At 32.5% G+C, this 72,089-nt stretch overlaps 7 protein-coding genes across 10 annotated transcripts; 3 read left to right on the top strand and 4 right to left on the bottom strand.

Annotated features, from left to right (window-relative positions):
* Positions 1 to 18,075: 18,075 nt before the first annotated feature.
* BDCG_16564 (uncharacterized protein) lies at positions 18,076 to 18,855 on the bottom strand (the record flags this gene model as incomplete). The annotated part of the gene is made up of 1 exon (XM_045425780.1): positions 18,076 to 18,855. The coding sequence occupies one exon, from the start codon at positions 18,853 to 18,855 to the stop codon at positions 18,076 to 18,078; it is 780 nt and encodes a 259-aa protein (XP_045280015.1).
* A 1,069-nt stretch (positions 18,856 to 19,924) lies between these two features.
* On the bottom strand, positions 19,925 to 20,523 carry BDCG_16563 (uncharacterized protein; the record flags this gene model as incomplete). Its single annotated transcript, XM_045425779.1, has 2 exons — positions 19,925 to 20,397; positions 20,520 to 20,523. The coding sequence occupies 2 exons, from the start codon at positions 20,521 to 20,523 to the stop codon at positions 19,925 to 19,927; spliced, it is 477 nt and encodes a 158-aa protein (XP_045280014.1).
* A 9,413-nt stretch (positions 20,524 to 29,936) lies between these two features.
* Positions 29,937 to 31,292, top strand: BDCG_02370 (sphingolipid delta-4 desaturase; the record flags this gene model as incomplete). The annotated part of the gene is made up of 3 exons (XM_045417914.1): positions 29,937 to 30,131; positions 30,202 to 30,480; positions 30,543 to 31,292. 3 exons carry the CDS (start codon positions 29,937 to 29,939, stop codon positions 31,290 to 31,292), a joined length of 1,224 nt encoding a protein of 407 aa, XP_045274614.1.
* Positions 31,293 to 55,258: 23,966 nt separating this feature from the next.
* BDCG_16562 (uncharacterized protein) lies at positions 55,259 to 55,597 on the bottom strand (the record flags this gene model as incomplete). The annotated part of the gene is made up of 1 exon (XM_045425778.1): positions 55,259 to 55,597. A coding segment is annotated over one exon (338 nt), but the record flags the coding sequence as incomplete, so codon positions are not given.
* A 3,370-nt stretch (positions 55,598 to 58,967) lies between these two features.
* BDCG_02369 (integral ER membrane protein Scs2) lies at positions 58,968 to 62,033 on the top strand. Its single transcript, XM_045417913.1, has 7 exons — positions 58,968 to 59,912; positions 59,977 to 60,047; positions 60,123 to 60,145; positions 60,209 to 60,267; positions 60,334 to 60,446; positions 60,505 to 60,618; positions 60,694 to 62,033. The coding sequence occupies exons 1-7, from the start codon at positions 59,813 to 59,815 to the stop codon at positions 61,090 to 61,092; spliced, it is 879 nt and encodes a 292-aa protein (XP_045274613.1). The 5' UTR covers positions 58,968 to 59,812; the 3' UTR covers positions 61,093 to 62,033.
* Positions 61,875 to 66,385, bottom strand: BDCG_02368. 2 transcript variants are annotated; one of them, XM_045417911.1, is made up of 4 exons: positions 64,365 to 66,385; positions 63,341 to 64,284; positions 62,725 to 63,258; positions 61,875 to 62,529 (listed from the first exon to the last, which is right to left on the bottom strand). In XM_045417911.1, the coding sequence occupies exons 1-4, from the start codon at positions 64,490 to 64,492 to the stop codon at positions 62,474 to 62,476; spliced, it is 1,662 nt and encodes a 553-aa protein (XP_045280011.1). In that variant the 5' UTR covers positions 64,493 to 66,385; the 3' UTR covers positions 61,875 to 62,473. The 2 variants fall into 2 exon arrangements, with proteins under 2 accessions (XP_045280011.1, XP_045280012.1); XM_045417912.1 differs by having other exon boundaries at positions 63,341 to 66,041.
* Positions 62,524 to 68,429, top strand: BDCG_02367. Of its 3 annotated transcripts, none has more exons than XM_045417908.1 (12): positions 62,524 to 63,195; positions 63,336 to 65,223; positions 65,333 to 65,397; positions 65,479 to 66,148; positions 66,218 to 66,241; positions 66,301 to 66,367; positions 66,451 to 66,706; positions 66,782 to 66,931; positions 67,015 to 67,078; positions 67,239 to 67,377; positions 67,493 to 67,654; positions 67,791 to 68,429. In XM_045417908.1, the coding sequence occupies exons 2-12, from the start codon at positions 65,149 to 65,151 to the stop codon at positions 67,829 to 67,831; spliced, it is 1,713 nt and encodes a 570-aa protein (XP_045280008.1). In that variant the 5' UTR covers positions 62,524 to 63,195; positions 63,336 to 65,148; the 3' UTR covers positions 67,832 to 68,429. The 3 variants fall into 3 exon arrangements, with proteins under 3 accessions (XP_045280008.1, XP_045280009.1, XP_045280010.1); XM_045417909.1 differs by having other exon boundaries at positions 62,766 to 63,279; XM_045417910.1 differs by lacking the exon at positions 62,524 to 63,195 and having other exon boundaries at positions 64,750 to 65,223; positions 65,333 to 66,148.
* Positions 68,430 to 72,089: the final 3,660 nt, after the last annotated feature.

Here is a 72,089-nt window from a genome sequence, read left to right as displayed (position 1 = left end):
TCAGTCATTTCTAATATAACATTAATCTTCTGCAGCACTATCAATATGAGATTCTTGCAAGGTGTAGCATGAGCACCGGATTCAGAGTTCAGAACCCAGGTATCTTTGTCAGTTTGACCAGTAGAATAGACTGTTTCTGTTATATGAAATACTTACTCAATGACATTATGAACTGGCGCTGGGCCTGTTTCATCCTTATTCTTATCCTTATCCTTACCACGGCTAGTAGAATGTTTTCTAGGAAATTTTAACCAGCAATCTGTTTGAATGTGGCCAATCTTCTGACAATGATAACATGTTTTGATAGCATTATTACTCTTTCTATCTGACTTGATGAAATCTTTGTTCTTGTTCTCAGAGACCTTCTTCTTCTTCTTATTCTTTTTATTCTTTCTGTTGAAATCTTGAGCATTATTTACAGGGATCTTTTCATCAGAGATAAGAGGTTCATCAGTAGCTGACAATTGTAGAAGAATATCTTAATACAATCTCATGAAATTATCTTCAAGTGTTCTAGTATTCTCATCCTTCTCTATTACATTCATTCAATTCTTTATAAAAGATAATCAATCTTTACTAATCCCTGTAAGAAGTCTGTTGAAAAACATGAAATCTTTGACATTATATCTCAATCAGATACAATCAGTCCTGATTGCAATTAAATGTTTGATAAATACATGATCAGAATTCTTTAATTTTAACATTATTTCAATTAATTCTTGAAACAGGTGAGTTCTGCAGACAGCAGGCCTCTCAGTGAAATTATTCTCTATGACAGATCATAGAGAATAAGCAGATAGTTGAAACTTCTTGAGTATAATAAAGTGAGATTTGACCTGTGAGATGATTGCAGATCTGTGGTTCGGAAGAACGTACGACCGTCGGATAATAACGCGGCCGCTTCCGAACTACTAGCGTACGCGTGTAAAGGGGCCATAGCGTACGCTAATTAATTTAGTGTACGAGATTACAATATAAGAAGCCGGCGTACGCCTGTAATCATACGCTGGCTTAAGCAACCTTTGAATCACATCTGGTAGCATGTCTAAAAACTGGTGAGGAGTGCAGGCTCCTCCAGAGCATGATAATTCCACCTACAAAGCAATTCATAGTTATCATGCCAGTGTGGTCCTAGAATGCCTCAAAAGATAGTGTATAAAGAGTGGTGAGTGGAAGAGCATCTGATTGATGCTGCTTCACTTGTTGAAGAAAAACTTCACACCCAGGTGAATGCCACATATGTGAACAGATGAGGTGTGAGAAAAGGGATGAGAGCAGTGAACCAGATTCAAAGGAGACCACTCTCCACTCAAAGGAATAAAAGGGGGGGGTGGCCACCACCGGAGTCATACAATGATAACAGAGTGATATAGTGATATAATGATATAGTGATATAATGATACAGTGATAACAATAGACATTGTACAATCAACAAGAAACCACTGAAATGAATACCTTCTCTAGCTGATATGAACAACACTCTTCTCTGCTACCTGAACTGAAAGATATGCAGAACCTCTCAGAGGGTTTACTTAAAGCAGTAAGAAAAGCAGCTGAGACTGCTGAACTGGAATTGAAGCTCTGTACATGTACAAGAATTCTAAATGAGATTGAGGTCTTGTGTATGCAGTGACAGGCTGAGATGAAGGCTAAACAACAATTGACATTCACTGTGAATCAAGCATTCACTATGAAGAGCTTCATCAACACAATTGTCATCATCAATAAGAATAGAGAAAATCAGATCTTAGGCCTGCAGTAGAAGATTGAATGTTTACACAGACAGGTGACTACACTGAACCTGAAGATCTCATCATAATCATTCACAACCTCTTCAGAAGTATACACATCATCAGAGACTGCTGCACAGGATGAGAATCTGAGCATGAAATATATCAAGCTGAGAGATCTGCTGAAGTTATCAAGCTTCAATAGTGACTGAAAAAATGATGCTGCAATCAGCTGGCTAAGTCAGATGTGATTATATTATTGAATTGAATATGAACTCACAGACAGACAGTCAACAGAATTTCAACAAGTCTTAAGATCTGCCACATTTCTATGTGAAAAAGTGAAGTCATTATGAATGACTGATGAAAAGATGAATCTCACAGACCTGAAGTGATATTCATTTTCATAAATATGAAATGAGTTTTTCAAGTGAATCTTACACAACTTTGAGAAAGTGAACACATGAGACAAGTATTATGAACACTTCACTGAGTGTAGATAAGTGAGTGATCTTACATTATACTTCACACACTTCAGCTTATACTATCTCACATTAAATGAAGAGCTTTCAACATCTTTCTGTTTACAGATCTTCATTCATGATCTTACACCTGAGTTGAGAGTGAAATGAAAATGCTTAACCTCACAGCCAGATATAGTGAAGAAAGCATACAACATTCTCATTGTACAGGAACAAGTAAGTCAATTGTAACAGAAAATACTGCAATTGAGTATGTCTCAGCAGAGAATGAGTAATCAGACTTCTATGATACAAGTCACACACTTGAACATAATGAATCTAGATCTGAATGCCATTACTAAAGTGCTGAATCCCCTGAAAAAGAGATCCTCTGGGTGAAAACCTTGATATCATGAGCATTGAGCTTACTTCAACTGTGGACACTAAAATCATGATGCAAAAGATTGCACCCAGTGTGCACAGTCAAGAGAAGCAAGGGAGTCAAAAAACTAGCAGAATCAGTGAGCTCAGAGGCACTCACTGATATCCTATAAAAAGCCTTCAAAGTGAAAGAGATGCCCGCGTTAGATGACTCTCTGAATTCTGTAAATGCAAAGAAGAAGCAGACTCCTGAATAAGATATGAGCAAGAATGATGAAGTGAACACTCATCTCAATGCCTTGAGACCCGAAATGTTAATGTATAGAGGGCACTTGAATAAGAATTGAGAGATGGCTGTAAAAGTGTTAGTGAACACAGAAGCTTCTACACAATATATTGATAATCATATGATCTGAAGATTGAAAGAGGTTCACTGAGTGAAGAATCCCTGACACATAAGATTATCTGATAACTGATATTTAATATCATCTGCAAGAGTAAGAGTTCCCTTGCACTTCAGAGAATGATCTTGCTATATTTGAGCGCAAGAGCTGCAGAATGTGGAATACAACCTTATTCTCAGACTCAATTGGTTTCAAAGGTTCAATTCACAGATTCAATGGTATACATGCTATATACAGTTGACTGATAGAAAGAAAATGATTCATACAATCCTATCAACTGATATGAGAAGGACATTTCACACCCCTGATATAGAAGGGTTAAATCTGCTTACACATCAACAAGCAAAGAGAATGATTCGCAAGACCTCATCCAAAAGCATTCTGTATGTCATACAGGACCTGGAAGTGAAGGAAACCAAGATAAAGAATATGTGAAAGAACAAGTGTATGAAGGAGCTTCTGAAGAAGCATAGAAAGATCTTTCAAACAGATCTTTCACTGGAATTGCCGCCAGAATGAGGATTTGTACATGAGATTGACATGAGAGATGCAAAACCAGTCAACCAGAACATGTACCCTCTGTCACAAACACATCTTGAAGAACAGAAGTGTCAGATCACCAACCTTCTAGAACATAGTCTTATACAATCCTCATCAAGTGTGTGAGGCTTTCCAGTTCTATTCATGAAAAAGGCGGGTGAAGAGTGACAGATGTGTATCAATTATCAAGCACTTAACAAGCTTATAATCAAGAATGAATATTCACTGCCACAGATTCAACAACAGTTGAATACAGTCAGAAATGCCTGATATCTATTAAAGATCAATCTTCTCTCAGAATACTGGCAGATCTGTGTAGATAAACTGTCAGTCTCACAAACCACATTTAATACACAATGAGAGAAGTTCAAATTTCTAGCAATGTCATTCAGTCTGACAAATGTGCCTGCCATCTTCCAAATGATGATGAATATGATTCTTTATAAATAGAATGAAACCTCATGTCTTGTATATCTTGATAACATTCTAGTCTTTTCAAACTCATACAATGAACATCTGAAGTATCTTGATAAAGTGCTTATAACTCTGGCAGAGCATAAGCTCTACATCAAATCAACCAAGTGTGTGTTTGAAACAGAAGAGTTGAAGTTCATGAGATATGTAGTGAGTGATGACTGTATACACTCCATTCTGAAGAAATTGAATGTCATAGTGAATTGGCTGCAGCTGAGAAATGTACATCATATATGACAGTTCCTTGAGTTGATCTCATATTATCACAGATTTATCAAGGATTTCACATGAATATCTGCACCACTCTCAGATCTCTTAAGAGAAATGAATGTAAATCTGTGAAAGAAGAAGTTTCATTCAATCATCTGAAATGCTGCATGTGAAGAGGCTTTTCTCACACTGAGAGAATGTGTAATAACATTCTCAGTGCTTATTCAATCAGATTATAATAAACCTTTCTACATTGAGACAGACACATCTGAATGGGCTATCAGAGACGCTCTTCTACAGATGAGCAAGAACAGCAAGCTGCACTCAGTGATGTATGATGATAGAAAACTATCAGGCGCTGAGCTCAATTACTCAGTGTATGAAAAGAAATTGCTAGTGATCAAGCACATGCTGGCATTGTGAGATAGATATATTAACAACAGGCATATGACAACAGTGATCACAGATCATGAAAGCCTCATCTATCTACAATCAATGATAAAACCTTTCAAATGCTTAGCATGTTGAATCTTGGAGTTCCAAGCATACAATCTTCATATCAAATACTGAAAAGAATTGAATGCAGTGATGTCTGATGCAATCAGTCACAGACCTGATTTCATGAGTGAGAGTTCTGTGAACCAGGCACAAGAGACATTCACATTAAACACACTGAGAGAATGCAAGGAATCAGAATGAGTGAACATCATGATCTCTTACTTAAAGAATGACAAGGTGTCAGATGACAAGCATCTTGTGAAAGTAGTAGAAGAGATGCTTTCAAACTTCAAGCTGAGGAAATTGAAAAATGACATTGTGCTTTACCATGATCTAGGATATGCAGAAACTCCCTATCTAGAACCTTCATTTCAACATGACTTGATGACTCACATGCACAAAGAATTCAGTCACTTAGAAAGTCCTGAACTCATGAGTGTACTCAAATCAAGAGTGTACTGGCCAAGCATGGCTGAGGACATCCAGGTGTACACTCATGAGTGCCTGAATTGCCAGGTCATGAAAGAATCTAAGAAAGGGTTAGAATGCAAAGAAGTATAACATCAGATGAAGTGTACAATACAATCATTCAAACAATGAGAGATGGATCTCATAGACATATTGCTGCGAACATCAAATGAAAATTGATGAATAATCACTGCTATTGACTATGCTACTGGCTGGCCAGTTGCAAAAGCAGTTCCAGAGGTGACAGAGAAGATGGTGATGAAGTTTCTACATAATGAGATCTATATCAACTATGAAATGCCGCGCGAGATTCTAACTGATAACAGTGCAAACCTCATGGGAGAAGCAGTGAGGCATTTCATAAGCCAGTTACAGATAAGACATTGTAGAACAACATCATATCATCTGCAGATAAACAGGAAGATGAAATACTTGAATGAAATCTTGGGCAACATGCTGATGAAATATCTAGTGAGCAAGCCTATGAGACTATGAGATGAATATCTCGGGCAGGCACTGTTGACCACGCGGATTCAACAGCATGCAGTCTTCAAGTGTTCATCATTCTACCTGTTGTATGAATTGCATCCGCGCATCCTGAAGAATGCTTCAGAAAAGATGAGAGAGAGAGCAGTTACAGATGCAGCAGAAACAACAGTTGTGAACACAGCAGAAATAGCAGTTGCAGACACAACAGTCACAGATGCAGAACCAAGATTGAAAGAGATCAGCCATGCACATACAAAAGCTAATGAGTTACTCCTGAACTGAGCAATTCAATTGAAAAGAATATGAGACTCACTTGTTAAGAAATTGAGTCTCAAGATGAGAATGTGAGTTCTTATATACAATGAGAGTTCTGAGAAGTTTCAATCTAGATAATTTGAGCCATATAAGATACTTAAATCACATTCTCTGAGAATGTATGCATTGAAAGAATCAGAGGAACAGGTCTTATGCAACTTAATCAATAATTCACAACTTGTGAAAGCAAAGATGTAAGACCTGAGCAGATTATAGTCATCTGCAGCACTATCATCAGTGTTGAAAAAGAAGAGACTTATAATTGAAAAGCCTCATGAAGTAAGAGAAATCATAGATGCTTATAAACTAGATGATCTCACTTATTCTGATCTTTTCATGATTACAAGAAAAGAATGAGAAGAAATGAAGAAATCAGATGAACATCACACTTTAATAAGTGATGAGACTGTAGCTGATCATATGATAACACACTGCAGACAGTGAGTGTAATGCAGCAAAGAGCAGTCTCAGAGCAGCAGACTTGCACATGAATCAGATCATAGAAGAAAAAGAAATTCAGAGTTGAATTTAACTGTTTATGCCAGTTCAATTGTGAAGATCACAGAAGATGAACTATCTGAAACATTCACAGATGTGTGAGATCAAGCCATCTTGACCCCTGGAGACACTCAGAGATTGAGTGAGATTAGTTTTGATGAACTGTTTACTGTAGTGATCTGAGTGAGTGAAGAGAGACAGTATAATATGTGAGACAGAATCACAAAAGATGAAAGCTGCTGAACCTAGTCACTGAATACTGTACTATATAGAGATTGTGTAAGAGTAGTGACTAGCAGACAAAGAAAAAGCATAAGAAAAGAAAAGAGATAATGAATTGATCACTAACTGTAAGAATTGACTGCAAAAGACAAATGTTATCATACACACTTCATTCATTTTCATACATCACATATTAATCTATTTTCAATGCCATGCCACCTGAAAAATGTCAAAAACAAAGAAAATCTCAAAACTTGAGATCTGCAAGGGATTTGAGAGCTGCAAGCTGCTCTTGCAACAACATCATACATATCTTCAATTCCTCTATCACTCTGCATACAACATTAATGTCATTTATCACAAGATTGGCTGGAATGTCAATATAGAAATGTGTATGTGTACATGTAGAGAAATTAAAGGAGAGCGCGGGACTCACAGGACCAGGAGCCAGGGCAGGGGGAACAGAGATGGAAGAAACAGAAGAAGGAGGTGCAGAACTGGACAAATGACAGCAGGAGCCACTCAGGGCTGAACACTTATGATCTGGTGTGCGCACAACCTTTCCTGCAGGGAAGGAGAAGGGAGAGAAAGTAATGGAAGGAGCTTGAAGGCGGGAGAAGATAGTCTCAGCAGTGTTATCATCTTTAATTAAAATGGTCTCTGACGCTGGAGCAACTAAGAACTATTATTAGTGTACAAAACCACAAAAACAGGGATAACAATTACCAAACAAACACTCACTGGCCTTAGAATTGTATGCACAATTACAACATGCACAAGGCTTCTCAGAAAGAGAGAGAGAGACATGAGGGAATGCAGGAAGCAGAACACAGTGTGTGAATGGCCCATTCCCACAATGACATCTCAGACAAGGTGTACAAGCCTCACACCCGCGGGTGTAAAAGAGTACAACATCCGTGTTCTCATTCCTGAAAACATGGATATCTTTCATCTGCATCACAAAGTTGAACAACAGACACCAGAGAATAGGCTGATACAGATCAATCATTCTGAAGGAATTCATCAGAGCAGATATCTCTGTGATGTTGAACTTTACAGTTGTAAAAAGTTCCTTGATATCTGTGAATGCCATGACTTTGTACACAGCAAAATCCATAATGATTTCTTCTAAGAACAGGAAAATCAGTGTCAGAAAGAAAAGATGAAAAAGAAAAAGACTTATGATCTTGACACTGTTAAGAAGAGGGGTGATTCTCTGAGATGAATGAACAATTGTCTCACCATGAATATTTAAAATGAATGTAATAATCAGTGTCTGTGACTGAGCTTCAGATAGTCATGTTGTACACAGTCTTCATACAATAAATTATTCTGGGAGTCAGCAAGAAGGGCGGGAGTGTATGCACTGAAAGATGTGGTTCATTAAGCCTACACAACATCTCCTTGAAATGGGGAGAGCTAGTAATGAAAGCAGAGGCAGTAAAACCAGGGATCATGAGAACAGGGGTAGCGGGAGCGGGAGAACCAGACACAGGGGCAAGTGTAGAAGATTGAGAAGCAGCAGAGGAAGAGACAGAGAGAGAAGCAGCAGAGAAAGAAGTGACAGAAGGGGCAAGAAGAGACACAGAAGACCTGGTTATACATGACATGAGCAATTTCTTCATTATTACATTCTTCAAGTTCTTGATCAAGAATGCAACATTGAGTTCACTATCATCAGCAGATGTGGATCTGTTAACACATGAAAATTCTATACAAATAAAAACAAACATATCAGCATCTGTGTCCATGCAAAATTGTGCCAGGAAACACAATCAGAAACTCACTGAGAAGAAGAAATGATCAAGAGTGTACAAGAAGATGAAGAAGATGTGTTATCATTCATGATAATACATTGTTCTGGTGATTGTTAGAAGATAAACAAGTCCTGATCATGTTTCACAACATGTTACACTTACTGCTAACAAACTGCCTGATATGAGCACTACAATGATGCTTGCTGTGGAAACAGAGAGCCATTGCCAGGAATGTATATAATGTGATAGGTAAACAGATGGAAAGAGTTGAACAGGAGAAGAAGTAGAAATCTTGAATGAGATGATGACATTCAATGATGATGATAATGAAGATGATGGTTGAAGAATGGGAAAAGTTAGTGAATGAGTGATGTAATATAGTGGAAGTTTCTTTGTGAGGGTGTATGCAGGATGCTAGCTGAATCAGGAATAGGTCACACAATTGTGAAATGCTAGTGGCGAGCTAATCCGCATGAAGCTAGGGTGTATGACATGGTCATGTGAGCGTGACTGAATCTGGTGAGGAAGGATGTGATTCAGAAGAATGTACAACTGTCAGATAATAATGCAGCTGCTTCTGAACTACTAGTGTACGCGTGTAAAGAGGCCATAGTGTATGCTAATTAATTTAGCGTACGAGATTACAATATAAGAAGCCGGCGTACGCCTGTAATCGTACACTGACTTAAGCAACCTTTGAATCACAGATCATATGTAGTTGTATAGTCAGATATTCTGTTCTGATCAAAAATATTATATATTCATGCTGATATTCTCATCAGGATTAATCTGCTTATCATTAAGAATGTTATCTGTTTCAGATTGTCTTGCTGCGAGCAGAATCTCTTTCTTTCATATAGAATAATTTACAGAGTCAGTGAGTATAACAGGCTTCTTTATAGACCTTACTTAATCTCTGAATTCATTAAGAATCTTCATTAATGCAGATGTTCTACTCTTTCATTGAAAATAGTTTATTAAATCTGCACTAAGCTCTTCATTTTCACTCCTGTCTGTCTTCATTCACTTGACTTCATGCTGAAGTCTTGTAATTTCTAGTCTCATGCAAGTCTTCTCACTCACAGAGTTATTATCATTTCAGTCACTTGAGCTCTCTGCATTGTCTGACATCTTACTGATGATGTCTTCAACTGAGTCTTTGTATATGTTGAACTCATCAGACTGTTATTTCATGATGGTTTCATTCAGCTTAAATGCCTCTGAGACAGTCACTTTTCAGTTTGTTATTGATGTTGATAATGATCTGTGATCTTGTGTCTGCTGTTCTGATGTCTTCTTATTTCTCTGCCTTGAAGGCATGTATTCTTTCATTAAGTCAGATGTCTCTTCAGATCTTAGATTAATCATGAGTTCAATCACTCAATAAATTATCTAGGCACGCTTGTAACGACGTGTGAAGATGTCAATTGCATGTTATTTTACAGCTTTTCATTGTGTAGAGAGCTTCATAACCTCTTGAAGAATAATGTTATTATGTTGTATTGTAATCTAACTACGCGAGTTACACTAAATAAATAGGTTGAGGTGGCACGTGACTAGGGTAGATGTAGTAATCACCAACATTATATGATGAAAGGATTAGTAAGCCAGATCACGTGACCTGACACCCTCACTCACCAGAGTAACTATACACGATGCTATATACAAAATTCGCCTTCAAATCAAGTACAGGTACAAAAAATGACTGGAAAATGTGAAGTAATGAAAAACCAGTCATAATATACATTATTTTTTATCCCTCTATCTCTTCATCTTCATAATCTCCTTTCAATGTGTATATTTCAATGTTTTAAGTGATTTAGTAAGCTCATCTGCTATGTTCTCAGCAGATGAAATATATCAGATAGATATTTTATTCTTACAGACAAGATTCTGAAGAATGTGGAAATGAACCTCTATATGCTTCAAGCAGTGTGAAATTACTTCAGAAGAGAATAGCTCTATGACAGACTTATTATCAGCATGAACTGTATAAGTCAGATCATTGACTATGATGGAAATGAGGTGATCATCAGCATTCAGATTGTTGAGATGAGATGAGATGAATTCAGCATCTTCTAGAAGCTCTCAGAGACAGACAATCTCATATGTGACCTCAGAGAATGCAATATATTCAGCCTCTGTTAATGACTTGAAGACCTCTGTTTGCCGGCAGCTCTGTCATGCAACGGGGCCACCTGTCATGTAGATAATATAACCGGTGGTTGAACGGGATCCTGGATTCCTACCGGCTCAATCGGTATCTGCATATGCTACAGGTTCAATTTCAGCACCTCTGTGATAGGTTATACTCTCATTGATTGAACTCTGTAGATATCAGAGTATACACTTGTATACAGCCCAGTTCTTTGATATAGGCTGAGAGCTGAATTGTTCAAGGAATCCTGCGGTGAAGCTCATATCAGAATGGGTATTAAATGTCAGATATTGCAGAGATCTGATACTGGATTGATAGAACTGTAGAGTAAATTCTGCTGTGTATGCAATTGATTTCTCATCATTATTCATGAAATTGATGTTCTTCTTCATAGGAGTAAATGTAGAATGACAGTCATTCATTGAGAACTTCTTCAGAAGATTTCTTATAAAGAGAAGTTGAGACAATGTTAATAAAGTTAAATCTCTATCAATCTTCATTTCTAGATAGTGATTGGAATTCCCTACATCCTTGATCTCATAATTAGTGGTGATTTCGGCTTTGGCCTAGTTCAGATCTTCGATTTTCAGACTGTAGAGATGGACATTATTCATGTAGATGATTATATAGATCTGTCTTCCATTGTGAATAAATAGTTCAGCATCATAGAGACTGACATGAAAGTCTGAGTGCAATAGCATTTTTCACAGCTTCTCATATTATAAGAGTGCTGCTTGCTTAAGACTGTAGAGTTCCTGCATTAACTCACACACAAGATAATCACAGTCTTCACAGAATTCTGTGAATTGATTCATATATATCTGTTCATCAGCAGACAGTTGAGTATTCAGAAAAGCAGTTATTATATTAATCTGCAGAACATATCATTCTCAGGATGCTGAGATTGTCATGAGAGCTTGTGAGATGAATGCAGAGATGATAAGTGCAAAGATTCTTAAGTAATTGACTCTCTTCTGTTGAAGATTTCTGCAGACAACTCAGTGAACCTTATAGTGAATAACATCACTTATATTATTGAACTTTTTATCAAATACTCATTGACTGTAAAGAACACTCATTTGTGATGTTCTCTCAATCAGTTATCAGATCTCTATCTGTTTCAAATGATTGATCTCTTTAATGCAGGCCTTGTAATAATACTTTCATTTCATGAAAGCTTTGACATATGTGAGGTTTTTCAGAATCAGAAGTGCAGCAATCTCGGGATTGATGAGTAGGTCTTCAAGACTGTTTCTCACTGAAGATTCCCTCACTGTTAATTCTTCCACTATAGTGATATTTCTTGTAGATGTTGAAGAGTTATCAGATTCAACTGTGAATTCTGAGAAGTTCAGTGTATTCTGCACTAAAAAGGTAGATATTCTTATGAAGATATCATAGTCAATCCATCAATTATTAGTAAGTATAAGAAATAATGAACACTCAGGTTGAATTTTCTTATCAATGAATAGATCAGAAATTGCTGCAGTCTCTTGATAAACTGCAGTGAGTAGGCCTGATGTCACTGAAGAAATCACTGCAGCTGCTTTACAGACTGCATTGAGTAGAACCTTCAGGTTGTGCATTATTGATATTGATGAATCAGCAAGATGAAGGTTCTTCTGAAAGATGATGTCTTTTGATATGTATAAATGCCTGTTGAAGGAGTTCATCAATCTATAATTGATAAAATTATCATATTTCACAAAAATCAACTCTTTGAAATGAGAAGTCATCTTATTGATGGGCTTGAAGACTATCTTCAAGAATGCTTTGCAACCTCATCAGTGAATGCTGTGTGCAGAGAGTAGAGCTTCAAGCCAGGTCTTATACAGTGTAATCAGCTTTGTATTTTCAGAGTTCTTATACAATATTGTTGAGATTAACATAAGATTAAGCAGCTCTGTGACTGCAATAACTGCCTCACTTCACATCTTTTTCAGAGCTGAAGAGTCTATTAATAGTGATCAGAACTTCTCAATGATTAAACTGATTAATTATTCAAATACTTCATCTTACTGTGAAGTATAAGGGAAAGTCAGCTCTCATTTTATATCTTCACTGAGCATATATGCTGTGACTGCATTTGAATTCAATTCTTCACAATCTGAGTAAATGATTGTAATGCCATGTCTCAGCAGATTTTTGATGAATTGATTGAAGATCTGTAGATATCTCAACATCTCATCCTTGTGTTTCAATAGAAATATTCATCTCATACAGATAGCATCATCTGTTATCACCATTACATTATTATTATTATTATTATTATTCTTCAATTATAGATGTATGCAGTCAGAGACTATGACATCTACCTGAGAACTTTAGTTCTCAGGGTTTTTTCTATGTCTGTAAAGTTAACTATTATACATTCATCAATTTCAGATATGCAAAATCAGAAAATTCCAGCCCAGAATACAAAAACTGTTTACAAATTGCAGTGTTTTAACATCTTTTAATACTTTGAAATCATTTGACAATATCATGACAAAAGAAAAGAGAAAAAGAACACAGTCTCAAAGATAGACACATTAAATAAATAGATAGAAAGAAATTGAAAGAAAAAGATAAAGAAAAAGATAAAGTAAAGAGAGACTATAACAAAACAAATTATTAAAAGAGAGTGTATAGCTGTTTTAACAGACTATATCTGATTAATTTCCTCCTCTTCATACTCAGATAATTCTGAATTTAGCCATTTTCTTGTAGCTGCTTGAGTTTCTGATAGAAAGTCTATTAAGTATTTAATTCCTGTCTCAGTTGAGAATAAGAATCTCATATTTAATTGATTTAGATCATACTTCTCTTTCAATCTGGCTCTGAGACTATTGTATAATGCACAGTGTATTACAATATACTCAGAATTCTCATTTGTATTGCAGAATGAGCATTCTATTGAGTCAAATCTATCATCAAATCTTTGTATATAAGATTTGAAATAGCCATGTTCTAGTTTCAGCTGTATTATAGATGAGAATATTTTCTTTTTACATTTAGTTGAACAAGATTTCCACTTGGGTTTTGTTTCAAATCTTGAATAATGTATACTCTTCTTTTGTTTCTGCCAGCTTTCATTTCACTTGTCTAAACAAGAGTCTTTTATTTTTCTCTTTATAAAAGACCAGGACATAATTTTTTGAATAGATCTGCCTAATTCTGCACCCTTTTTTGCAGCTGAATCAGCCAATTCATTATCATGAATATTCATGTGAGCAGAAACTCAGTGCAGATGAATTATCAGCTTTGATGTTCTTCTCTTTTGAATTTTCAAAACAGAGTTTAAGATCAGTTCAAGATTCATTTGATCATTATGAATCTGACTATTTCTAAGTCTTTTTAAAGCAGCTTGACTATCAGAGAATATTCATGTCTCTTTCAAATAATTTCCTCTTTTATGAGATTTTATTTCAATGAGTTTGAAGGCTTTCACTATTGTAAATAGTTCAGCATCAAAGACTTCACATTCAGAGCCTAGATTCCAGAAATCTGAGATAAAATTAATATTATCTTCAGTATAAGCAATGCCTGCGCCTAATCTATTCAAGTTCTCATTTTTTGAGTCATCTGAATAAACCAGAATAGAGTCTTTTATATTGATTGTAGAAATTCTCTTCAAATGCTGTTCATATTCTTTCTCTTTTGATAGTTCACTTATTTGTAAGTCTATAAGAGATTCAAGCTTTTCTCTCTAGAGAGATAACTTCTCATGATCAACTTTTTCAACATTTAAAGAAGAAAATTGATTTTTAATCAGAGAGCATAGTCTGTACAGTTGAGAAGACATTTTCTTTGAAGAATTACTTTCATTCCAATCAAGAAATCTATTTCAATCCAGTTCATTTCCAGAGTTAATTGATGGAAATGAAGAAGAGACTCTTTCTCTGATTATATGATTTGAGCTCATCTTTACAACTCTCAGAGCATAGTTCATACAGGCCTTTTCAAATCTAATAACAGGAGAAGGAATTGAAGCTTCAATTTTCATTGCTTTAATAGAAGATGATTTGAATGCTCTCAGAATTCTTCTCAAGGCTCTGTTTTGCAGACTTTGAAAGAGTTCAGTGAAATTCCCTTGATTATTTCATCAAACTTGAACTTCATAATCAGCTACTGATGTAATACAGGCTATATATAACTGTCTCATAGCCTGGAAGAATAGACCTCTCTCTGTATTTGATAGTCTGATTATGTTGTTCAATAGTCTTTCTGCCTTGACAGTTCTTTGTTGAATGTGATATTTAAAATTCAACTTGGAGTTTAACCATACTCCTAATCATTTGATATTTACACTGGGTTTAATCTCTCTATTTAAAAGAGTTAGAGATAGTTCTTTCTCATTGAGTCTAGAAAAGAGATGAATTAACTCAGTTTTATTCATATTAAATTGAATTTGATTGATATCTGCTCTAACAAAGATTTTCTTTGCAGCTTCTTCAATTACTTTCAAATTCTCTTTGATAGTTTTTGAGCTGTAGACTAGACCAATATCATCCACATAACTCAGAGATCACACTATTCTCATATTTCTATTTTTGAATAGATATGCAGTGTATATTGCAAATAAAATGAGTGAGATTGAAGATCTCTGTAGTACTTCTATTTTTATCTCAGTCTTGTCTTATTTCATTTCATCAAAGAAGAGTTGTATAATTCTTTTAGACATAAAACAGTTAACTCATTTTATTAGAGAAAGTGACAGTTTTAATATCTTCAATATCTGAATTAACTTTGACTTTGAAACATGATCAAATGCTCTCTTTATATCAATAAAAACTGCAGTTGAGACCAGACCCTCATGTTTTGCTATTTAAATATCATGAACAACTGAGAGAACAGTGTCAATTGCAGAACACTGTTTTCTATCTTCTATTTGTTCACTGAATAAAAGAGAATCATCTATAGAGCTTATAAAAGATAGTTGAGTAGCTATTATCTTTTCTAAAACCTTTTCTAAACAGTTCAATACAGATATTACTCTATATGACTTAGAAATTGAAGTTTTTCTATTAGGTTTTGCAAGAATCACTTCAGTGGCTTCTCTCCAGCATTCAGAATGATATCCATTTTTCAAGAGATTGAAAAAGAGATCAAAATATTCATTCTTTAAGTAGAAATATGTATTTTAAATAATCAAGTGATTAATTGAATCAGGATCTGCAGCAGTTTTAACAGAACTTGAGAAGATAGCTGACTCTAATTCATCTTGTGTAAGATTAGGCCATTCTCAGTCATTTTCATCAATGTAGTTGAGAAGTGATATATTCTCTTCCTCTGAATCTGAATCTGAGTCTGATGAGTTCTGAAAGAGAATTCTCATGAAAGCTTGACATTTTTCCTCAAAAGAGTTTGCTGTATATGATTCATTCTGAAACTCATATTCTAAGGCTGGAAGTTTTGCTATACTTCTTGTTTTAGTATAGTTAAAAGCTTTAAAAATTTCCTTCTCTTATGCTTCTTCAAGAAATTTATTCCAGCAGTCTGTTTTAGCTCTTTTGATATCTGAAAAATATTCATTTCTGACAGCTTTGAACTCTTCATCAGATATTATATCATTTTTTCAATCTCTTCTAGCAGTAGCTAATTCTTTTCTTTTAGATGAGATATTCTCATTTCATCAAGATTTTGAATACTCAGAAGATTTTCTTTTTGAAATATTATCTCTAACACTTGTTAGAATAATAGATGTAATAAGCTTCACTCTATTCTCAAGCATTTCATTTGAGATATCTTGATCAGAATTTCAATATAGCTCATTCTGTCTTTCAGATTTTAGCAGTTTTATACTTTCTTCAACTGCTTTTCAATCAGCTTTTTCAAAGTTATACTGATTAGAGAGAAGAGGATTTTCACTCATTTGTTTTTCACTCAGTTCAATATCAAATTGAATAATCTCATGACCTGATTCTGATGTCTCATTTGAATCAATAAACCAGTTTATAAGTCTTCTTTTCATTAGATTTTGTGACATGAAGATTAGATCTATAATAGACTTCTGTTTCATGTCTTTTCTAAAGAATGTTTATTGATCAGACTTATTAACCAAATCTATTGAATGCTCAAAGATTCATTCAATCAGATTATCAGCTCTCACTGCTCTCTTGCATTCTGAATTTCATCAGAGATGATGTGCATTGAAATCTCCTGCAATTATAGAGTTTCTTGATGAAGTTATGTTCAGAAATCCTCTATCAATTCTTCAGATATTGTTATTTTTCTTCAATGACTTTTCATTATAGATATTTATGAGCTGTATAGTATCAAACTCATTTTCTTTATCTATAATATCACCCACCAGAATATCAGGGTCAGACATGATATCAAATCTTAGATTAAATTGATATCTTGATCTCTTTCTTTCATAGATCACTACTCTTGACTTTATCTCAGACTTTTGAGGTAAAAAGCAGTAGTAGCTTGAATGAGAAATAACATATTTTTGCTCAGCATCAAAATTCGGCTCCTGAAGCAGTATAAAATCAACTTTTTATTCAAATGCAATTTGAAGACAAGAATAAATACAATTTGAGTTTCTATTCACATTATTTTAAATAAATGTGATTTTTGAAGAGTTTTTAAACTTTTTTTGTTATTTTTGTTGTATATTCATACTAAAAGAGAGTAGAGTAGAATCTAATCATTATTATCAGATAGTAGATTATAACTGTTCTGAAAAGTAGAAATCTCAACTGCTTGTATTATATCTAGTTTATTATCAGAGTCATTTCTCAATTCTCTAATCTTAACAGAAGTTTGAGAATTCAAGTTCTATTTACATTTAGCTGAAGAGTTGAAGTTTGAAGACTTAGATAGTTGAGAGTTTCTTCTTTTTGAGCTTGCAGTTGTGAGTTTACTGGCTTGACTCTTCTCTTCAGTTCTAGATTGACTTTGAGCTTCATCTTTTCTCCAGTTCTTTTGAGTTCTAGGAGTAAACATACATTCTTTTGAGCTAGATGCATGTTTTTCTTTACAATTAGAGCACTTAAGCAGAGTATGTTGACAAATTTCATCTCTTTTTGAGCATGTTTCACATTTATGCTCACTAGTTTTGTGATCTCTGGCACAGAATGTACATTTTGAGTCTCTAAAATATGAGATTGTAAAGTGTTTATATCTTTGACAGTTTAAACACTGTGTTTGAGCTTTGAGATTCATTCTTGAGTCTTTGTATTCATGAACTCTCATTTTCAAACCTGCTACTCTTACTTCAGAGATCTTTGACTGTTCAAGTGCTTTTATATATACTAGAACAGAGGCATTTCTCCTACTTTGTCTGAACTCAATTGAATTTAGTCATACAGGCTTCTTTCTCAGTTGAATAGAGTTGTATTCTTTCAATTCATTTTTGAGAAGTAGCATTCCTTCTTCACAGTCAAAAATTTCAACTGAAATATCATAAAGAATGAATTTGTCTCACTTTTCATCTCTTTCAGATAGAATTGTTGTGTTTAACAAAGATTCTACTGCTGACTTTCAGAGATTCTCATTCTGAATAAGGAATTCAGCACTGAATTCAGACATTGTAGTCAGAATGATGAAGTTTTCAAAGAATGATGATTCAATTGAAGCTATAACTGATCTTTGAACTTCAATATCAGTTATCAACTGAGAAAAGAACTGCTGGTTAATTTCATTTCTGATTCTGAAAATGAGATTTGAGTTTAGCTTGTTTCTTTGCAGAATGTCCTGGTTTGAGACTTTGAGAATAAGTCTTCTATTTCTGGAGATTTGAAAGTTTTTCTCTTTTTGCATTTTCTTTTCCACTTTTCTATGAATAGAGGCATGAGCAGTATTCTTCTCAGTTTTCTCAGGATTTTGAGCAGGTTTTGAGACAGCAGGTTTAGAGACAGCAGGTTTAGAGACAGCAGATTCAGCTGCTTGAGCATATGTTTTCTTCTGATTCAAAGAAGGAGAAGAAGAAGAAGTAGAAAAGAAAGAAGAGCAAACTGAAGAGTCAGTGATTGTATTAGAAATTTTCAAAGTTTTTTGAACTGTGTTTGAAATTCCAAGTTTGAACTTGATCACTTCCTGTAGTTGTCTAGCCTGAGCATGAAGAATTAACAGAACTTCTTCATTCATCTCACTCAGACACTGCTTTCCAAGAATTTTACTTGCTTTTTCAAGTTTCTGTATTTCAAGAACTTGTTGTTTCTCTATCTCTTCTTTCTTTCTTCTCTTCAGAATTTCAATCTCAGGAATAGCATTTGAGAAAGCATCTTTCTCCACATCAACTGAGTGTACTTTTGAACTCATTGTTCTTACTCAATGAAAAGTTGGTCAGACTAATTCAATTGAGATATTTATTAAACTCTTTTTGAATTGAAAAGTTGGTCAGACTGTTTCAATTAAGAGGTTTCTAAGTCTGTTTTCAATTGAAAAGTTGGTCAGACTATTTCAAAAGAGGAATCGCAGACTTTTATGTATAAAACACCTGATTTTTTTCACACTAGTTCAGTAACTAGGTTAGATTTTTGAAGAGAATCTAATAAACTAAAATTGATTTTTAAGATAAATCAATAAAATCTTTACAATCTCTTTCTTGGGATACAATGAGGAAAAGTATGATATCAATTGATAGTAAATCAGATGATATGACAGTTTTTGAGAGAAAAACTGACAAAAAATAAATCAATTTTTTGAAGAGAAATTGATTAAAACTATTCAATTTTATTCTAAATTATCCAATTCTCCTCACACAACAGGTGTGCAACTCAAATCAGTTAATAAAGAGTGTAAAAAAGAATTAAGTATTAATGAAAGCTCTTCAGCCACTGAAAAAGTAATTCTTACTTAAAAGAATATGAAATTATGACAGAAAACAACTCTGTTTTTAATTCTTTGTAAGAATATTGTGTAAAACCCAGAGAAAAACACCTTACTTTTTTAAGAGAAGTAAAAAACTATTTCTAAAATCTTTTTTTTGCATTAACTGCTGCAGAAGAATGAGATAGAAACTGCTAAGATATGCACTACTGTATACCTCCTACCAAGACTTTCCCTCTTCAGTTATCACCATTACAAGCTTCTTGCTGATGTAAGATGATATATCATTCTCAGTTTCAAGAGTCTTATCATCACTTAATATATTCACCCAAACCTTCAAGACCTTGCAGGTGGCATGACATGGTGTGAAATTCTTGTAGAAAGTGTGTTTCTGTTTAGCCTTAACACATATAGCACAGAATGATAATTTCTTCAGACTGATAATGATAATATCAAATCACAGGTTTCTGATCATTTTTAATATACTATTTTCACTGATATGATCAAGTCAATGATATCACTCATCTATTGAAAGCTGTTTCAGAAGGACTGTAGATAATCAAGATGAAGATGAGATAACAAAGAAATCAGTATCTGAATTCTTAGAGTTGATTAACTGTTCAACCTTCTCATGGCTGAAAGGTCTCAAAGATTCTGCATTTGAATTGTAATCTGTTGAGATTGCCTTTGGTTTTGAAACAGCCACATATGCCACTGCTTCATACATTGAGTTGTTCATCATCTCATGAAATGTCGGTGAGCTGTCAAATAGAATGTAAATATTATTATGAGACAGATTGGCATAGAAGATATCACTGTTGATAGATGACAGAAACTCAAAGTAGTTCTCAGCATTAACTTGTATATCACAGTGAATATAGCTCTGATGTTTCATAAGCTCAGCAGAGATCAGATTTGCAGATAGTTCTGACACATAGTATACATGATTGAATTCTATCAATCTTTCATTCACTGAGATGAATGCAGTGCTGACACTCTGAACCTTTATAATGACCTTATTGACCACTTGAACTGTTGAATCATTGATTACTATAAGTTCTGAAAATCATGATCTATCACTTGCTATGTGGCATTCAGCATCACTATCTCATATAGTGAGGGAATTCTTGTGAGGTTTCATAAAACAGGCTGACACATTGATAATCTCTGTGAGGTTTGTCATCTGATAGATGTCTGATTCATCTGTAATGAATAGTTGAGTTCTATCTTCACTATTATTCTTTTTCTTCTTTTTCTTGAATTTCTTTATTCTCACAGCATTGTTTATTCTTTAATTATTCAGAGCACTGTCTGAATTGATCAATCAACAGATGTCAAAGTGAGATCTCTCACATTCAGAACAGATAGATGAATTTTCTGATCTCTGATGGTTTTGAGAGCTCTCTTGAGTACTATCATGACCACGTTCAGTACAGCCTTCACAGGCCGAATTTGATGTATTGTTGTTAGAATTGATAGATGTAGTGATTGTTGTAGCTGTTGTAGCTGTGTTGACTGTAGAATCTATATTCTGCAGATTCTTTTTATCTTTTGAAGAATCAAGCCACAAATGAATTTCCTTTATGAGAAGATTAACATTCAATACCACAGCTGTGAATTTGAAATCCTGTATCTTCTCTATCTTCTTCTGAATGTAATTTCTCCAATTGTTGAGTAGAACTGAGTAGAAGGTATCAAATGTTCACACATCTGAGAGGGAAGCATTCAACATCTTCAATTTTGTAATGACAGATCAGAACTTATCAAAGAATGTGTGTAGATTGATGACCTGTGTGTCATCAAGAGACATGAATTTCAGAACTGTCTCACAGTATAACTGTGTTTTAGAGACAGAGTATTCCTGTTCAATTGTGTTTCATAGAGTATAAGCAATTCAATTTTCATCATACTTGGAGAAATGTGCTCTGACTCCTGCACTCAAGGAGTTTGAGATGAATGTGTAGAGTCACTGATTTCTGACATCTCAGAATGATGCTCACTTATCATCTCTTTATAGAGGGTTCTGAGTCTCTCATTTCTCTATCATATATCAACACTGTGTATCAACCAGTTTTGATTTCATGAAGATGCTTCATGTGATGTAATTGAATGTATTAGTTAGACTGTTTGATCTCACAGTATTTTTGACATCTTTCTTGAATTGAGAGATTGTCTTGTCAACACAGCTATTCAGTTCATAAAGGTTGAATTTCAATCTTTCACTGAGATTAGAATTCCATGTGGCTGTACGGGCTGTTGATATGATGACAGAAAGATTGTTGACATTCTGTGATTAATCTGTAGAGAATCTCTGTTAATGAAGTTTTTCCAGTTGTAGTTTGAGTTCTAAGACTCTTTGCTTTCCCTTGTTCATTTCAAGCATTATCTTGAGATGCTTCATCTGTTGATCTGATATTGCCTTGTTCAAACAGTAGACATCTGAGTGTTCAATATTCTCATCAAGAGAACCAGCTTCATCAAGCTGTTGAGTAAATCAGAAGATCAGCCTGACTGTGTCAGAAGCTGTATTCAAACCAGCTTTGAATTGAGAGAGTGTTGCAGAGTGTTCTTCAATGAAGCTTTCAAAGGCTTCAGAAGAATATTCACTGGCAGAGTATGAGTGTGAAGAATCATCATCATCATCAACTGCAACTGATTCAGTGAAAAGAATGCGAGATCATGAATGTATATGTGAGCAAGATTGTATTGAATTCACCATCTTGATATTTATTTATTGAATCCTTGTCAATATTGTTCTCTTTTTCTTGCTTTTTTTGCAAGTGTGATGCATTTTCTACAAGCCTCTTTTTTTTTTTTTTAAGTGAGCAGTAGTATTATTGATCATCAAGATCTCAAATGTATCAATACTGATAGAATAAGATGATTTTAACTCCTGATGAGTGTATTGAATGAAGCAGTAGTTCAAATAATGAATATATTGACAAGGAATCCCGAATTAACAGTGATTTTATGCACAATGAGTCTCATAACCTGTGAAAGGTGTAAAGCTTGTGTGATTGAAAGGTTGCTAGCTGGTGAAAAGTTATATGATGAAAGGATTAGTAAGCCAGATCACGTGACCTGACAGTAGAATTGTGAGGAATTTTCCATTCTTTTACTAACTCTGTAGAATTATAGAATCAAGATATTTACAGTCTGTAATCACTCTTTATAGTTATATAGAAAGATTTAGATCTGTGATTCATAATTACTCTTTATTTACTAGAGTGATCTGACTGTTCTGTAGAATTACTCACAGTGTAAGTAAATCTCTCTAAAGTAGTATAAATATCTCAGATCTGTTCATGAAATCTCATCTTCTTTTTTCTTTTTCTATAGTAGCTCTTATTCTTATAAACTGTAAGTATTCTCATTCATCTGTGAAGTGTTTTTACTTAGATAATAGAGAGAGTATGTTTCTGACAATATTTATATATTAATTCAAGAACTTCTTATGAATAAAAAATTTTTCTAATTTCAATATCTTTATAAATAATGTCTGACTATCACTTAGCTTCTTATAAGTGTCTTCATAACTTCTCTGATTACTTTTTACTGACTGATGAAGTAGAGATGTCACTGCTTATAACAGTGTCTTTATCTCTCTCAGCTTCACTATTACACCTGATCTTCAGATCAGTAGTTAACTTCATATCTTTCTCAGATCAGTCTCTCACTTCAAGCAGTGCAGTCTTCTTCTTTACTGTAACTCTTCTCACAAATAATTTCTTACAGACTCTAGCTAATAATTCTTATAAAGCTTTCAGTATTATCAGTGTCTTCTGCAGTCTTAAAGACCTATGATTATCTCTCTTCTACTTACACAATCTCTGATCAGACATATGTAAATATGTCTAGGTTTTTTATCAATGATTCTCACGCTGTGATGCATTTTCACAATCTTATTATCAATGAGAGATGAGTCTCTGAGTACCTGTAAAATTCAGATAATTAAGATAATGTGAATGTTATGAATTTGTAATAGAAGTTAATCTGAGCAGATAAGATCTCTCTTCATATCTTAATTATTTCTGAGCTGAATACTTCAGTACAACTGAAAGAGCAGACACAGCTTTGTAAGAGATATCTGATTATATATATAGATAGTCAGTTCTCAAGACTCTGCTGTAACTGTATATACTCTGATATCTGACTTCTCTGAAGTCTGTGTATTTCTGACAGTCTTTATATTAAATGTAATAATTATCTGTATTATAAGTATAATACTCTCTGCTTCTTTGAAGAGAGAAATTAATAGTTATGAAGAAATTAAGTATTGTCAGTATTAAGAATATAAATATGAATTTTCTTTATTTTTTCTTTATTAATCTCTAAATTGTGTTCACAGTTCTGTTTTTATTTTCTTATTTTTTAACTTTAATAAGAATATGATTTTTTCTTCTCTTTATATATACTGCAGACTGTTCATCTCAGTAGAAACTTATTATCTTATAGACTAGAACTTATAAATAATAGTATTAATATCTGTATTATAATCAGATTCTTAGTAAAGATTATATTATTCTGACTTATCAGAATTTATAGTATAAAAGTCATATCTTAGCTTCTGCAGATATCTTATCTGCTCAGATAATTCTTAAGTAAACTTATTCATCTTATCAGAATATTCTTATTACTGAATCTTGAATCAGAGCTTATAATCTCACTTCTCTGAGTGAATAATTTCTTTGATCTGATATTCTCTTTCACTCTCTAATACTTTATAGATAGAGTGATGAGTCACAGAGTTCTCTTCTAAGAATTTCTTATATTTATGAAGTAAAGAGATATGAAAAATATTATATATCTGTAACTCAGATAATAGTTTTAATCTGTAGAACTGTAAACTAACTTTCTTTATAATCTTATAAGACTCTGTCTGTAAGAGATTCAGCTTCTTACTAGATCTTTATATAATAATATTTTCTAGACTTAGTCAGACTCTATTATCTTTCTTAAAACTCTTTATAATATACTTGAAGTTATAGTATCTCTTCTAATACTCTTAAGTCTTTCTTAAGAATTTATAAGCTTTCTCTCAGATCTTCTGAATTCTCTCAGTCTATTCACAGATATTATCACACTCTATAGTATACTCTCATAGATTTATTAAGATTATCTGTGAATAAGTTTCAGTAAGTATCTTAAAGAGAGTTTTATCTATACTGATATACTTTGAGTTATTATACATAAACTCTATAAGTGATAATTAATACACTCAGTTATTCTGATTATAATTAATAAAACACTACAGATACTATTTTAATATACTTATTAGATATTCTGTCTGATCATCTGTTTATTAATGAAAAGCTGTACTTACATCTTATAAAATCTTCAGTATAGTTATCAGATCAGATTAGAACTCTTCTATGAAGATTGATTCTCTATCTGAGATAATGTTCACAGATAATTCATGTAACTAAATTATATTACAGATAAAGATATAAGTTAAATTCTTTGACTTCAAGTTCTTATAAGTGAGTATAAAGTATGTTATCTTGATAAAGTAATTCACTATCATAAGCACACTGTCAAAGCAGGTATTATATATATTCTTACTTTCAGAGAGACTTATAAGAGTATTTATTTCTAGCTGTTCTCAAGATTTCTGTGAGATGAGTAGAGAAGTAAGTTCTTTATATAATCTGAACTGCACTATCTGTGAACTCTGATAAATAGTATAAGAATTCACTATCTTCTTCATAAGTTCTCATATCTTTGACTAGAAGTATTTTCTTATAAGCAACTTATGAGTTCTAGTATCTGTAAAATAACCTACTAGAGAAGAGTTATAATACCTTTTAATAAGTTCTATACATAGAAACTTATTCATAGATATATAAATTCAGCTCTTTTTTTATAAGAGATTATTTAAGTCTCTTCAATTCTTTGTTTCTGCAGAATTAATCTCTGTTATAACCAGTTTTTAAATATACTGAGTATATTTATTCTTCAGTTGTAGTTCAGACAATCTGAATAGAAGATCTTATAAAGACTTATACTCTATTTTCTCTTACATTAGATCTTCTACAGTGCTTCTCAAAGTCTGTAAACTCTTCAGATTATAGATACTCTCTTCAAGAATTCTCACAGAGATCTTCAGAGTGTTATCTCTTAGTATTATAGAGAGTAATTATACAGACTTCTTCTCTCTCTCTTCTCTCTTCTCTTATAAGAGATTGAGAGACTCTTTAGTTAATCTTTTTATAATACTCAGTTTAAGTATTCTATGAAGCTTTTCTATCTTCTCTAATCTCTCTATATCTGATACTCTGATCTTCTTAATATAGTCTGATCTGTGAGAGAGTTTATCTGCTAAGTTCTTAGTTCTCTTGATATATTCTATCTTGAATCAGAACTTACTCAGTCTCTGAGCTCAGTGAATCTACTGCTGTAAGAGTTTCTTAATTAAAGTAAATTATTATAAACTGTTATAATCAGTTCTAATAGTAATCACTGTTATAAAACTCTTAAAGTAGTGATATTAATAACAGAAGAACTTCACTATTATAAGAAGCTTCTAATTATAAATATTATAATTGATCTTCAGAGATTGTATCTTCTGTGAGAAAAAGATCACTGAAACTCAGTTCTTATTTAACTGTAGTTATAAGATTATTTCTGAAATTATAAAGAAGAAGACATCTATCTTCAATCTGATTAAAAGTAAGAGATCAAAGTGAAATAGCATTACTATATCTATAAATATCTATTTTAATCTTATAAGAATCTCATAAGCTTCTAAAGTAAGAAAGTTTTCATAGTTCTTTCTTCTCAACAATCTTTTCATTCTTTATTTATAGAATAACTTCTTCTTATTTTCACTCTTCAGCATGTCTGTAAGAGTCAAGAAGATTTTCATAAATATAAAGATAAACTGTTTATAGAAATTCACAACACTCAGAAAGATCTGAATCTTGTGAATACTAGTTAACTTCAGTTATAATAGAATAGTCTCAATCTATGAAGATTTTATCTGTATATTATCTGCAGTAATTATATATTCTAGGAAATTAATCTGATAGATACTGAAGTTATACTTTATAAGCTTAATATACAGTTCTGTCTTATCTAAGATCTTTAATATACTTTATATATACTCAGTGTATTCTTTCTTCTTTATAAAGTATATTATCACATCATTCAGATATATTATCACAGAGATATTTAGATATATATAAAGTATTTTATTAATAAAAGACTGAAATACTATGAGAATATTAGTCAGATCAAAAGATATTACTAAATATTTAAATAATTCCAGTGCAGTTCTAAAGACAGTCTTTTATTTATTCTCAGACTGTATTTATAGCTGTGTATATATACTAATTATATTCAGTTATATGAATATAATAACTTCTGTAAGACAGTTAATTACATTCTTAATTAAAAATAGAAAGTAGTGACTCTTTATTATCTTAAAGTTTAAGTTATAGTAGTCTATATATAATCTGAGATCTTTATTCTTCTTCTTTATAAATATTACAGAGACTTCTATAAAGATCTGTAAAGATTAGATAAAGTCATTCTTCAGATTCTTTATTATATAGATTTATAAGATCTCTATCTTATAATAAGAGAGCTTATAGATTAGTTCTTAGAAGAGTTTTTACTCTTCTATTAAATTTATTATCAGATTCTTCTTATAATAAGAAGAAAGCTCAGTTATCTTTACTAAGCTGAATATCTCTCTAAGATCTCAGTATTTCTCTGATATCTGAAGCTTAGTTTTTATAACTGTGAGATTCTCAGATATTTATAAAGTTATTATATAAATGAGCTTATCTTCTCTAATTAACTCTACAGTATTAACTGATTCTATCTCTATAAGTAAGTCTGTTAACACTGATCAGAAGTATAAATCTGACTCATAGATAGCTATATATAAATTATGTCTTTAAAGTTATATAAGTCTTAAGTACATGTTATCTATAATATCTGTAATAATCATAGTTTCTATAAATCTTCTTCAGATTTCAGAGAGATCTTGTAATTCAAAGATAACTTTTATAAGTCTTTCAGCTCTCAGATCTGAGTTCTTATACTCTATTTATTATAAGAGCAGATTCTCAGTTTTCATCATTTAGTTTATTTACTCTGTAAGCTTTAGAGATACTACAGTAATCTGAGATTCTGAGTTTATTAATACTTTCTATACTTATAGAGCAGTATTACTACAGTGTGATCTCTTCTTATAAGTAAGTATTTTTATCAGAGAAGTAACAGATTCAGATATCAGCTTTAAGACTCTTAAGAAGACTGTTACTAACTCTGTTTATAACTCTTTAAATTTCTATTTTAATTTATTCAGATAGTTTGCACAGAGATATTCTGATTTAAAATAGATAAAGTAAAGTCTCTTTTTCTTAATCTCTCTATTATATACTCTGTTTATAGAAGCTTATAAAGCTCTCTCTCTCTACTTAGTAGTCAGATATAAATCTCTCTATATCTTATTATCTTTTTTTAATAAATCTGTTCTCTATTATTCTGACTCTTATAGAGCTGATTAATAATCTGCTCTCTACAGATCTATAACTCTCATAGTAATTTATAAGTAATAAATAAAAGTTATCAGTTTTTTCAAGACTAAGAGCTTAGAGTCTTACTTAATAAGCTTATTCTATATATCTTTATTCAGTCTCTTTATAAATATCATTATTCAGGTCTTTTTTCAGAGCTCTGTTTTCATAGATTTTAATTTATATTATAATTCTATAAAGTACTATAAGTAGTCTTTATCAGATTTCTCATCTCTTTTTCTAATATTAATAATTATAATTCAGATGTTCTCTATTCAGTTTACAGAGTCTTTTAACTTATTCTCTAAATAAATCTTAAGAATAGATTAGTAAGATCTCTTGTAATTATTCTTTAAATAATTCAGTCAGTTCTTAACTTCAGTGTAGTAAAGATCTGTTATTATATAGATAACAGCTTCTTTATCTTTTATATTACATAGTCAGACTTATGAGTCAATTTTAAATACAAACTTATAAAAGCTTTTATAGATTATAATTCAATAAGTAATCTTAAGTAATTACAGCTTAAGAAAGTTTCTTTTCAGTTCATAGATATCTCTGAAGATTATATCTAGAGACTCAGTTCAAAAATGTTTATTAATAGTAAGTATTTCTTATAGAAAAATAGCTTAATTCTGTAAGAGATACTCAAGAATATTCTTCACTAAGATTGATTTATTTATGAATTCAGAGAATTTCTCTGTTATAAATGTAGAGAATAATATCTTATAAATAATTAATACATTCTCTGAGACTTCTTTTATAAGAGTTATTTATAATTTAAATAACTACTTCTAAGTATCTGCAGTAGAGTTTATAGAGAATAAAGTATATAAGTTTCTAATTCTTTCAGTTATAACAGGTGATTGCTGACTGACTAAGCTTGAAATGTAAGAATAAGTGCTTATAGATAATTATTCAGATATTTATAGCTTGATATAATATATACTATTAACTACTAGAAGTATTTATAATAAAAAGTTAAAATGTAGAGATTAAATATATAATAGTATTTAAGCTGAGTTATAAATAGTATTTGTGAACTTCAGTCTATATAGTTGTATGTAGTCAAGAGCCACTAACTCTATTAATTACATGAGAGATAGAAATAGAAGTAAAGAATTTACAGAGAGTAGAATTTCTTACATTATAAGATAATCTGATTGAATGATATATTATATAATACTGAGTTAATAAATAATGAAAAAGTGAAAATATGCTCACATCTATAAGTTGATAATAAGAGAGTAATTAATCTAGTAAAGAAGGAATTCTTAACATAACAATTATATCATATTAATATTAGATATCATATTCTTCATAGTTTAATTAAAAAGAGAAAATCATGATGAAATATATTGATTCTACAGCAAATATAGCTGATGGTCTTATCAAGTCACTGGTGAAGCCTGCATTTGAAGATTTTATTAAAAGAATTGATTTGAAAGAGATCAGAAAGAAATGATTAAATGATAATAATAATACAGTGAATTAATAGATTTTGCATATATTTCTTGATTTTTACAGTTATTGCTGTATGAATGCCTTTCCTAATGAGGAAATCAGGGTCTGATTCATGTAATTAATTGTTATTGCATTTTTGAAAGATTTGAGGATGGGAGAGGCCCCGGGTGGCGGCTTATAGGCCACGGCGTAGCAAGGGGGGGTGTTGGTGATTTCTACACCTACCCTAGTCACGTGCCACCCCAACCTATTCATCCATTTAGTGTAACTCGCGTAGTTAGATTACAACACAACACAACAACGTTATCCTCCAAGAGTAGTTAGGTGTAGTAATCACCAACATATGTAATATAACGTAGCTAGCTCCTCCACACGAATATAGAAGACCATTCTACAGGAAGCACCGTTATAGCACGGGACCAACCCGGCCCGCGTTGCGTGTCCCTTCCTACGATCCAACAATATCTCAACATCGTACATTCTTTATCTCGACGCTCTTTTTGCATGATCTGGCGTTTGCCCAATTCACAAGCCATCCCCATGAGTTAAAAGAGACGGCGTTATAAATCAGCCATCACAGCTATGCCCTCAGTCGTTACCACCTCCTCTCCCAGAGCTCGGGTCTCTGCGACAAGTGCTGGAAACAGCTCCAGCTCCAGCTCCACCCATGCTCCGCCGCCACCCTCCAATTCCTCTATAGAAGACAAGTTCTTTTGGACTTATACAGAGGAGCCTCATCGTTCCAGACGCCAGGCTATTATCAAGGCTCATCCAGAGGTGGGATTTTGTTCCTTCAATGTAACATCCAGATAATTCAAACCAATGCTGACAAAGGGGGAAACTGCAGGTTACGAAGCTCTGTGGTGTTGAGCCCCTTACCAAATATGTCGTTCTCGGTGTTGTCTCTCTTCAGGTCGCCTGTGCATACCTACTCCGAAATACCCCGGTCTTGTCATGGCAGTTCCTCTTGACTGGTTATGTTATTGGAGCTACGGCGAACCAGAACCTCTTCCTCGCAATCCACGAGATATCACACAACCTCGCCTTCAAATCTCCTTTTGCAAATAGGCTGTTAGCTGTATTTGCCAATCTTCCAATCGGCATACCATATAGTGCTGCATTCAGGGTATGTTCAACTTATGCAAATCTCCAATTCTTTCCCCGAAAAGTACTTCTGACGAAATTCAGCCTTACCATTTAACCCATCACAAATCCCTCGGTGTGGCCTCGCTGGACACGGATCTCCCTACCGCCCTCGAAGCCTTCTTCCTCGACTCCGTTCTCGGAAAGGCCTTCTTCTGCACCTTCCAAATCCTCTTCTACGCCCTACGGCCCATCTTCATCTATTCCCCGCCCTTCACCTCCATCCACCTGCTAAACATCATCGTCCAATTCACCTTCGACTACTGCCTGTACAAAATCTGTGACTCCTCCCTCCAACCCATCTACTACCTAATCCTCAGCTCCTTCCTCGCCGGCTCCCTCCACCCTTGCGCCGGTCACTTCATAGCGGAACACTACTTCTTCTCGAAAACTGGCGCGGGCACTGAATCGATCGAGGAACTGCGACGACAGAAGAGTGGTGATAAGCAAACAATAGAAAAACCAGGAGGAGATGCATTGGCCAACCTACCCCCGCCGGAAACGTACTCGTACTACGGGCCATTGAACATCCTAACGTACAATGTCGGTCTACACAATGAGCATCATGATTTCCCTGCCGTGCCGTGGACAAGGTTGCCTACTCTACACAATATTGCCAAGGAGTTTTATGAGCCTCTCCCTTCGCATCGTAGCTGGGTCTGGGTTATTTATACCTTTATCTTGGACTCGAATGTTGGGTTGTGGTGTCGCGTGAAGAGAGCTGGAGGTGGGAGAATCGTGGGAGGAGGTGGTGTTGATGGTGGTGGTTGGAAAGAATCTGAGATCCAAAATTGAATTGGAAGGATGGTTCCTATCCCGGATGATACATCCCCAGAACTCCGGTCCCGATAGAACAGTTTTCTACCAGCCTGCCGTTTTCATTCCCATATTATTATTTCACTTCCCGTCCATTCTCCTCGTTTTTCAGTTTCTATTAATGTACAGTTCTTTGATTGTACATACATCCTTATCTGTAATATCTTGTTTCTCTACTTTTTTCTCATCGTATTCCTTTGCACTCCTAGCTAGCTACAAGTATGGATTATTTACATCGACTTTTCGAATTTTATCAGACTGCTTGTATCTTGTTGCTAGTGTTCATCAGCGTGCACTAGAAAGGAAGGCCGCGCTAATGGAAGGTTTCTGTGTAGCTCACTTCCAGTATTCCCCTTTAGGCGCTCTCTCTTCTACCACAATACCCATATTTTGCAAGTTATTTGTCAATCCACTTTGCTTCCCGCCATGAGAGGTAAGAACTTAAAGGAGCTGTCAAGGTGGGAATGAGCACTGCCGGTTTTTGTCCCTGTGGGAGTTAAAAGCACTATTGGAATGGAATTTTCTATTGTGTCATTTCTGTTTTACTAGATCTGTGTGCCTGTGCTCCCTTTCAGTACGGAAGACAATATCAAACTTTATGACCTATGTTCAGGATGGCGACTTACGGGGCATTTATGTGAAGAATTGAAAAGAAAATATGTATTCTGTAGCCGACAGCTTGTCAAAATCAATATTCTGTATTATTTCTTACTCTCCCATACCATACTCTTCTTCATATCATGAGCTTCTCAGTGAGTGCCTTTCTCTCTGTGCAACATCTCTGAGATTCTCAGTGATATGAGCTGCCTGCAAGCACTCTACAGATTCTCATTAAGATTGGAGATCTTTCGTTACGTAGAAAGCTCAAACAAGACTCACTATAGAGTAAAAATGATTTCTACTAGTCAGGCAATATAACGGTGTTATTCACTGAGTCAAAATGATTATAAGATGACTGGCTGGCTATCTATCAGCTGTGCTCAACCATTCATCCTTATAGATAGTGTAGAATAGTTGAAGGTTGTATTGATAGAGCTATCTACAAAGAGCTTAATATAGTGTGTTAGAGGATAATGTTGTCATCTATAATCTATCTAGAGTGAAACTTGTAGAATAGTTTAAGGTTGTATTGATAGATCTATCTACAAGAACATAATATAGTGGTGGGTCACGTGATCTAGTGGGATCGCTAACCGCAACGGCCGTAACGGCCAACAAAACTATATATAAGTTGAGTGGCACGTGATTACGGTTAGACTGGCCGGCGGGACCATGAATTTCACATTTGGTTCCATTTGGTCTGGTCTCATACATTTCTTGGCGTGAGTCTCACCAGAATCAAGCCTTAAAAAAATCTGAAAATGGACCATTTCTGAGAGAAATGATGTGAAAAATAATCAGATTTAATTCAAGAACAGTGAAATGAAAGTAATTTCTCAGAATAAACTGTGAAAGATAATCATTCTTTCAAATCAGAATAGAACTGAGACTGAAGATTAAAATCAGTCTTATTCAGTTCATTCAGTGATTACTTATATAATCAGAATTTGATAATAATTATTAATAATACTCATGAAATAACTAAATATATTCTTATACAAGTTTATTCTTCACTTTCTTATAAAAACTACACTTCTCTGATATACTGTGATTAGAGATATTAAACTGTCTGATAATTCTATATTTTATAATCATGAGTTTCTTAATTATTTCTTCTTATAATTGTTCTCAGTGATAGTAATAAATATCTTAACTTAAGTTAAACTTTCACTTCATTTTCATCTCTATTAATAAAATTATCAGAATATTATATATTATCAGTATAACAGTTAAATATATACTCTTAATAATTTTTTATAACTCTAGAATTGATTTAATATATAAATTTATCAGATTATTTTAAAGATAACAGTTAAATTCAGTTTTATAAATATATAGTTTTATCTGATTTTCAGTTATAATTAATGTATATAAGTTCTATTTCAAAGTTAGTATTATAATTCTATAAAATATGAAGTGTTATCAAAGATCATTACTTACTAGAGAATTATATTTCACTGTCTTTATATCTTAAATATCTACTCATTTGAATCTCTGATAGTTAATATTGTAATAGTCTCAGACTAATTTAATATACAAGTTTTATTTCTTCTCTATTCAATCTTGAGAAGTGTAAATATTAACTTGATAAGAAAGATCTAGTAGAGCTGCTACAGTATAGTACTCTGTAAAAGATTATTCAGTTTTACTGTAATAATATATTAGTTTATCTCTTATAGTAATAATAGTCTGCACTATAGTATTATCTCAGACTGAATTTCTTTTTAAGTGATTTAACTGCTTCTTAAGATAAGTAAATAAACTATTATACATTTATCAGACTGACTGCAGTATTGATATATAAGTGATTAAAACTATCTTTATTATCTTATAAAACTGAAACAGTAAATTAATCATATATTTTAACTGAGTTTACTTTATATTAGAAAGTTTCAATATCTGAATCTTTTCTCAATCAGAGTATTATACTCAATAATCAATCATCTGATATAATTGAAGAGTCTGAATAGTTATCTTATATATTAAACTTCACTGTATTCTAATATTCTGTATTATATTCAGTGATATGACTGATTTATTTATTTATTAAATATCATAAAATTATTATTATTATTTAGAAGAGATATAAATTATATTAGTAATATTTTAAATCTATAATATTTAAATTATTAGTCAATCTATTCAAAATTAACAGTAGTATTATTAAAAAGCATTATTAAAAAGCAATATTAAAAAGTGTTATTAAAAAATATTATCTTTTATAAAGTAAATATAAAAGTTACTTGAGTAATTACTTTCATCTCATTCTCATCTCAAGAATCAGTTATCTTATTATTCTTTATCTTGATATTAAGATTCTTTATCAGTGTTTATATTATAAGTTAAATTATATAAGTAATACAGAAAATATGACCTTGTTTATTATTTTAAAAATACAAAGTCAATTTTTGCTTCAAGCTCTTTATTATAGTATAGTTATTCACAGCATTATCAGTTATAATTGTAAGAAGACTGAGACTAATATCTTAATAGTTATTTTTAATCACAGTTATTAATATCTCTATTATATAATTCTCAGTATGACTACTGATTAATAATTTAAATTTAATTAATGTCTCTTAATAAGTTCAGTTCTCATTAATATAATAACATATAACTCTTATAAATGTAAGATTATTTATACTAGTTCATGCATTCACAGTGAGAGATACTCTTTGATAATTCTTCAACTCTGATTCTAGATATTATATATTAACTTTATAGTGTATCTCAAGATTAAATCAAAGACAGAATCAATGTGAAATATGAAGATTTGAATTAAGCATTTAAAGAAGTGTTCAGAATTCAGAATTTTCAATTAATTGAAGAGAAAGATTCAGAGATATATATATATAAAGTAATTATTCACAGAAGTTATCAGATAAGAGTTATAGAATCAGAGTACTAGTACATGATTATTTTCACATAATTTTCTTCAAATTAGAAAGTTAGTATTATTAAAAATTATTATCTAATAGAGTAACTTATCAGCTCAGTAGTAATTTTCTGATTATTTTTCTTTTATTATCTGCATTCTGATGACTTCAGATATCAGAAAATTTCTTCAGAGTCATGATCAGTTCATGATGAATGTTTCTGAATAAAGTTGTAGTGATTGTAACAGAGAGATGACTCTTCAGTAATCTATAATACAATCTGTTGATAATTATTTCATAGTTCATCTTAATATTTGTGTTGAGTTTTTCATAAATTTCATGATCTGAAATCAGATGTGAAGAATGAAGTGATTATTTATCATGATTGAAAGAGAGTATTCTGTATTGAATTGTAAATAATATAGACTTTATAATTCACAGTGATTTCTTGAAGAGTTTATGAATCTTCAGTAGAAGTAAAAGAAGTGAAAGAAGTGAATTCAGAAGATATAATAATAATTTAAGAAAGATGATAATTTATTTTCAATAACTGATCACTGATGTGTGTAAGAAGAATTAATATAAGAGAAAATAATCTTGTTTCTTAGCTTAGTTATAATTTTAGAACTAACTCAGATTGAATATCATTGATATATAAAAGTAAATAAACAATCTTGATTAATCTCTATCATATTTCTTGAAATATATTAATATTATAAAAGAGAGTATTATTAAATTGTGTTATCAGATAATATCATTAAAAATATATTAATATTGTAAATATTAATATTGAAAAAATGTTGATACTTATACATTATAGTGATTTGTGAATCATGATAGTTAAATATATATATATATATATATCATTTCTAACTTGATTACAACTTGTACAATAATTTTTGAAAACTCAAAATCAATTTTAATTATTAATAATTAAAAACTTAAACTTATAACTAACTAATATAAAAAGAAAAAAATCTACTTCTTCTCTTTCTTATTCTTCTTATTATTCTTTATAATTTACTTCTCATTCTTCTTCTTCTTCTTCTTCTTCTTATCTGAGATGATAATCACCTCAAAATCTCTCTTCACTGCCTTCTCAGAGAAGAGTTTTCACTGCTCTCTCTCAGTCAGGTCAATCTGTACCTCAAAATCCTGCATTTTCTGATCTGCTGTCTCAGGTTTCACCTCAGTGATAAGCAGATTGATATGCTCAGAGAGCAGAGCTGTCTTCTCAATATTCTGAATCATAGAGTGTATTCAAGATCTGAACAAGATCTTAATTCTCTTCTTCTCTATCAGCTTCTGCTAATCAATTAGAGAACAGAAGTGTTATTAAAAATCATTATCTCTCAATAAGTAAAAAACTTATCAGTTTTGACTTCTTTATCTCTTACTTTAACACTCTCTTAATCTTCTTCTACTGTCACTTATTTATAGTAATACTCTTCTTCTCTCTCTCTCTCTTCATCTTGAACTCAAACTATTCTCAGAACTTCTTCTGATCTTATCACTGCTGTATAAGACTCTTCACTGTCTTCTTCTTCAATCTCTCACAGATGATGTCATCTGCATTATTTCTATACTTAGTTCAGTCTAAATCTATCAGAAGTATTACTTAAAATCATTATTATTCTGCTCTCTTACAGAGCCTCTTCAAGGCATTATAACATATCTTACAATCTGTCTTCTCTTACTTGAACATCTTCTTCTTCTCTCTCTTCAATCTGTGACAGTGCTCACGCGGCTTGATGATCCGCAGAACTGCAGAATATTTGAAGAGAGATAATATAATTAGTTTCAGTAAGTGTTGAAGAGAAGTGAAGGCAGAAGAGATGATCAGAAATAATATGATAATGATGATGATGATAATGATGATGATAATGATAATGATGATAATGATGATAATGATAGTAATAATGTTAATAATAGTGATAGTGATGATAATGATGATAATGAAAGAGAGAGTGCATTGAAATATATTACTAACTTATCAAATATAAAGAGATAAAGAAAATATTAACAGCTTTCAGAGATATATAGAAACAGCTACAGTGTTATATAGTAATATTATCTTCATTCAATACATGCAGTGTTGATATTCTTTATATACAGTTATTATATAATCTATATCAGAGATACATACAGAAAACAGATCTTTATTACTAGAAAGAATGATTGCAGTGATTCTCTATTTTCATATTATAAAGATAAGTTATTCTCATTTCTTTCTTCTCTCTTTTCTCTTCTTCTTCAATTCATCACTAAGTTCAAGTCAGTATGAAAACTATTAAAACACTCTTAGAAATTCTCAAATTGAAGAGTATAGACTAATCAAATTTTAAATACAGAAGAACTAAATTACATTCAATATTACTAATTATTCATTTCTTCTTAATAAAATCACAGTTGTGTCTTTTCTCTCCTCTCAAATAAAACATGGCCTGTGAAAAGCAAGTATCACACCAGGTCATAATGATCAACACAGTCTCAGTATACAGAGCTGTATACATGCAGTGTGTACTGAACTGAGAGACTGTGTGAGTTACAAACCAGTGTCAGCATTTCAGAAAGAGTCATGTAGTATGAAAAAGCTACAATCCTCAGCTATATACACAAAGAGTGAATTGTCACAGTAAGTGCATGTGCATTATATAAAAGTAACACTTTTTGATAACACTCAGTCTCTGATATTATGAAAATAGAGTCTCTCTGTGAGATTCATTTTTATCAGAAGTCAGGAAATTTTATATTTCTCAAAATCATCTTCACTCATCTTATCTGTGAAATCAATGAGAGAAATCATTGATTTCAGTGTTCTGCTCTTGATATTATTCAAGTGACAGCAGAGTTCACCCTGATCACACTTTTTAAGTGTATATTTTCTAAATATTCACATTTATACAGATATATACTGATTATTTATTAGATGATGTTAAGACAATAGCTCATTGTAACTGTGTTACTCTCACTGTGAGAGATATATGATTAATAATAAACATTACAAAGACTCTGAGAAGTGAGTATTTTGAGAGTGCTGCAGCTCTGTAATCTTGATTTTTTTTTTTTTTTTTTTGTTTTTTTCTTTTTCTTTTCTTTTTTTTTTTCTTGTTTTTATTTTATTTTTTGTTTTTTGTTTTTTTTTTTGTATTTTATATTTTTTTCATAATTAAAATTATATGAATTATGATCTGTGTTCAGAAAAGTAATGATATTTGATAACACTCTCTATTGAATTTTCAACAAATGAGCACTATATTATGATATTATGTAAGTGAGAAGTGATTTCATAATCTCATTTAATGCCATTCTCAATAATGAGATCAGAATGAAAATGTGACTAAGAATTCAAACATATTCTTTATCTGAGACTAGATTTTTATTTGAAAAGTGAATCTGAGATCTTTAATATTTGAAATAATGTGATTTGAAATCAATGTAATAAATACAAACCATGATCAGAAGTAATGCTTTTAGGCAATGTGACAACTGTAAAGTTTAGTCCTGGTCTCAGACACGGTCACACAGTCAGTCTAATTACGGTAGATGTAGTAATTATCAACACTCTCTCTTACTACAACGCTCTATTAATTGCGTTGTCATCATTCCATCTATTCTATCTCAATTCTTTCAAAAACACAATAATAATTAATTACATCAATCAGACTCGGATTTCCTTATTAGGAAAAATGTCTGTACAGCAATAACTGTAAAAATTAACAGATACATATAGAATTTATCAATACACTGTATCATTATTATCTTAGTCTCTCTTAATCTTCTTCAAATCAATCTTCTCAACAAATTCCTCAAATGCTGATCTTGTCAATGACTTGATGAGATCTTCAGCTATATTAACTGTAGAATCAATGTGTGTCATTATAATATATTTTTTTTCAATCAGGTCTCAAAGAATATGATATCTTATTTCAATATAATATAATCAATATAATAGAGATTCTTCTTTTACTAGATTAATTACACTCTTATTATCAACTCATAGTCTTGAACAGATCTTCACTTTTTCTTTTACTAATTCAGTATTATATAACATATCACTCAGTCATATGATCTTATAAGCTGTCTTACTAACTACAATATATTCAGTCTTTATAATTAATTTGATAATAGATGTTTGTCTCTGCAATTATTATGATATTGATGACTTATTTATCAATATAACATAGTCAGTGATTAATTTGTATTTAGAATTCATCTCTGCTTAATTTGAATTATAGTATGTAACAGAACTCAAGTTATTACTCTCTTTCTTATATAATATACTGTAGTTCTTGATCTTCTTAACATATCATAGAATATACTTCAATGTCAATCAGTATTCTTTGTATGAGTATAAGTTGTATTATGAAAGATAGTTAACTGTAAATATCAGATTCATTCTACTGCTTAAGATCAGATACTGTAATAATCTCAATTCTTATCAATACTGTGTAGCTGTAAAATTATTATTCAGATCACTGTTCTCATCAAATAAGAATTCAATGCATATTTCAGCTATTATTGATATACTAAGTGAGTTCATCTTGTTCAGTTCAAAATCTTCAAGAATCTTCTTTATATAATAGCTCTGTGTCACTGTTATATCATCATTTTTCAGATAGTTGACTTTCATTCATAGATATAACTTATTCTCATCAATATTCTTTGTTTCAAACTGCTTAGCTATATTTATTAATACTCAATTCAGTTACTGTTCTTGAGAATCTGTTACTCAGCAGTCATTAGTAGACTGACTATGTGACTGTGTCTGAGACCAGGACTAGATTTTTTAATAGTTTCATTACCAATTTGACTGATCCCATTACACAGTTTTAACATTAGATAGTAGTTTCATACTGTCTCAGTGAAACTTACTATCTACTCTTATCACATTTTTCAAATGAGATCATGATTTTCACTTCTCAATTTAAATTATTTTTATTGCTTTAAATGACTTTAAATCTCATTTGAGTGTTATCAAAAAGTGTTACTTTTTAAAAAATTAAAAATAGTCTAAAAAAAAACCTTAAAATGTCTAAAAATAGTAACTTTATATCAAGAATGAGACTAAATGAGATCAAATAGAATCACTTTCTCATTTTTTTCAAGTCATGATTCTATTTTAAAATCTGATATATAGTCACTTTACATGTTTTTTTGATAGTCAGTCTCAGCAGAATTCACGCCAAGAAATGTATGAGATCAGATCAAATGAGACTAAATGTGAAATTCATAGTCTCAGCAGCCAGTCTAGTCATTAATATGTAGTATTAAATATATCTTTCAAATAGAGTGATATAGAAAGCTGTTATTATAATATAATATTTTAAATCTTAATATAATAAGATGTTTTATTGTAAGAAAGTATCACACTCTTATCACTTATTTCATTTAATATAAACTCTGTTAAAGTAGCTCTATTAAATTTTGTTTATCATGTCTTACATTTGTGGTCACTTTCTCTAATAAATTAAGTTAACTATTTTACAGAGTTCAAAAAACACAGACAACCGCTCCACTATGAACTCGCTCAATTTGTCGAATAAGAACCCGCCGATAGATCCATTGAAAAGCCCTCAATCATACAAGCATTTTGACCCCATCGCCGACTTCATACCCCGTGTGATGATGGAGTTATTCAGTCAAACATGAACCAGATGTTGTTCAAAACTTCTGTGTGAGATTATCCCTCATTCTTCTCTATCACATCACAACCCCGGGTCAAATTATCATACAAATTGTAAGATGAAGAGACCTAGTCATATACATCAATCTTCTCAATTTTGAAAGATTCTTAATCTGTAGTTGTGAAGATATCTGAGAAGTGATCTCTGTGAAAACCTTGTTCATCTTTGATGTTTCAAAACATCAATATCAAGTCTCACTCTTGTATCACCCTTCTCAATCTGGCTCATTCTCAGCAGAAAAATATAAAAAGATATCTTAGTAATAATATCAAGTATATAATTACTAGATACTTCTGAAGTGTAATCTTCACAGTCTGCTATCAGTATATCTAGACTTCAACACTAAGTCTTACTTTTGTACTATTTCTCTCAATCTGGCTCATTCTCAGCAGAATAATATAAAAAGATATCTTGATAACAGCATTCAATATATAATCAGCAGATAATAAGTTAACAGTATATTAATAACTATAAAATCAGTATACTTCAAGATCTGACTGAGTCTTTGATCTCTGTACAGTAAGATATATTAAATCTAGTTTTAATATCTTAATATTTAATAGATTCTGTAAGAGATTGAGAACAGTAATACTAGATTTTCACTGAATTTAAGAATTAACTCTATATTGATATAATCATTAATAAAGTCTTCTATTTTGAGATATAAATAATCAGTTCCTCTACTTCTCACTGATAATATTTATATTATTATATAGAAATAGACTTATATTCTCTATAATATCAAGACTCTGAAGAGAGAAAGTCTTGATAGAGAGTATATAGTAGTGCATATCTTAGCAGTTTCTATCTCATTCTTCTGCAGCAGTTAATGTAAAAAAAAGATCTTAGAAATAGTTTTTTACTTCTCTTGAAAAAGTAAGGTGTTTTTCTCTGGATTTTACACAATATTCTTATAAAGAATTAAAAACAGAGTTATTTTCTATCATAATTTCATATTCTTTTAAGTAAGAATTACTTTTTCAGTGACTGAAGAGCTTTCATTAATACTTAATTCTTTTTTACACTCTTTATTAACTGATTTGAGTTGCACACTTGTTGTGTGAGAAGAATTGAATGATTTAGAATAAAATTAAATAGTTTTAATCAATTTCTCTATAAAAAATTGATTTATTTTTTGTCAGTTTTTCTCTCAAAAACTGTCATATTATCTGATTTATTATCAATTGATATTATACTTTTTCTCACTGTATCTCAAGAAAGAGATTGTAAAGATTTTATTGATTTATCTTAAAAATTAATTTTAGTTTATTAGATTCTCTTCAAAAATCTAATCTAGTTACTGAACTAGTGTGAAAAAAATCAGATGTTTTATATATAAAAGTCTTTTATTCTTCTTTTGAAACAGTCTGACCAACTTTTCAATTGAAAACAGACTTAGAAATATCTCAATTGAAACAGTCTGATTAACTTTTCATTGAGTGAAAATAATGAGTTCAAAAATACACTCAGTTGATGTGGAAAAAGATGCTTTTTCAAATGCTATTTCTGAGATTGAAATTCTGAAGAGAAGAAAGAAAGAAGAAATAGAGAAATAACAAGTTCTTGAAATACAGAAACTTGAAAAAGCAAGCAAGATTCTTGAAAAGCAGTGTCTGAGTGAGATGAATGAAGAAGTTCTGTTAATTCTTCATACTCAGACTAGACAACTACAGGAGATGATCAAGTTCAAACTTGAAATCTTAAACACAGTTCAAAAAATCTTGAAAATTTCTAGTATAATCACTGACTCTTCATCTTACTCTTCTTCTTTCTTTCTTTCTACTTCTTCTTCTTCTTTGAATCAGAAGAAAACATATGCTCAAGCAGCTGAATCTGCTATCTCTAAATCTGCTATCTCAAAACCTGCTCAAAATCCTGAGAAAACTGAGAAGAATACTGCTCATGTCTCTATTCATAGAAAAGTAAAAAAGAAAATGCAAAAAGAGAAAAACTTTCAAATCTTCAGAAATAGAAGACTTATTCTTAAAGTCTCAAATCAGAATATTCTGTAAAGAAATAAGCTAAACTCAAATCTCATTTTCAGAATTAGAAATGAAATTAGTCAGCAGTTCTTTTCTCAGTTGATGACTGATATTGAAGTTTAAAAATCAGTTATAGCTTCAATTGAGTCATCATTCTTTGAAAACTTCATTATTCTGACTACAATGCCTGAATTCAGTACTGAATTTCTTATTCAGAATGAGAATCTCTGAAAGTCAGCAGTAGAATCTTTGTTAAACACAACAATTCTATCTGAAAGAAATGAAAAGTGAGACAAATTCATTCTTCATAATATTTCAGTTGAAATTTTTGACTGTGAAGAAGAAATGCTACTTCTCAAAAATGAATTGAAAGAATACAACTTCATTCAACTGAGAAAGAAGTCTGTATAACTAAATTCAATTAAGTTCAGACAAAGCAGAAGAAATGTCTCTGTTCTAGTATATATAAAAACACTTGAATAGTCAAAGATCTCTGAAGTAAGAGTAGCAGGTTTGAAAATGAGAGTTCATGAATACAAAGACTCAAGAATGAATCTCAAAGCTCAAACACAGTGTTCAAACTGTCAAAGATATGAATACTTTACAATCTCATGTTTTAGAGACTCAAAATATGGATTCTGTGTCAGAGATTATAAAACTAGTGAGTATAAATGTGAAACATGCTCAAAAAGAGATGAAATTTATCAATATACTCTGCTTAAGTGCTCTAATTGCAAAGAAAAACATGCATCTAGCTCAAAAGAATGTATGTTTACTTCTAGAACTCAAAAGAACTGAAGAAAAGATAAAGCTCAAAGTTAATCTAGAACTGAAGAGAAGAGTCAAGTCAGTAAACTCACAACTGTAAGCTTAAAAAGAAGAAACTCTCAATTATCTAAGTCTTCAAACTTCAATTCTTCAGTGAAATGTAAACAGAATTTGAATTCTCAAACTTCTGTTAAGATTAGAGAATTGAGAAATGACTCTGATAATAAACTAGATATAATGTAAGCAGTTAAGATTTCTACTTTTCAGAACAGTTATAATCTACTATCTGATGATAGTGATTAAATTCTACTCTACTCTCTTTTAATATGAATATACAACAAAAACAACAAAAAAAGTTTAAAAACTCTTCAAAAATCACATTTATTCAAAATAATGTGAATAGAAACTTAAATTATATTTATTCTTATCTTCAAATTACATTTGAATAAAAAGTTGATTTTAAACTGCTTCAGAAGCCGAATTTTGATGCTGAGCAAAAATATGTCATTTCTCATTCAAGCTACTACTGCTTTTTATCTCAAAAGTCTGAGATAAAGTCAAGAGTAGTGATCTATAAAAGAAAGAGATCAAGATATCAATCTAATCTAAGATTTAATATCATGTCTGACCCTGATATTCTGGTGAGTGATATTATAGATAAAGAAAATAAGTTTGATACTATACAGCTCATAAATATTTATAATGAAAAGTCATTGAAGAAATATAACAATATCTGAACAATTGATAGAGAATTTCTGAACATAACTTTATTAAGAAACTCTATAATTACAGAAGACTTCAATACACATTATCTCTGATGAAATTCAGAATGTAAGAGAGTAGTGAGAGCTAATAATCTGATTGAATAAATCTTTGAGTATTCAATAGATTTGATTAATAAGTCTGATCAACAAACATTCTTTAGAAAAGACATGAAACAGAAGTCTATTATAGATCTAATCTTCATATTATAAAATCTAATGAAAAGAAGACTTGTAAACTGATTTATTAATTCAAATGAGACATCAGAATCAGATCATGAGATTATTCAATTTAATATTAAACTGAGTGAAAAATAAATGAGTGAAAATCCTCTTCTCTCAAATTAGTATAACTTTGAAAAAGCTGATTGAAAAGCAGTTAAAGAAAGTATAAAACTGTTAAAATCTGAAAGACAGAATGAGCTATATTGAAATTCTGGTCAAGATATCTCAAATGAAATGCTTGAGAATAGAGTGAAGCTTATTACATCTATTATTCTAACAAGTATTAGAGATAATATTTCAAAGAGAAAATCTTCTGAGTATTTAAAATCTTGATAAAATGAGAATATCTCATCTAAAAGAAAAGAATTAGCTACTGCTAGAAGAGATTAAAAGAATGATATAATATCTGATGAAGAGTTCAAAGCTGTCAGAAATGAATATTTTTCAGATATTAAAAGAGTTAAAACAGACTGCTGAAATAAACTTCTTGAAGAAGTATAAGAGAAGAAAGTTTTTAAAGCTTTTAACTATACTAAAACAAGAAGTGTAGCAAAACTTTCAGCCTTAGAATATGAGTTTCAGAATGAATCATATACAGCAAACTCTTTGAAGAAAAAATGTCAAGCTGTAATAAGAATTCTCTTTCAGAACTCACTAGATTCAGATTCAGATTCAGAGAAAGAGAATATATCACTTCTCAACTATATTGATGAAAATGACTAAAAATGACCTGATCTTACATAAGATGAATTAGAGTGAGCTATCTTCTCAAGTTCTGTTAAATCTGCTGCAGATTCTGATTCAATTAATCACTTGATTATTCAAAATACATATTTCTACTTAAAGAATGAATATTTTGAGCTCTTTTTCAATCTCTTGAAAAATAAATATTATTCTGAATACTGGAGAGAAGCCACTGAAGTGATTCTTGCAAAACCTAATAGAAAAACTTCAATTTCTAAGTTATATAGAGTAATATCACTATTGAACTGCCTAGAAAAGGTTTTAGAAAAGATAATAGCTACTCAACTATCTTATATAAGCTCTATAAGTGATTCTCTTTTATTCAGTGAATAAATAAGAGATAGAAAACATTGTTCTGCAATTAACACTGTTCTCTCAGTTATTCATAATATTTAAATAGTAAAGTATGAGAGTCTGATCTTAACTGTAGTTTTTATTAATATAAAAGAAGCATTTGATCATGTTTCAAAGTCAAAGTTAATTCAGACATTGAAGATATTAAAACTGCTACTTTCTCTAATAAAATAAGTTAACTGTTTTATATCTAAAAGAATTATACAACTCTTCTTTGATGAAATGAAATAAGATAAGACTGAGATAAAAATAGAAGTACTACAGAGATCTTCAATCTCACTCATTTTATTTACAATATACACTGCATATCTATTTAAAAATAGAAATATGAGAATAGTGTGATCTCTGAGTTATGTAAATGATATTGATCTAGTCTACAGCTCAAAAACTATCAAAGAGAATTTAAAAGTAATTGAAGAAGCTGCAAAGAAAATCTTTGTTAGAGAAGATATTAATCAAATTCAATTTAATATGAATAAAACTAAGTTAATTCATTTCTTGTGTAGATTCAATGAGAAGGAACTATCTCTAACTCTTTTAAATAGAGAGATTAAACTCAGTGTAAATATCAAATGATTAGAAGTATGATTAAACTTCAAGTTAAATTTTAAATATCATATTCAACAAAGAACTGTCAAGACAGAAAGACTATTAAATAATATAATCAGACTATCAAATACAGAGAGAGAACTATTCTTTCAGGCTATGAGACAGTTATATATAGCCTGTATTACATCAGTAGCTGATTATGAAGTTCAAGTTTGATGAAATAATCAAGAGAATTTCACTGAACTCTTTTAAAGTCTGTAAAACAGAGCCTTGAGAAGAATTCTGAGAGCATTCAAATCATCTTCTATTAAAGTAATGAAAATTGAAGCTTCAATTCCTTCTTCTACTACTAGATTTGAAAAGATCTGTATGAACTATACTCTGAGAGTTGTAAAGATAAGCTTAAATCATATAATCAGAGAAAGAGTCTCTTCTTCATTTTCATCAATTAACTCTGAAAATGAACTGAATTAGAATAGATTTCTTGATTGAAATGAAAATAATTCTTCAAAGAAAATGTCTTCTTAACTGTACAGACTATACTCTCTGATTAAAAATTAATTTTCTTCTTTAAATGTTGAAAAAGTTGATCATGAGAAGTTATCTCTCTGAAGAGAAAAGCTTGAATCTCTTATAGACTTATAAATAAGTGAACTATCAAAAGAGAAAGAATATGAACAGCATTTAAAGAGAATTTCTACAATCAATATAAAAGACTCTATTCTGATTTATTCAGATGACTTAAAAAATGAGAATTTAAATAGATTAGACACAGGCATTGCTTATACTGAAGATAATATCAATTTTATCTCAGATTTCTGAAATCTAGACTGTGAATCTGAAGTCTTTGATACTGAACTATTTATGATAGTGAAAGCTTTCAAACTCATAGAAATAAAATCTTATAAAAGAGGAAATAGTTTGAAAGAGACATGAATATTCTCTGATAGTCAAGCTGCTTTAAAAAGACTTAGAAATAGTCAGATTTATAATGATCAAATGAATCTTGAACTGATCTTAAACTCTGTTTTGAAAACTCAAAAGAGAAGAATATCAAAGCTGATAATTCATCTGTATTGAGTTCCTGCTCATATGAATATTCATGACAATGAATTGACTGATTCAGCTGTAAAAAAGAGTTCAGAATTAAGCAGATCTATTCAAAAAATTGTGTTCTGATCTTTTATAAAGAGAAAAATAAAAGAACCTTGTTTAGACAAGTGAAATGAAAGCTGGCAAAAATAAAAGAAGAGTATACATTATTCAAGATTTGAAATAAAACCCAAGTGAAAATCTTGTTCAATTAAATTTAAAAAGAAAATATTCTTATCTATAATACAGCTGAAACCAGGATATGGCTATTTCAAATCTTATATACAAAGATTTAATGATAGATTTGACTCAATAGAATGCTTATTCTGTAATACAAATGAGAATTCTGAGCATATTGTAATGCACTGTGCATTATACAATAGTCTCAGAGTCAGATTGAAAGAGAAGTATAATCTAAATCAATTAAATATGAGATTCTTATTCTCAACTAGACTGACTGTGTGACCGTGTCTGGGACCAGAACCAGATTTTTTGATAGTCTCATTACCAATTCGACTGATCCCATTACACAGTTTTAACATTAGATAGTAGTTTCATACTGTCTCAGTGAGACTTACTGTCTACTCTTGTCACATTTTTCAAATGAGACCATGATTTTCACTTCTCAATTTAAATTATTTTTATTGCTTTAAATGACTTTAAATCTCATTTAAGTGTTACCAAAAAGCGTTACTTTTTAAAAAATTAAAAATAGTCTAAAAAAAACCTTAAAATGTCTAAAAATAGTAACTTTATGCCAAGAATGGAACTAAATGGGACCAAATGAGACCACTTTCTCATTTTTTTCCAGTCATGGTTCCATTTTAAGATCTGATATATAGTCACTTTACCTGTTTTTTTAATAGCCAGTCCCAGCGGGATTCACGCCAAGAAATGTATGGGACCAGATCAAATGAGATCAAATGTGAAATTCATGGTTCTGGCGGCCAGTCTATTCTCAACTGAGACAGAAATTAAATACTTAATAGACTTTCTATCTGAAACTCAAGCAGCTAAAAGAAAATGACTAAATTCAGAATTATCTGAATATGAAGAGAAGGAAATCAATCAGATATAGTCTGTTAAAATAGCTATATACTAGCTTTTAATAATTTATTTTATTACAGTCTTTCTTTACTTTATCTTTTCCTTTCAATTTCTTTCTATCTATCTATTTAATGTGTCTATCTTTAAGACTGTGTTCTCTTTTCCTTTGTCATGATATTGTTAAATGATTTCAAAGTATCAGAAGATGTTAAAACACTGCAATTTGTAAACAGTTTTTGTATTCTGAGCTGGAATTTTCTGATTTTGCATATCTGAAATTGATGAATGTATAATAGTTAACTTTACAGATATAGGAAAAACCCTGAGAACTAAAAGTTCTCATGTAGATGTCATAGTCTCTGACTGTATACATCTATAATTGAAGAATAATAATAATAATAACTATAAAGAGCTTTGTCAACACAATTATCATTATTAATAAGAATAGAGAAAACCAGATCTTAGATCTGCAGTGAGAGATCAAATATTTATATAGATAGATAACTACATCATATCTGAAGATTTCATCAGAATTATTCACAATCTCTTCAGAAGTGTACACATTATCAGAGACTGCTGCACAGAATCAGAATCTAAGCATAAAATATATCAAGTCATCAGATCTGTCAGAGTCATTAAGCTTTAATAATGACTGAAAAAATGATGCTGCAATCAGCTGACTAAGTCAGATATAATCATATCATCAGATTGAATATGAACTTATAGACAGACAGTTAATAGAATTCTAACAAGTCTTAAGATCTGCTGTGTTTCTACATAGAAAAGAGAAGTTATTATAAATAACTGATAAAAAGATAAATCTCACAGATCTGAAGTGTTCATTTTCACAAATATGAAATGAGTTTTTCAAATGAATCTTATATAACTTTGAGAAAGTGAATGTATAAGACAAGTGTTATAAATACTTCACTAAGTGTAGATAAGTGAGTGATCTTATATTATACTTCATATACTTAAGCTTACACTATTTCATGTTAAATGAAGAGCTTTTAACATCTTTCTGTTTACAGATCTTTATTCATGATCTTATATCTGAGTTGAGAGTGAATTGAAAATACTTAATCTTATAATCAGACACAGTGAAAGAAGTGTATAATATTCTCATTATATGAGAATAAGTGAGTCAATTGTGACAGAAAATACTGCAATTGAGTATATTTCAGTAGAGAACAGATAATCAGACTTCTATAACATAAGTTACACACTCAGATATAATAAATCTAGATCTGAATAATATCACTAAAGCACTGAATTCTCTGAAAAAGAGATTCTCTGAGTGAAAATCTTGATATTATAAGCATTGAACTTGCTTTAACTGCAGATATTAAAATCATGATGTAAAAGATTATACACAGCATACACAGTTAAGAAAAGCAAGAAAGTTAAAAAACTAGCAGAATCAGTAAGCTTGAAGACACTCACTGATATTCTATGAAAAGTCTTCAAAGTGAAAGAGATGCTTATATTAGATGATTCTCTAAATTCTGTGAATGTCAAGAGAAAGCAGGCTTCTGAATGAGGTGCAGATGAGAATAATGAAGCAGACACTCATCTCAATGTCTTAAGACCTGAAATGTTAATGTATAAAAGACACTTGAGTAAGAATTGAGAGATGACTGTATCAGTGTTAGTAAACATAGAAGCTTCTACATAATATATTAATAATTATATAATCTAAAGACTGAAAGAGATCTGCTGAGTGAAGAATTCTTGATATATAAAATTATCTGATGATTAATATTTGATATCACTTACAAGAGTAAGAGTTTTCTTGCACTTCAGAGAATAATCTTACTATATTTAAGCATGAGAGCTGCAGCATGTGAAATACAATCTTATTCTCAGACTCAATTGATTTCAAAGATTTAATTCACAGATTCAATGATATACATGTCATATGCAGTTAATTGATAAGAAGAAAACAGTTCATACAATTCTATTAACTGATATGAGAAGAACATTTCACATCTCTGATATAGAAGAATTAAATCTGCTTATGTATTAATAAGCAAAGAGAACAATTCACAAGACCTTATCTGAAAGTATTCTGTATATTATACAGGACTCAGAAGCAGAAAAAACCAAGATAAAGAATATACAGAAGAATAAGTGTATGAAGAAGCTTCTGAAGAAGTATGAGAAGATCTTCTGAACAGATCTTTCACTGAAATTACTGCTGAAACAAGAATTTATACATGAGATTAATACAGAGAATATAAAATCAGTCAATCAGAATGTATACTCTCTGTCACAAACTCATCTCAAAGAACAGAAGTGTCAGATCACAGATCTTCTAGAACATAGTCTTATACAACTCTCATTAAGTGTGTGAGACTTTTCAGTTCTATTTATGAAAAAGATAGATGAGAAATGATAAATGTATATTAATTATCAAGCACTTAATAAGCTTACAATCAAGAATGAATATTCACTGCTATAGATTCAATAACAGTTAAATATAGTTAAAAACATCTGATATCTATTAAAAATCAATCTTCTCTCAGAATACTGACAGATCTGTATAGATAAACTGTCAGTTTCATGAACTGTATTTAATATACAATGAGAGAAGTTTGAATTTCTGATAATACTATTCAGTCTAACAAATGCACCTATCATCTTTTAAATAATGATGAATATGATTCTTTATAAACAGAATGAAATCTGATATCTTATATATCTCAATAACATTCTAGTCTTTTCAAACTTATACAATAAATATCTGAAGAATCTCAATGAAGTGCTTATAACTCTGACAGAGTATAAGCTCTACATCAAATCAACAATGTGTGTGTTTGAAATGAAAGAGTTGAAGTTTGTAGAATATGTAGTGAGTGATGACTGTATATATCTCATCTTAGAGAAATTGAATGTCATAGTGAATTGACTGCAGCTGAGAAATATATATCATATACAATAGTTTCTTAAGTTGATCTCATATTATCACAGATTTATCAAGGATTTCACATGAATATCTGCATTACTCTCAGATCTCTTAAGAGAAATGAATGCAAATCTGTGAAAGAAGAAGTTTCATTCAATTATCTGAAATGTCACATATGAAGAGGCTTTTCTCACACTGAGAGAATATATAATAATATTCTCAGTGCTTATTCAATCAGATCATAATAAATCTTTCTATATTAAGATAAACATATCTGAATAGGCTATCAGAGGCACTCTTCTACAGATAAGTATGAATAACAAGCTACATCTGATGATATATAATAGTAGAAAATTATCAGGTGCTGAGCTCAATTATTCAGTGTATGAAAAGGAATTGCTAGTGATTAAGTATACACTGATGTTATGAAATAGATATATTGATAATGAGTATATAACAATGATGATTATGAATCATAAAAGTCTTATCTATCTATAATTGATGATAAAACCTTTCAAATACTTAGTATGTTGAATCTCAGAGTTCTAAGTGTATAATCTTCATATTAAATACAGAAAGAGATCAGACACTGTGATATCTGATACAATCAGTCATAGATCTGATTTCATGAATAAGAATTCTATAAATCAGATATAAGAAAAGTTCACATTAAATATGCTAAGAAAATATAAAGAATCTGAATGAGTGAATGCAATAATCTCTCACTTGAAGAACAGTAAGATAACAGATAATAAGTATCTTATAAAAGTGATAGAAGAGATGCTTCTGAACTTCAAACTGAAAAAATTGAAAAATGATATTATGCTTTACTGTAATCTAGAATATGCAGAAGCTCTCTATCTAGAATATTTATTTAGATATGACTTGATGACTTGCATGCATAAGAAATTCAGTCACTTAGAAAGCCCTGAACTCATGAGTATACTTAAATCAAGAGTATACTGACTAAGCATAACTGAGAACATTCAGACATATACTCATGAATGCCTGAATTGTCTGATTATGAAAGAATCTAAGAAAGAGTTAGAATGTGAGAAAGTATAATATCAGATGAAGTGTATAATATAACTATTTAAATGATAAGAAATGAATCTTATAGATATATTACTGTGAACATTAAATGAAAATTGATGAATAATCACTGCTATTGATTACACTACTGACTGATCAGTTGTGAAAGCAGTTTCAGAGATGATAGAGAAGATGATGATGAAGTTTCTATATAATGAAATCTATATTAACTATGAAATATCACATGAGATTCTAACTGATAACAGTGTGAATCTTGTAGAAGAAGTGATCAGGCATTTCATGAGCCAGTTACAGACAAGACATTGTAGAACAACATCATATTATTCACAGATAAACAGGAAGATGAAATGCTTGAATGAAATCTTAAGCAACATGCTGATGAAATATTTAGTCAGTAAGTCTACAAGCTTATGAGATGAATATCTCAGTCAGATGCTATTAGTCACGTGAATTCAGCAGCATGCAGTCTTTAAGTATTCATCATTCTATCTGTTATATGAATTGTATCTGTGCATCTCAGAGAATACTTCAGAAAAGATGAGAAAGAGAACAGCAGTTACAGATACAGTAGTAGCAGTTGCAGATAGACTGATCATGTAACCGTGTCTGAGACCAGAACCAGATTTTTTGATAGTCTCATTATCAATTCGACTGATCTCATTACACGGTTTTAACATTAGATAGTGGTTTCATACTGTTTCAGTGAGACTTACTGTCTACTCTTGTCACATTTTTCAAATAAGATCATGATTTCCACTTCTCAATTTAAATTATTTTTATTGCTTTAAATGACTTTAAATCTTCATTTGAGTGTTATCAAAAAGTGTTACTTTTTAAAAAATTAAAAATAGTCTAAAAAAAACCTTAAAATGTCTAAAAATAGTAACTTTATGTCAAGAATGAGACTAAATGAGATCAAATGAGATCACTTTCTCATTTTTTTCAAGTCATGATTCCATTTTAAGATCTGATATATAGTCACTTTACATGTTTTTTTGATAGCCAGTCCCAGCGGGATTCACGCCAAGAAATGTATGAGATCAGACCAAATGAAATCAAACGTGAAATTCATGATTCCGGCGGCCAGTCTAGTTGCAGACATAACAGTTATAGATATGAAATCAAGATTGAAAGAGATCAGTCACACACATGCAAAAGCTAATAAGTTACTCCTGAACTGAGCAATTCAATTTAAAAGAATATAAGACTCACTAGTTAAGAAATTGAGTCTTAAGATAAGAATATAAGTTCTTATACATAATGAGAGTTCTGAAAAGTTTCAATCTAGATGATTTGAACTCTTTAAAATACTCAAATCACATTCTCTGAAAACTTACACATTGAAGAAATCAGAGAGATGAGTCTTGTATAACTTGATAAATGATTCATATTTTATAAAGATAAAGATGTAAGATTTGAGCAGATTATGATTATTCACAGTACTATTATCAGTGTTGAAAAAGAAGAGACTTACAATTGAAAAGTCTTATAAAGTAAGAGAAATCATAGATGCTTATAAATCAGATAATCTCACTTATTCTAATCTTTTCACAATTATAAGAAAACAATGAGAAGAAATGAAGAAATCAGATAAATATCATACTTCAATAAGTGATAAGACTGTAGCTGTTTATATGATAATATATCACAGACAGTGAATGCAATATGATAAAGAGCAGTCTCAAAGCAGCAGACTTGCATATGAGTCAGATCACAGAAGAAAAAGAAATTCAGAGTTGAATTCAACTATTTATATCAGTTTAATTGCAGAGATAACAGAGAATGAAGTATCTGAAACATCTGTGAATATGTGAGATTAAGTCATCTCAATCTCTCAAAATACTCAGAGATCAGGTAAGATTAGTTTTAGTGAGCTGTTTACTGTAGTGATCTGAGTGAGTGAAGAGAGACAGTATAATATATGAGACAGAATCACAAAAGATGAAAGCTGCTGAACCTAGTTATCAAATACTGTATTATATAGAGATTGTGTAAGAGTAGTAACTAACAGACAAAGAAAAAGTGTAAGAAAAGAGAAATGAATTAATCATCAACTGTAAGAGTCAGCTGTAAAAGATAAATGTTATCATATATATCTCATTCATTTTCATATATCACATATTTGATCTATTTTCAATATCACATCATCTGAAAAACATCAAAAATAAAGAAAATCTCAAAACTCAAGATCTGTAAGGAATTTGAGAGCTGTAAGTCACTCTTGTAATAACACTGTGTATATCTCTGATTTCTCTATCACTCTGCATATAACATTAATATTGTTTATTACAAGATTGACTGAAATATCAATATAGAAATGTGTACATGTGTGTGTAGAAAAATTAAAGAAGAGTATGAGACTCACAGAATCAGAAGTCAGAATAGAGAGAATAAAGATAAAAGAAATCAAAGAAGAAGAAGATGCAGAACTAGATGAATAATAATGAGAGTTAATCAGAGTTGAATACTTATAACTCAGTGTATATACAATCTTCTCTGTAGAAGAGAGAGAGAAAGTGCTGAGAGAAGCTTGAAAGTGAGAGAAAGTAGTCTCAGCAGTGTTATTATCTTTGATTAGAATGATCTCAGATGCTGAAGTAACTAAGAACTATTATTAGTATATAAAACTGTAAAAAGCAGAAATAACAATTACTGAATAAATATCTGCTCATCTTAGAATTGTATATATAATTACAACACACACAAGGCTTCTCAGAAAGAGAGAGAGAGACACAGAGAAATGCAGAAAGCAGAATACAGTGTGTAAACAGCTCATTTTCATAATAATATCTCAGATAAGATGTATGAGTCTCACACTTACAGATATAAAAAAGTATGATATTTATATTTCTGTTTCTGAAAACACAGATATCTTTCATCTGTATTACAAAGTCAGATAACAGATATCAGAGAATAGACTGATATGAATCTATCATCTCAAAGAAATTTATTAGAGCAGATGTACCTGTAATATTAAATTTATCAGTTATGAAAAGTTTCTTAATATCTGTAAATATTATAACTTCATGCACAGTAAAACTCATAACAATTTTGTCTAAGAACAGAAAAATCAGTATCAGAAAGAAAAGATGAAAAAGAAAAAGATTTATAATCTTGACACTGTTGAAGAGAGAAGTGATTCTCTGATATAAATGAATAATTATCTTATTATAAATATTTAAAATCAATGTAATAATCAGTGTCTGTGACTGAGCTTTAGATAGTTGTGTTATATACAGTCTTTATACAATAAATTGTTCTAGAAGTCAGTAAGAAAGATGAGAGTATATATACTGATAAACATAGTTTATGAAGTCTATATGACATCTTTTTAAAATGAGAAGAGCTGATAATAAAAGCAGAGATAATAAAATCAGAGAGAGTAGAAGTAGTGAGAGTGAGAGTTACAGAAACAGAGATAGCAGAAGCAGGAGAATCAGACACACAAGCAGGTATAGAAGATTGAGAGAGAGTGATAGAGAAAGAAATAGCAGTAGAAGAGACAGAGAGAGATGCAGAAGATCTGATTATATATAACACAGACAATTTCTTCATTATCATATTCTTCAAGTTCTTAATCAATGATTTAATATTGAGTTCACTATTATCAGTGAATGCAGATCTATCAATATATGAAGATTCTGTATAAATAAAAATAAACATCAGCATCTGTATTCATGTAAAATTATGTCAGAAAACATGATTAGAAGCTGCTGAGAAGAAAAATAATTAAGAGTGTATAAGAAGATGAAGAAGATATACTATTCATAATAATACATTCTGACAATTGTTAGAAGATAAACAAGTTCAGTTATATTCTACAATACATTACACTTACTGCTAATAAACTGCTTAGTATGAGTATTACAATGACACTTGTTACAAGAATAAGAGATTATTATCAGAAACACATATAATGTAATAGATAAACAGATAGAAGGTGTTGAACAGAAGAAGAGACAGTAATCTTGAATGAGATAATAATGTTTAATAATGATGATAATGAAGAAGATGATTGAAGAATGAGAAAAGTTAGTGAATAAGTAATGTAATATAGTGAAAGTTTCTTTATAAGAGTGTATATAAGACACTAGCTGAATCAGAGATAGATTATATGATTATAAACACTAGTGACATGCTAATCTGTATGAAGCTAGAGTGAATATTATAATTATATAAGTGTGACTAAATCTGATGAGAGAGAATGTGATTCAGAAGAATATATAACTGTTGAATAATAACATAACTACGTTCAAACTTACTTACAAATGTAAAGAGGTCATAGCGGCTACTAATTAATTTAGTGTACAATATATAAGAAGCCGGCGTACGTCTGTAATTGTACGCTTAGGCAGAAACCTTTGAATCACATCTTGTAGAAAAATAGCTTAGTCTTATAGAAGATACTCAAGAATATTCTTCACTGAGATTAATTTATTTATAAGTTTAAAGAGTTTCTCTATCACAGATATAGAGAATAATGTTCTGTGAGTAATTAATAAGTTCTCTGAGACTTCATTTATAGAAATTATTAATGATTTAGATAACTACTTCTGAGTGTCTGCAGTAGAGTTTATAGAGATTAAAGTATATAAGTTTTTAATTCTTTCAGTTATAACAGATAGTTGCTGACTGACTGAGCTTGAAATTTAAGAATAAGTACTCACAGATAATTATTCAGATATTTGCAGCTTGATGTAATATATACTGTTAATTACTAGAAGTATTCATAGTAGAAAGATAAAATATAAAGATTAAATATATAATAGCATTCAAGCTGAGTTATAAATAGTATTCATAAACTTCAGTCTATATAGTTATGTATAGTCAAGAGCCACTAACTCTATTGATTACATAAGAGATAGAAATAGAGATAAAGAATTCACAAGAAGCAGAATTTCTTACATTATAACTGATAATATCTTATAAAATGAGTTAGTTATAATTATCTGATCTAAACAATGAGCTCTGTGTTATTCAAAACAGCAGCTCTTGATTAGTGAGAACTACTTCTGATAAGAGAGAATTAATGTGACAGACTGTGTCTGATTAATTATATAGATTATTTTATTACACTTTATAGATTCTCATTCTTCTGTTCTGAAGCTTCAATTCTCAGTCACTGACTCTCAGCTGAAAAACTCACAGAATTTCTATTCTTCTGTCTTAAAGCTTTACTATATACATGTATAAACATTTACTCTGATTACTGATTTTCACACTTTCTCTTTTTTCCTTCTCTAATATTTTTTACTTTGTTATATAAGAACTATAAATATCATACTGATCTTTTCAGTGTAGATCTCTTATAGCAGAAGATAATAAACTTAAGTAAGAGATTAAAGATATTCTTGATAAAAAACTTTATAACTGTAATTAATAATATCTTATAAAATAAGTCAGCTATAATTATCTGATCTGAACTCTGAGTTCTGTATTATCTGAGACTGCAGCTCTTAACTGATAAGAACTACATATAATCTTACTTCAGAAAAGAAGAGACTAATATAACAAAATTCACTTAATCAATTATATAGACTATTTTATTACACTTTATAGATTTTATTAAAAGCTCTGATTCTCAGTTATTTTTAATCACTGATTCTTTACTAAAAAATCTATGAAATTTTTATTCTTTCATCTCAAAGCTTCACTATGTGTATTATTATATATATGTATAAATATTCACTTTAATTACTGATTCTTATACTTTCTCTTTCTTTTCCTTCTTTAATATTGTTTACTTTTGAATTACAAGATCTATAAATATTATACTGATTTATTTAGTATAGATCTCTTACAGATAATCAGTAATTAAAGCAGATATTTATATATATACAAGATAAAGCTTTAGAGTAAATGAATAGCAACTCTATAAGTTCTTCAATCAAGAATCAGTGATTAAGAATTAGAGACTTTCAGCAGAAATCTATGAAGTGTAATGAAATAATTTATTAATTAAGCATAGCCTGCTATATTATTCTTTTATTATACTTATATGCAAGTGAAGCTTACAATAAGTTCTTACATAATGTTAAATACAGATTAAGTGTTAATTATACAGAAGAAAAACACAGATATTAAGATTATATCAAGATAATAAAAACATAGAAAAATATAAAGAAGTGATAATTAAATACATATAATAATAACTTCTCAGCTTAGAAATATAGAGTAATTTTTATTCAAGTAATTTATACATCTCTATATTTATTAGAAATCTGAGATACTTAAGTTCTGAATTTAATGTATTCTCTACAGGTTTTAAACTTATATATTTTAATTTCTCATATTAAGATACTATCAGATAATCATATTAATTATTTAATTACTAAGATATTTAAAAATTAATAATTATATAGACTTCTAAATACTCAGTATCTAATTACTCTGAAATTTTAACTCTTAAATATTAAATAACTGATAACAGTGTCTCTCAGATCATAACTAATTTATAAATCTTAATTTATAAGTTCAGTAATATGATTAATAAGAGTAATATAACTAGAAATAAAAACTATAAAAAAAACTTAGTTTGATTAATTTAAGAGAATTTAGATAGAAGTATCTGTAATTTTAAAGAGAATAATACTAATAAATAAGATAATTTTTAAAATTAGTTATTATATAGATTGAATTCAGTAACATTATTAATATAATAATTGATTTTTTTAGTTTATAACTTATTTACAGTGATTTCATCATTTATTCATTATTATACTATGATTTACAGCTCAGTGACTGTGTTGCTGATTGAAATGATGAAACAATCATAATCCGGTCGTGTAATAACCCTACGTTCTTCCGGTATGAATAAATATAGCTAGCTCTTCTCACACGAATACAACAGATGAACCATCCCACACTTTTATAGGAGCTTGCGATCGCCGATCACGTGGATCGGCGGCCGTAGCGAGTGTGTCAATCAACTCATTTTATTAAAGAAAGTGGAAATTTCAACTTTTTCAAAGTTTAAATTGTTTTTGACATTGAAACATGATCAAATGCACCTTTTATATCAATAAAAACTGCAGTTGAGGAATTTGTATTATAGTTATTGAAGCTATTCATATTATCTGATCTCTTGTAAATGTCTACAACTGAATCTTCAAAATTGTTATTGAACTTATCTCATTATTCTTTCACAATTGTGTCATTCATCTTGAAAGCTCCTGGGGCAATTGATTTGTTGCAGGTGTTGGCACGCCTGCTGTTGTTTCTTGTTGTGCTTCTGGTGTTTCTGGATTTCTTCTTCTACACATTATTGGCACATATTCCTTTGTCAGATCCGGCGTTCCACCCGATCTCAAGTTAACCATGGGGTGGAGACGTGGTTGGCACGTTATTTGCGGTTGTTCGTAGCTTATTGAGGGCTTCATAACCTCTTGGAGAACAACGTTATCCCCCAACCTATCTAGTGTACCTCGCGTAGCTAGATTACACACAACAACGTTATCCTCCAAGACATATTGTTGGGGGTGGGTCCCGCGGTTGATCGGCCCTTCTACCAGCAGTGCGCTGGTGGTGATTGAGCTCTTTTGCCCCAGTAGCCTACACATATGCACCGTATGTAATATAACGTAGCTAGCTCCTCCGATAATGATAGAAGATTAACCATCCTACAGTTTGCAGCATCTCTAAACTAGGGGTGATGCACGTGACGGGCTGACCAATCGCCGCCTTGCCTAGCCCGGGCCTTGCTTCGCTGTGTTGATGTTGTTCCACCCCGAGCTGTCTTGTGTGCTGGCTGCTCGCGATATCATCATAATCAACGCCCTTCTCACGCCTGCCCCCCGTCCCCCAGCCTGAACATCCTTAGTGTTAGCTCTCATACCTGGACTTTTCCGCCTGACACAATGTCAGTGAACCTGATCACCGAAGACGACCGCACGAAGGATCCCAGCGCCGTCCAGGATCCCACAGCGAAGCCACCTCAGAAATTCCTCCGCTTTCAACGTGAGTGCAATCCAATCCCTCTATCACAGAGTTAACATGCCCGTTGACGTATATATATCTACAGGGCCGTTTACTCGGGAAGTCAGCCAAACCCTCACTATAGAAAACAACAACGATGAGCCGGTTGCATTCAAGGTATGTATGGTTGCGCTTCGCTGGGAGGACAACTCATCCAATTTGAGCTACAAACTCACCACATGATGTATGTAGGTCAAGACAACAGCTCCCAAAAGGTTCGCCAGCCCCTTCCTTTCGATGTTTTAATACATTCGACGTCCTGACCCTTTGCCATTCAGCTATTGCGTGCGCCCGAACTCTGGCCGCATTGGAGCAGGCGAGAGCATAGATGTTCAAGGTCAGTCAGCATTCCCATCCTTCGCAATACTGAGGTATTTCACTCAGAAACTTACGACAACAACAGTTCTTCTTCAGGCGATGAAGGATGACAGGTCAGTGGGCACGTCTAAAGACAAGTTTTTGGTCCAGTCTGTCGCAGTGTCCACGGACAAGGATTTCTCCAATGTCAGCTCGATCGTACGTCCCATTGTGCAATCCACTATGCCCGTCAGGCACGTACTAACCATAGCTACAGTGGCAGCACGTTGAGCAGACATCAAAAAGCTCTATTCAGGAACAGAAAATAAAAGTCGAATTTTTGCCTCCCCAGGACTCTGCGGAAACCGCAACCGCGGAAATTAATGGAATTGTATGTCCCAGTTGTCGGTATCTTATCCCCACTGGCCTCGGAGAGGATCCACGTTTACATAGATTGCTTGTGCAGGCTTCTCCTGAGGAAGAACCCCCGGCGTACACCTCCCCCAATGCCTCTAAATTTGATACACCAACAGCAGTCCGAGCTGCTCTACCAGATGCGACGTCATCGGATGCCCCAAAAGCCGAATCGAGGCATTCCCCTCTCGCCGCCGTACCACCAAAAGAAGATACCGCAAGTGAAGAGCTGAAGTCCAAACTTGCGGAAGCCAGAGCACAAATCGAAAAATTGAGAGATCAGCTTGCAGATCAGGGTCTAGGACAACGAAAAATCAGCAGCACCGCACCAGGATCGACATCTTCTGGGCTACAGCAGCACCCCCCTCAGCCGGCGGAAATTGGCGTCCCATTGCGAGTTGTTGCTGGTCTTTGTTTCCTCAGTTTCCTCTTGGCATACCTCTTCTTCTAGACCACTCACTGCAATCAGCATCCATATTCCCGACATCTCCTGCCTCTCGCCTTCTCCCTTGATACAATTTCCACCGTCTGTTGTGGCTTTACTGTGGACCATTGTTAATACATATGTCCAGTCCTGTCATTTGAATGTTCTACGAGCTCCCTTTTATTCGTTTTGTTACAATTCCCTTTGTCTCCTTTTTGCACCTTTGCAATATCTTGTTACGTTGCTGTTCTATTTTACATTTCTTTCCTCTTTCCTTTTCTTTCTGTGTCCGTTATACTTTAATTGCGTCTATGATGTATTCCCTCTCCTGTAATGTGTACAGCCACACCCACTTTCCTATGAAATTTTTTCGATCCTCGTTGCCTCTTTTTTTTTCCTGTTTTTTTTCATTTTTCATTTCTCTTGTTACTTTATATGTTTTTTTATTCCTTTTTATTACTCCGACCAATGTGATATGACATGGATTCTTCTTTTCCCTTTCGTTTTCCATTTGATCTGTTAGAGCTCTATTTCTCGGAAATTTCGATAAGGGCGATCCTGGGTTGGAAAACTGGGGTGCAATGGATTCGTCGGAAGAAACGGTGGAAACCAAGAGTATTAAAAAATGAAGTAACCCACAGAACATGATGGTTTTATTATATGCAGAATGATTAAAGAAAGCCGAATCTTAAATGTATTTCAACTATGAACTTGAAGTGGCTCTCATCGCACTCCATACCGTATCATGCTCGTTCCCGGTGGAATGAATCGGTTGCATGCTATAATAGGCATACGACTCTCGTAGAGCTACTGGGTGCAATGGTAGATAGTTATATCTGGGGCTGGCGCGATCAAGCGATACTCGTTTAGGTAGGAGGTTCTCTACATGTCAATGCAGTGTCTTCTTCAATTAATAGTGAAAAAAGGGCGTTGTATACAGTATCCTCTTAAAAAGAAACTCTTCCTGGAATTTCCACATTTATTGACCTGCCAATGAACAATGGGGAAGCACTTCCCCCCTTCGATGCTATAACTCTATTTCCCATATAACTATCCCATTGCCAGAGCCCATGAAAATAGTTCAACAACCCTCTTCAACATCCTCCTAACTATTATCTCACATATATATATAACTACACGCACAGTTGAAGTGTCAAGTGTCAATTGTGTGGTCGGGCAGCCCCCTCTCTCTCCTCGTCTCGTCGCCCCTCGCCACAACCCAAACCCAGACTACACTAGATGGGAAAAAAAAAAAGTTGGGGGGGATGTAATGAACTGCAATGATCGCAACTAAAAGAAATATTAATTCGACGATAACCGGTTTGTTTTTCTTATATGTAGCCGTGCTTATAGACTCGAATTATCCGCTAATGGGCGTGGACTAGATTTTAAGAATTTCGTTGACGCTTCAAGATTGAGAATTTGCCATCGGGATGTCGTCGAGTTTTGGTGGTTGGTTGGCGTCTGATGAGGAACAAGGGAGGAGAAAATGCAAGTCAGAAACCTATGCCGAAAATTTGGGTCGGAAGTTCGCCCGCAAGGATATCACGCAATTTTTGCCAGTTCAACCGAAATGAAAAGAGAAGAAAGTAAAACCAATGATATTGAGCGGGGAAAAAAAGGGGCAACGATGCTGACACATGCCTCATGCACACTTACCATCGAATATCTGCTGCTGTAAAAAGGGGTCATCTTCATAGACAGGCAAGACAGTAGCGCGCGCGACGACATGGCCCTTCTCATTATCAAATCCACGATCATTGCCCCATTTATAAAGAGCCGGAAAAAAACAATACCCGACAACGAGTTTTCGACCGCAACTCTCACTGTCGAGTCTGTGAAGTTCGTCGTCCTCGCACTCCCCCTCCGTAATATCGACAATTCTCATGGTCGAAACGTTGAACTGCGTGCCCGGTTCGTGGAACTTGAGCTCGTAGGACGCGAGGGACAGGCTAGTTTTCACGCGAAGGTTTGCCTGGAGCTTTAATAGCTTCTGCAGACCGCGACGGCCCTTGTCTCCTAGGGGGATGTGCGGTTCCAGTTTCGCCCATACCTCATCGACGAGTTCCAAAAGCTCTGATTCTGCGCTCGCTTTGGCCCCGGAAGAATTTGCTAGTTCCTTGACTTCGGGTAGGTATTGGAGAAGCTTCACGAAGCTGGATCTCCACACGTTAATTTCCCGCTGTGGTACCCCTGATCAACAGCGTCCGTTTAGTTAGCACCCAGTTGCTCTCCTCGGCCTTATGTATAATTACTGATAGTGGAGACAGCTCACCCATCGATGGTAAATGGAGAATTTCCTCTAACACCTGTAAAAACGTCAATGAACTACGGGGATCAAGGTCCACGCCAAGTTCTCTGGTGAGCCTTAAAATTCCCGATGTTGCTCCCACCACGTATTTCTTCCCGACTGCATCAGCAGTTTCTTTGAAGAGTGCACTGGCAAGCAAGCTGTGGTAGTACTTTCTACCAAACTGCTGTAGCAACTTAGTACATTCCGGGCTGAGCAGTCTCCCCAAACGCTCAGCATCGTCACCTGTGGGTTTGCCAAAAACCTTGGAGTGAGCTTCTACCGCGGATCCGATGGTATTTTGGAAGATTCTTCGCAGGACTTCGTCCGTCACCCCTTCCGCTACCGTTCCTAGGTCTAGGATTTGCTGTCCCAGCGCCTTCTTCTCGTCCTGCGCCTCCCATAGATCTTTCTTACAGTCCTCCAGCTCTTTATGGAGCGAGCCAGCAACCCTTTTATAATACTCGGATTCCCGGAATGCATGTTGTGTAGCGCGACGGTAGTACATAAGCTCCTGATACATGCCTTCGATATCTATCTCAGGGGCAACAGCTCTCCTAGCTCTTTCAGCATACGACGCCCCCATCCCGGCCTGCGTGATACCGCGGTGTACCTGGTGGGTAAGTTCCATCTCGGGGGAATCGTCGAGCGCACCTCTATAGACGTATCTGGGAGGTTCTTTTTCCGCATGGGATTTTGGAATAAAGGCGTTGTCTTTCCCGGCTGCTGACCTGTGGGGAGGCACAGGTGGCCGAGTGGCGCTCGGTTCTTGAACATGGACATTACGAACAGGGCTCTGGTTTCCGACGTCTGGGCGTATTCCTGTAGCACTTTTTGAACGGGGCCGGTCTTTTCCCAGGCGGCGGGGTGCTGTAGTCGTTGTTTGCGAATCCAATATCGCTTCTGCAGTGCCAACTTTGCTTCTCATGCTGATGACATGGTTAGATTGGGATGGACAAGGAGACCTTGATTTGCACGTTCCAGTTCATGGAGGAAAAATAATATTGACCTTTCTTCGTCTGGGATATTCTCAAGCGCGGCGAAATCTTGCTGTAGTTCATCGACTTCGATCAAATGATCCAGCTCCTCAATTTTCCGAGCTGTCGACAACGTCGACGCATCTCCCCTCGAGTTCATGTTTGAAGGTTGGCAAAGCGTATTATTATCTCGTAGAATGTCATGTATGTCCTGTACTATGAAAGAAAACGATCTCTACGGGTGTAGATACACTGGACCCTTTCGCCTTATAGGAAGACACGAACATTTCCCATGAGCTCATTGAGGAGTCAAGCCAGCCCGCTCTCCTTGGGACAAGGCTGACAGACGTGGCAGGTCACGGCAGCACTAAAATATGAGCACTTTGTTCTCCAGGGCGTTCAACAACAACGGGACGACTGGCGTGCACTGCCGGCCATAGATAGCACGGTCTAGAGCATGGATCCTTGCTACCGAGCAGGCCACCACCAATAGAGCGCGATAAATACGAACATGCGCTGGTCCGATCAGGGTTGTGACAATTCCCGTCTGAGCTGGGCCATTAATATTGATTGACACTCAACCAGCACCCACCAAGCAGAGCCTCTTCGGCGTTCCACCCAAACCTGTGTACGCGGGGTTCTAGTACATACATGTAATGTGCGTACATATATAAATTCGCCTGCGCTCGTGCTGTGGCCGAGGACGTCGGTCTTCCCCAAATATCGATCGTTTCCACATTCGTGCCAGACACCAGGAGAGCAATTTGTAGCTTTATTTTGCTGGAAAGCAGAGATCAAGAAATTGTTCCTACCAAAATGCTTACAAGTATTATGATAGCCGTCGACTTCGGGACGACGTATTCTGGCCTTGCGTTCAGTGACCCGTCCCAGGTATGTCGTGAATATCTCGACTTTTGCGGGGGGGGAGAGGGGCAAGTTCTCGCAGGGTTTCAGCAGGGTTGAGGCTAATAGCAGTCCGCTATTTTCTTGTTAAAACTAGCGAACCGACGCTGCTATCCCTATCACCGACTGGGGTCGAGGAGTAAGCAGTCAAAAAGTTCCAACGTAAGGGAAATATATGAAAACCCTCGACCTCACAGTAGGTTGAATTTCAAGCATGACCGACTAATTTACTCTTTTCCACAGTGAAATCCGCTTCGACGGCCCAGGAAACGAACAATTCAAATGGGGTTTCCAGATCAAACATGGACAGGAGAGACATATCTGGTTCAAACTGGACCTGGATCCAGACAATTCCCGAGTCGGCAGATTGACTCAACTCTCAAGGACACTAAAGGACCTCTTCGTGTCTCCCCCTGAATATCAGCGCACTACAGAAGATATCGTAACCGCATACCTGACAGGTCTGCGCAGGCATGCCGTCGCTCACTTGGAGAAACTCTACGGCTCAGCCGTGATGAAGGATTGCCAGCTGGATTGGATCATCACTGTCCCTGCTGTCTGGTCCGATCTTGCCAAGAAGAAGACGCGAACTGCTGCGATGAGAGCCGGTATGGGCGACACCACATCTCTTCAGATGACGTCGGAGCCCGAGGCGGCTGCTGTTTATGCACTTAAAGCGCTAGATCCACACCACATCAAGGTTGGGGAGAGCGTGGTAATCTGTGATGCTGGTGGAGGGACTGTGGACTTGATTACGTACAAGATGAAATCTGTGGATTACCCATATGAGGTGGAGGAGACTGCTATTGGCGGAGGTAGCCAGTGCGGGAGTACATTTCTGAACCGGAAGTTCGAGGAGGTCCTAATGAGAAAACTCAACGGAAAGCCTATCTCCAAAAATGCGAAGGCGATGGTGAGAGATAGTTTTCTATTCATATCTCCTTAACTCATACACCGTTCACTGACTCTTTTCCGCTTTCAGGCAATGAGCCATTTTGAAAAGGAGGCAAGTGTTCGCGAGAGCACCGATTCAGAACCGCAGCAGCCGTCTAACGAAACACACAGACAAAACGCAATTTTGGAACAGAGGATGAAGACGAAGATGAAGAAGATATTGAATTCCAGATTCCCAGTAAGTTGCTAGCCTAGCGCACTAGCTACTTTTCTCCATTGTATCATGTAACACCACCTAACCTCGGAATTCAATACATCCAGTTCCCGGAGTCGAAGACGATCCCAGCGTCGGAATCTGTGCTGGATTCTTGGAGATGACCTACACCGAAATGAAAGATGTATTCCGGCCGGTGATAGAAGAAGTACTTGCATTGCTAAACGATCAAATCAAAGCAGCGTCCAAACAGGGTCCCATCAGCGCAGTTATCCTTGTTGGCGGCTTTGGGGAAAGTACTTATCTCTACCGCCAAATCAAACAGGCTGTTTCACCTATTCCAATTCTACAGCCGCCTAATGGGTCTGTATATTATATTGACTATTCTTCAACTCTCTCCCTCTCTCACATGTATTCTGACTTTTTTGCCCCATGAAGATGGACTGCAATTGTCCGTGGGGCCGTTATGAAAGGCAAATCACAACTCTCTGCTACGCCAACCTGGAATGTCAGATCGCGATACTGTCGTGGTAATTATGGGTTGGTACTGTGGATGCCATGGAAGCAGGGTATGCCAACGGACAAAAAGTACGGTGAATCCCTTTCTTCCTGTGCAATTGTTTTCACTCAACCGCCATGTTATTTCACTGTTAATATGAACCCCGTTACAGAGTTTGGGACAAGTACGAGGGCCTTTATAAGCATTCCGAGTGCATGCAGTGGTGTATCAAACGGGTACGTTGTGTCCTCTCCTCCGATCCCCATCTTCTCTCCCACGCGGCGAACCCCTTTTCCTTTCTCCTTTTCCTTCTTTTTGTGTTTGCGAGAGTCATCTATATATTGGAGCATGCTATAACGTCATGTTAGGCATTGATAATAACATCAAACAAAACAGGGCGACAAAGTCCAAGAAAACACCCCAAAATCCTTCCCTCTGTACCGCGCCGTCCCTCTCGATGATCCCCTGGTATTCTCGAGCTCGATATACTATTCTCCGCTAGATGGATCGAGCGCACCGGTCTACTTGAATCAAGGTGAACCAGGCCCAACCCTTTACTTCTTTCCCTTCTTACCCGCAAACCGTCGTCTCGTGTTTCTGACCCACTAAATGCCTGTGGCTGTTCCCTTGCTAAATTAACGTTCATCTAGACTGCCGCGAACATTGCGTCTTAAACTACAACCTTTCCTCGATCCCGCGCTCGAAATTCAAGCGTAAGCAGGGAAACCACGGCGAGGACTACTACGAGGTCGAGTATTCGATTGGCGTCACTTATTTTTCCGCAGAGATGAGATTTGAACTGGTCTGTCAAGGTACGTATATCGGGTCCAACAACAACAGCAAAAAAAGAAAATGGGAAATTTGATTTGCTTTAATGTCTTACAAGACGAGGAAAAAACAACTATTAGAATGGGTTAATTCGGACACTAACGGGGTCAACTTGAACAGGAGAGAAATACGGTAGCGTCACCGCGAAGTGGCTCGAGTGATGAACATTCCTCAACTTTTCAAATCTCTGGATTCTTTTCTTCCCCCCCCCCGCCCCGCCCCCCAAACGCAGCCATCAGGAAACAGAAATATTTTGCCCATCACGATGAATCCCAACATGTTATGTTTTATTCGTTTTATCGGCTATTCGGGTCCGCCCAGAGTAATAATATTGGGCTGCCTTGCTACAATGAACGATGTTGCGTCTAAGTGCCACACGAGCCTCTCAAGCAGTACTCAGGAGGCTTATTCATGACTTTTTACGAATTTTTATCTCTCAGGAAAGGGTTAATTTTCTACATTCCATTTTCATATATTCGGAGTTGAAAAACATATCCAAATTTTGACTTATTTCCACTACTTCCTATTAGAGCTCGACCATCTATAAAGTTATAACTCGAAGTGTTTATAAGCAGATTTGTATCTGTATCTGTAAATCCACAATCTAAGAGCTCATAAAAACCCCAAGTATTTACAAAAACACTAATCTCAAGCTTCACAATTGAGAACTTCAAGTTTATACTATTTATTAGCAAGTGATGCAGATAGTAGAACTCTAGTATCAATTCAATGAACTTAATTCTCTCACATGCACTGTTTCTAATTCTTAATTGTATTCACTATTTTTTTTATAATATATGAAAAGTGTAGAACACTGATCAACGGGCTAAACTTAGACTAGCCGGCAGAATCATGAATTTCACATTTAATCTCATTTGGTCTGATCTCATACATTTCTTGATATAAGTCTCATCAGAATCAAGTATTAAAAAAATCTGAAAATGAATCATTTATAAGAGAAATAATGTGAAAAATGATCAGATTTAATACAAGAACAGTGAAATAAGAGTAATTTCTTAGAATAAACTATAAAAGATAATCATTCTTTTAAAATTATAATAAGACTGAGACTGAAGATTAAATTCAGTTTTATTCAGTTTATTCAGTAATTACTTATATAATTAGAATTTAATAATAATTATTAATAACACTTATGAAATAACTAAATATATTTATATATAAGTTTATTCTTTACTTTCTTATAAAAACTATACTTCTCTAATATACTGTAATCAGAGATATTAAACTATCTGATAATTTTATATTTTATAATTATAAGTTTCTTAATTATTTCTTCTTATAATTGTCTCTAATAATAGTAATAAATATCTTAGCTTAAATTAAACTTTCACTTTATTCTCATCTCTATCAATGAAATTATTAGAATATTATGTATTATCAGTGTAATAATTAAATATATACTCTTAATAATTTTTTATAACTCTAGAATTAATTTAATATATAAATTTATCAGATTATCTTGAAGATAGTAGTTAAATTTAGTTAAATAAGTATATAGTTTTATCTGATTTTCAGTTGTAATTAATATATATAAGTTCTATTTCAAAGTTAGTATTATAGTTCTATATAATATAAAGTATTATCAAAGATTATTACTTATTAGAGAATTATATTTCACTATCTTTATATCTTTAATATATATTTATTCAAATCTCTGATAGTTAGTATTATAGTAGTCTCAGATTAATTTAATATATAAGTCTTATTTCTTCTCTATTCAATCTTGAGATATGTAGATATTAACTCAATGAGAGAAATCTAGTAAAGTTATTATAGTATAGTACTCTGTAAAAGATTGTTCAGTTTTACTGTAATAATATACTAGTTTATTTCTTATAGTAATAATAGTCTATACTATAGTGTTATCTCAGACTGAATTTCTTTTTAAGAGATTTAACTGCTTTTTAAAATGAGTAAATAAATTATTATACACTTATCAGACTGACTGCAGTATTAATATATAAGTGATTAAAACTATCTTCATTATTTTATAAAACTGAAACAGTAAATCAATCATATATCTTCACTAAGTTTACTTTATATCAGAAAGTTTTAATATCTAAATCATTTCTTAATCAGAGTATTACACTTAATAATTAATTATCTAATATAATTAAAAAGTCTGAATAGCTATTTTATATATTAAACTTCACTATATTTTAACATTCTGTATTATATTCAGTGATGTGACTGATTTATTTATTTATTAAATATTATAAAATTATTATTAGTATTTAAAGAAGATATAAATTATATTAATAATATTTTAAATCTATAATATTTAAATCATTAATTAATCTATTTAAAATTAATAGTAGTATTATTAAAAAGTATTATTAAAAAGTATTATTAAAAAGTATTATTAAAAAACATTATCTTTTATAAAGTAAATATAAAAGTTACTTAAGTAATCACTTTTATCTCATTCTTATCTTAAGAATCAGTTATCTTATTATTTATTATCTTAATATTAAGATTCTTTATCAGTGTTTATATCATAAGTTAAATCATATAAGTAATGTAGAGAATACAACCTTATTTATTATTTCAGAAATACAAAGTCAATTTTTACTTTAAGCTCTTTATTATAGTATAGTTATTTACAGTATTATCAGTTATAATTATAAGAAGACTGAAATTAATATTTTAATAGTTATTTTTAATCACTGTCATTAATATCTCTATTATATAATTCTCAGTATGACTACTAATTAATAATTTAAATTCAATTAATATCTCTTAATAAGTTCAGTTCTCATTGATATAATAATGTATAACTCTTATAAATGTAAGATTATTTATACTAGTTTATGTATTCACTGTAAGAAACACTCTTTGATAATTCTTCAACTCTGATTTTAGATATTATATATTAACTTTGTAATGTATCTTGAGATTGAACTGAAGACATAATTAATATGAAATATAAAGATTTAAATTAAATATTTAAAGAAGTGTTCAGAATTCAGAATTTTCAATTAATTAAAGAGAAAGATTTAGAGATATATATATATAAAATAATTATTCATACAAGTTATCAGATAAGAGTTATTGTAGGAAATCCTGCTTCTCACAAATTCTTTACCTCTATTTCTATCTCTTGTGTAATCAATAGAGCTAGCGGCCCTTGACTACACATAACTATATAGACTGAAGTTCATGAATACTATTCATAACTCAGCTTGAATACTATTATATATTTAATCTCTATATTTTATCTTTCTACTGTGAATACTTCTAGTAGTTAACAGTACATATCACACTAAGCTGTAAATACTTAAATAATCATCTGTGAGTACTTATTCTTACATTTCAAGCTCAGTCAGTCAGCAATCATCTATTATAACTGAAAGAACTAGAAACTTATATACTTTAATCTCTGTGAACTCTACTGCAGATACTTAGAAACAGTTATCTGAATTATAAATAATCTCTGTAGAAGAAGTCTCAGAGAACTTATTAAGTACTTACAGAATATCATTCTCTGCATCTGTAACAGAGAAACTCTCTGAATTTTCAAATAAATCAATCTCAGTGAAGAACATTCTTGAGCATCTCTTACAGAATCAAGCTATTTTTCTACAAGAAATACTTACTATCTGTAAACACTCTTAAACTCAGTCTCTAGACATGATCTTCAGAGATACTTATAAACTGAAAAGAAACTTTCTTAAGCTGTGATTACTTAAGATCACTTATTAAATCACAATCTATAAAAGCTTTTACAAGTTTGTATTTGAAATTGACTTACAAGCCCAGCTATGTGATATGAAAGATGAAGAAGCTATCATCTATATAATAACAGATCTCTATTACACTGAAGTCAAGAACTGACTGAATTATTTAAAAAATGATTATAAGAGATCTTACTGATTTGTTCTCAAGATTTATCTAGAGAATAAGTTAAGAAACTCTGTAAGCTGAATAGAGAACATCTGAGATATAATTATTAATAATAGAAAAAGAGATAAGAAATCTGATAAAGACTACTTACAGTACTTTATAAAATTATAATATAAATTAAGATCTGTGAAAATAGAGCTCTGAAACAAGATCTGAATAATGATATTTATAAAGAGACTGAATAAAGATATGTAGAACAAGCTCATTGAGTAAGACTTTAAGTTCTTAACTCTGAAGAAACTGATAACTCTTATTCATTACTTATAAATCACTGTGAGAGTCACAGATCTGTGAAGAGCAGATCACTGATCAGTCTCATAAGAACTAGAATAACAGAGAACAGATTTATCAGAAAAAGATGATAAGATATAGAGAGATTCATATCTGACTGCTGAGCAGAGAGAGAGAGCTTCATAAGCTTCTATAAATAGAGTATATAATAGAGAGATTAAGAAAAAGAGACTCTGCTTTATCTATTCTAAATCAGAATATCTC

Source organism: Blastomyces dermatitidis (assembly GCF_000003525.1).
Source record: "Blastomyces dermatitidis ER-3 genomic scaffold supercont1.2, whole genome shotgun sequence".
Taxonomy (NCBI): Eukaryota; Fungi; Ascomycota; class Eurotiomycetes; order Onygenales; family Ajellomycetaceae; genus Blastomyces; species Blastomyces dermatitidis.
Note: the sequence above shows the minus strand (reverse complement) of the source record. Positions and strands in the feature narration are given on the sequence as shown.

What these genes read in the sequence shown, in the direction of transcription:
- BDCG_02369 (XM_045417913.1), top strand. Translation starts at nt 59,813, where the DNA reads ATGTCAGTGAACCTGATCACCGAAGACGACCGCACGAAGGATCCCAGC. An exon ending in TCTCCAATGTCAGCTCGATC is followed by an intron (nt 60,447 to 60,504) that starts GTACGTCCCATT and finishes CCATAGCTACAG; the next exon opens with TGGCAGCACGTTGAGCAGAC. An exon ending in CCGCGGAAATTAATGGAATT is followed by an intron (nt 60,619 to 60,693) that starts GTATGTCCCAGT and finishes TTGCTTGTGCAG; the next exon opens with GCTTCTCCTGAGGAAGAACC.
- BDCG_02368 (XM_045417911.1), bottom strand. Translation starts at nt 64,492, where the DNA reads ATGAACTCGAGGGGAGATGCGTCGACGTTGTCGACAGCTCGGAAAATT. An exon ending in AATATCCCAGACGAAGAAAG is followed by an intron (nt 64,285 to 64,364) that starts GTCAATATTATT and finishes CCATGTCATCAG; the next exon opens with CATGAGAAGCAAAGTTGGCA. An exon ending in ACAGCAGCAGATATTCGATG is followed by an intron (nt 62,530 to 62,724) that starts GTAAGTGTGCAT and finishes GTTCCTCATCAG; the next exon opens with ACGCCAACCAACCACCAAAA.
- BDCG_02367 (XM_045417908.1), top strand. Translation starts at nt 65,149, where the DNA reads ATGCTTACAAGTATTATGATAGCCGTCGACTTCGGGACGACGTATTCT. An exon ending in TGAGCCATTTTGAAAAGGAG is followed by an intron (nt 66,242 to 66,300) that starts GCAAGTGTTCGC and finishes CGAAACACACAG; the next exon opens with ACAAAACGCAATTTTGGAAC. An exon ending in TATTGAATTCCAGATTCCCA is followed by an intron (nt 66,368 to 66,450) that starts GTAAGTTGCTAG and finishes CAATACATCCAG; the next exon opens with TTCCCGGAGTCGAAGACGAT.